General features: G+C 34.9%; 3 protein-coding genes across 3 annotated transcripts; 1 reads left to right on the top strand and 2 right to left on the bottom strand.

Annotated features, from left to right (window-relative positions):
* The first annotated feature begins 21,353 nt into the window (after positions 1–21,353).
* LOC143620668 (uncharacterized) lies at positions 21,354–39,151 on the top strand. The gene is made up of 4 exons (XM_077092305.1): positions 21,354–21,448; positions 22,907–23,194; positions 38,759–38,823; positions 38,975–39,151. The coding sequence occupies exons 2-4, from the start codon at positions 22,918–22,920 to the stop codon at positions 39,008–39,010; spliced, it is 378 nt and encodes a 125-aa protein (XP_076948420.1). The 5' UTR covers positions 21,354–21,448; positions 22,907–22,917; the 3' UTR covers positions 39,011–39,151.
* Positions 39,152–40,445: 1,294 nt separating this feature from the next.
* On the bottom strand, positions 40,446–44,911 carry LOC143620714 (T-complex protein 1 subunit theta-like). The gene is made up of 13 exons (XM_077092341.1): positions 44,722–44,911; positions 44,163–44,425; positions 43,343–43,489; positions 43,082–43,243; positions 42,880–42,957; positions 42,664–42,797; positions 42,494–42,566; positions 42,329–42,409; positions 42,141–42,263; positions 41,972–42,066; positions 41,677–41,886; positions 40,772–40,829; positions 40,446–40,638 (listed from the first exon to the last, which is right to left on the bottom strand). The coding sequence occupies exons 1-13, from the start codon at positions 44,867–44,869 to the stop codon at positions 40,567–40,569; spliced, it is 1,644 nt and encodes a 547-aa protein (XP_076948456.1). The 5' UTR covers positions 44,870–44,911; the 3' UTR covers positions 40,446–40,566.
* Positions 44,912–48,846: 3,935 nt separating this feature from the next.
* LOC143620667 (putative splicing factor 3A subunit 1) lies at positions 48,847–50,039 on the bottom strand. The gene is made up of 2 exons (XM_077092304.1): positions 49,214–50,039; positions 48,847–49,121 (listed from the first exon to the last, which is right to left on the bottom strand). Exons 1-2 carry the CDS (start codon positions 49,901–49,903, stop codon positions 48,885–48,887), a joined length of 927 nt encoding a protein of 308 aa, XP_076948419.1. The 5' UTR covers positions 49,904–50,039; the 3' UTR covers positions 48,847–48,884.
* Positions 50,040–72,089: the final 22,050 nt, after the last annotated feature.

Genomic DNA, 72,089 nt, shown 5'->3' with positions numbered 1-72,089 from the left:
GAATTCGGGTCAAATGCATGACAAACCTCAATTTAAAAATCAAGCAAATCTGATGACTCCAAAAAAAGGGGGATCAACCACATCGCGTCACGTAGAATTTTTATGCTTTCGTTTACATATATATTACTAGTTTTTATCCCCCGTATTGCAGGGGTTGTTTTATATTATTGTTTCTAATATTTATTTATTTTTACTTTTTTGATTTTTTATTATATGAAAGTTTCTAATATACTTATGGTTTGATGATAAAATGTTTCACAAATAAATGAGATGTTATAACACGGTTTAAAAGTTATATAGGTTTGATGAGACTCAATATCCGTTTATTTTTTTACTATGAAATTGATTTTTTAATTATAAATAATACATATCTTTTTTTAAAAATAAATCATATATTAATTTTGAGTATATCCCTACTTTATAGGATTTTTATATCAGAAATTTGGTGATATTAGTTTTTAATTTATTGAGATGTTATAACTCGTTTAAATATATCTGGGTTTGATAAGACTCATACTCATAAATTCGGGTCAAATGCATGAGAAGCCTTCATTTAAAAATCAAGCAAATCTTGTGACTCCAAAAAATGGGGAAGCGACCACATCGCGACACATAGGATTTTAATGTTTTCGTTTATATATATTATCTCTACTATATATAAAGCATGAGTTATGGACCTCTTAAATTTTAAGAGGTACCTAACTTGTTGCTTATTGTACAACATGCTATGCATAGATTTAATAAATTTTAAGGGTAATGTTGTCTGTATAGCACAACATGTATGTTACTTTAGTTTCTTACATAATATTTCAATTTTAGTCCTCTAATTTTAATAAAATTATGTTAATTTATAGAATAGTTACAAATCTACCTCTTATTTAAAATAAACTACCACCACGACTTTTAAACGTTCATAACTTTTTCACACGTTAATATTTTTTTTAAGAAAATTATTCTATAAAAACGAACATTTTATTCTCTTTAATTTGAGTATGATATTGCTAGAGTTTATTAATTTAAAAAAAATAACATTTACGTGATTGCCGGTTTGTAACGACAATAGGTCGGGTCAAGCGGTTCGAATCATGGGTCAAAATGAATTAGAGTCGAAACATGTCAATACAAAAGTTGGTTAATTTGGTTTGGGTCAGGATGTTCAGTTCGAAAGGGGTCATGTCAAAAGGGTATCGGGTCGAAATGGGTTTCGAGTTAAAACGATTTCTGGTCCTGATCGGTTTCGGGTCAAAACGGGTTGGTTTGAAAATCGATTTATTTGAGATTATTGTCATTTTTGGCATCAGTTCCGTGATGACATTGTTTACACGTACCATACACTATAAACACGTGTCCAACACCACGTAACGAGCATTACCCAACCTTGGTAAGCGCCCAACACCACGTAACACACAAGTAATCAACGTGAGTTACACAATGATGTCAGTTAAACATGTTTAATGTATGTAACAAGCATTCATTCAGGTGCCGGTTATGCGTGTTCAACTGTTAGTTACACACGTACTGGCTTTGCGCGTGTTACGCGTCCAATTTCGAGTTACGAACGCACCGTCATCGGGTTTGCGCACGTACTCCGCTGCATAGCGCGGGCACCTGGCTAGTATAGATTGATAAGTAACTTCTTCTTCCTTAAACATGTAAAACATACAAGGTATATATGAACTAATAGGAGACAGTTGATGCATAATCCAAACCATTGACATACTACGACCATATCCTTGAATATTAAAAACATACCATATTCAAGAATAAATGATATTGTGTGTGTATATTGAGGTTTTCAGCGCTGAAAATCACTACATTATCATAATGCTTACAAATAAATTTGTAATAAACTAAGTAACCAAGTATTGTTTTGATTAAAAATAGTTAAAAAGGTATTTCATTTGAAGTTATCTCAACTTTTTTTCTTGAATTGAATTCAGTGACAAAATTGACACACACTTTTTTCTAACATGAGTAACATCACAAATTGATCTATATATACAGTCATAACCCATCTTTCTTTAGTCACATAATGTTAGTGCTTTTTGAAAAACCAAAATTGTTCCTAGATGGTAAACGACTAGCTTGTGGTCATGCTGTGAATTAACTTTACGCTCTTTTAAAATCGTAATTCCTGGTGGTGAGCGGGTTAATAAAATCATCCAGTAAGGTGCTCAATATCTATGCTCCGAATATGTATTATAGGAGTCCTTTGGGTAATTTTCGAATTAAGTGATGTTCGTGAGATGTTATATGCATTGTAGCAATGCTTCTGAATGACTTAGAATATATGACCGGGTATGAGATTAACTTTTAAAAATTCACGGGTTTGGAATGATATTAGGTGATGTTTTCTGATTATATAAACATGTAACTCGCATCTATGTTAATATATACAACAAGTGTTTTTCTCAACGCGTTGCGCCTGGCAGGCTGGTAAAACCCGGGGCCATGATTCGGTAAGTCGACGTGAATTCGGTCTCATTCGGTTACGCGTGTTATTGTACTGGAACTAAGACAAAATAAAACAAAAAAATATACAAATTGGGGGCGGACCGATGGCGTGTCGCCGATCCATAAAACTTGATCATTCATAAAACCCAACTGTTATCGAACTCAGATGTTGAGGCGGTGAGTCTACGTGAATTTTGTCTGTTTTCGTTATGTTCGTTACGGTATCGAAACTGAAAAAAAGAAAATCAGCAGTCGGTTGGTTTTCGTTGCGGTACTGGAACTAAAACAAAACGTGGTGAGTCTACGCGAAGAAAACCGACCTAATTTGCATAGACACAACGTCTCAACAGCCAAGACCGACAACGCTCAGTTTTACCAACGCCCGAGTTTACCGACCGACACCGACTACTGAGGTGGTGAGTCTACGTGAATTCTGTCGGTTTTCGTTATGTTCGTTACGATACCGAATTGGAAAAAAAAAGTTTTTGTGCAGTCGGTTGGTTTTCGTTACGGTACTGGAACTAAAACAAAACACAGTGAGTCTACGCGAAGAAAACCGACATATTTTGCATAGACTCAACGTCTCAACGGAAAGGACCGACAACACTCGATTTTACCAACGCCCGAGTTTACCGACCGACAACATCCCATTGGTCCACTCAAATTTTATATTTTCCCTTTTTAGCTCCGGTGCTGTAACAAATGTAGTCGCAACCGACCAAATTCGTGTCCAGTTATAATGGTCGGGACCGAGAACACTTGGGTTTTACCACCGCCCGGGTTTACCGACAAAACAAACTTCGTTTTAAATAATTTATTTTTTATGTGTTAATTGACGAATATAATTCTTTTTGGAAGCTAAGGTTTTACCAATGTTATCTATATCGTAACAAACGTAAATGACTAAATTCGCATCAACTCACAGACGTAACACTCATTTTTACTAATACCTAGATTTTAACGTTGAGGCTTTACCAATTGCCCCGACGCAACGCGCCGGGCGAAAATCTAGTTATTTATACATTTCACATTCATTGTTTGTTTATTGACTTTTCATTCACTGTTATGTTAAGCATACTAACAATTGATCATTCATATGGCTTGATGATATATATGATGTTGCGAATAGCAGCTCAAACTAAGAATTGATCATTCATATATATATACATGTCAAAACACCTCACAAAAACACATATATTTAGTTTCAAATTTCTTCTTATAATAGCAGCACCATAGAAGTATGTGTTAGATTCAAAACAAGCATGCACCACATGTACGAGCGAGCTAGGTTAGGTTTTTATAAACAAAGTCTAAAACACATGCATTTCAATCAACTTACTCTTCCTCCTGCATTATAGCAGGGACACCCTTCGTGATTTCCACTCCTTTTGCAAATATTTTGTCGCACCTTAAAACAATTGACTTGAGCTGAGTTGTCACCAACTCTATTTGACCTTCTTCTTCATCAAGATTTCGCCTTAAAATGCTTCTCAAGTCAACTATTCCTTTCATTTTCATCCCGTTAAACACCAATTCTGCTTGATATATCAGCTCACTTGTGTTGCCTAGACTTTCCATTGTCCTTACTATATGACTGCTCCAGCTATCAAGTTTATCAACGTGATTCTTGAACATGCCTTCCAAACCCAAATCACTAACTTCATCATCAATGAATCGCAGTTGTACTAATGTTTTTCTTGAGATTTTGTGTCTTTTTCTGTCAAGCTCTTCATTCAGATCTTTCAACTCTTCATACGCCTTCGGAATGTCCTCTTTTATCATTTTTTTGATATGACTATTCAAGTCCGACTTGATATTACCATACGTTTCTTGTAAGACATCCAAAGCATCATAGGTGTTTTCCACATGCTCTTCCATCAGTAACCGAATATAGGCTTGGTTGGTGTGTTTCAATCCCATTAACTGCCTCTTCAAATTCATTTTGTAAGTGTCATATAGCTCTTCTGTCAAGCCATCATAGTTAACCATGTTGTTTAAACCAGCTCTACATTCCTGGTATTGCACGTAGAATTCTGTTTGTTTTGTTAGGATAACCAAATATTTAATAAAACATAATCAGTGTTTGTTTATAAAAATATATATATATACACACATATATATATATAAATCTTACCATCAACCAAGAGATCTGTCTGATTAGGATAGTTTCTATAACCATTTTGTAATTGTGTCTGTTCCCCCACCAAGCTCTTGAACCAGCAGCTTTTGTTCATTGATAAATGCTTCATGTCCATCCTCCAAGAAATATTGGTAGTCTATGATTTCCCCAATAGATTTTCTCAGGAATATTATGGTATTTTCGTATTTGGTACGGTTCATATCATAATATTCATTCTTGTCGATAGCCTCTATCAGCTTATCTACTTCTCCACTTATCGTTTTTTGGCATGCTCTAACAAACGTTTGTGTAAAGCCACCGTCTTGTACTTGAAACATGTTAAAACCATGTAGCTTCGTCATACTTTCCAAATTCCCTGCAACTTTTCTAAAACATAGACTGTCTCATTAGTAACCACTGTGAGAGCATAAATCGGATGAGTATGATCCGATAGACCCGGTTTATTGTTACATAGGGTATCGGGTTTAGTCTGGTTCTAGAAACAGGTCCCGCAAATAGTGTTACAAACATGGCTAATTAGTAATTAATGAAAATATTGATCCTTTTATATATAACACAAACCGAACTACATCTGGATAATGGGTAAGTGAGCAACAAGCTGCGCCGCTATCCCCTTTTGAATCGCAAAGCCTATTCTACTAAATATAAATCCTTGGTTCCTCGGGCTCTGCGAGTCACTGTGGACCACCTTCTGCACCCGCTCCAAGAAACGAACCGCCTCGGGAGCTAGGGATCCAAAAGTGTCGAAGGCAAATGGAATGAACACGTGCTAATTCTCCAAACACAATGTCTCATGCTTAGCAACCTTCCTAGACTCCGCTCTCAAAACCGCTTGTCCCGGTACGAAGCCACTGTCTCTCAGCCCCACCAACGGGGACACCCCAGTGAGGTCAGCACACGCATGCTTACCCCCTGCCCAGCCAAACACAAGAACATCCGCAGGACGCAGGGTAGATCTTCCCTCATGCGGATCAGTCAAAAAGTTAACAGGTGCCTCTTTCTTGGCTGAGATCCCGGCACGTCTAAGCACATCCCATAACACATCTCTAACCCAGTCATGACGATACTTGAATCCCGGCAATTCCTTACAGTGGAGGGCATGCTCACCGAATCTATCCAAACAAGCTTTTTTACAAATGGGGCATAATTCATCTGGAGGGAAAAGGTGAATCATAAGCCTGTATTTAAGGATGGCTCTGTATTCAACTGCCGACATCCATTTCCGAAGACCTTCAATGGGCACAACAGTCAAAAAATCCTGGGCATGAGCCCCCTTGAGACAAGCTAAAACTGTCTTTTGTCTCGGGGTCATATCGAATCGCTCCTCCAAATCATGTACGTGTTTAAAATCATCAAAAGTTTGATTGATGACAACAGAAAGATATAAAATCATCAAAAGTTTGATTGATGATAATCATGAGAAGCCGGTGTAAATATAAACTAATTCAACTTAAGTTTATAAATACCATTGAAAAGACTTAACTGACTAATCTTTGAATCTGATATATTTATATTTATGGAGATTTTGTCAATATGCAGGGTTCATTCAAGGAAACTAGTAGTTCATTAAAAGGTGATTTTTTAGTAGAAATTTTAGAAAATACTCCCACATTAATTAATCTGGAATCTCAAGTTTTAAATGAAATAATAACTGTCGCATGCTAACAATAGAATAGAATAGTTATATACAAGTACAGAGTATTTATTTATTAGTAACTTACATATTACGACATCAACCGGTCCGACCACTGAATCAATAAGACGGCTGGTTCATAGTTCGGTTTGTTCTTGATAACATTGCAAAAAAATTAAAAGAACCACAGCACGTCTTATCGTTCGGTTCAAAATTGAGTATATGGTCAGGTTCGGCACGAGTAGCCCGATCATAACATATGTACATTATTGGGTATCCCGAGCACAACAGTGTACATAAGTGGTATCGGGCCAGGTGCATTTCTAGAAACGGGTCCCGCAAGCTGTTTCAGAAAGTATCAAGTAATGCTTCAAAAGAGGGTTTTACGAAAAAAAAAAAGGCTCTATAAAATTGATAATGAAAATGATTGAAAACAAGCACTGTTTCAATGGTGAAGGTTACTAGTGATTCTAAAACCCTTCAAAGACAGAAATATCTCAATAAAATCAACACCAAAATGGTTTATTCAAACGAGTTACAAGCCACGAGCCTTTATGAACATCCCTAGGTTTTAGGAAACTTTATTAGATTTCAACATTCACGGATTCAAAGGGTTTTAAAAGATTCGCTAACATTTTGTTTAGAAAGCCCTAATCTCAAGAAAACAAATTCAAGGTTTAAAATCATTTTAAAACCCTGTGATAATAAAGGTAAATGTATTAAAAAAATATATACTTTTTGAAGAAAAACAAGGTCCGATTTTGAAGTAAACATCATATTTAGAGAGAAATATAAATAAAATTGATTCAAAAACAAGAGCATTCATGTTACTAACCTTCCTTTGGAGATCCTCCTATCTGGCGTTCATTGAAGAAATCATGTGGAAAGGAAAACCCTCTCAAAACCCTTACAAAACAATATTTAAGGAAAATGACAAGAAATTACTTTTTATTTATTTATTTATATTTATTTATTGTTTATTCCTTTTTATATTTTTGATTATAAAGTTTTCTTAGTTTGCCAAAAGTTTGCCAAACCGGGTGACCTTGATAAAATCAGTGCTTGAAAGTTGGCCTCGCTAGGCTTAAAACGGTTAATTACTCGCTTTTAACTAAGTGGGTTTGGAGGTATAAAACTGAAAAAGAAGTGTTGTGGAGAAGAGTTATAGAAGGTTTCCATAGACAAAGATCGGGATGGGAATCGGTTCCGGGGAATAAATACATTACCAAGACTTGGAAGAACATTGCCGGTGTGGTGAATAAACTGTCTTTGGCTGGGTTGAAAGTTCATAACTTTGTTAGATGAGTACTTGGGGATGGCGAGGCCATATGTTTTTGGTCAGACATCTAGTGTGGTAACTCTAAATTTCAAGTTGAATTTCCTAATATTTATAGGTTGGAAAAGAACAAGTCTTGCAAAGTTAAGGAGAGATTTGAGTGGTTTGGCAACCAGATTGTCTGGCAATGGGATTGGTCTCATATACCGACATCCGATGTTGAGAGAAAAGAATGGGAAGATTGTCTGAAACGGATAGTGGCGGCGGTTTGGAAAACTGGAACCGATTCTTGGAAGTGGTTGAGAGATAAGTCAGGCGAGTTTTCGGTTAAATCGGTTAAAAAATTAATGACCTCAAGTATGGACACGAGAAATTTTTTTATTATGAAATGGTGTAAATGGGTTCCGTCTAAGTGTCAAATCCATGTGTGGATGGCTGAATTGAACAGCATTCCTACTCAAGATGCATTAATTAGGAGAAATGTTCAAATTCAACCGAGTAGGTGTGGGCTCTGTGGCTCGGCGCCTGAATCGGTGGACCATATTTTTTTAGAGTGCTCGACGGCTTCAGAGGTGTGGAGGTGGGTTAGCAACTGGTGTAAGGTGCCGATGATTGCAGCTTCTTCAGTTAGAGATTTACTTACACTTCATGATCAAGTGGGTTTGGGGAAAGTCGAGAAAGAGGCTTTCCTGGTTATAACCTGTTGGAGTATTTGGAAAGCAAGGAACGAGAACAGGTTTCGCGGTAAGGATATCAAGACTGAAGACATTATTGGAGAAGTAAAATCGTGGGGATTCCTTTGGTTCAAGTATAGGTCAAAATGTAGAACAATCTCTTGGTTAGATTGGTGTTCTTTTAATATGATGTAATTTTGGTGTGTTTGGCCTCTCTCTGTTTTTGGAGAGGGGTTTCTGTGTTTGTTTTTTCAGTGGTGTTTGTAAAAGTTATAGTTTGAAAAAAAAATGAAGTTTTCTTAGATTTTGAGTATATTTTCACTAAGTTTGTCTTAAGTTATTCAAAACATGTATTTATAGTATTTACTTTGCATTCAATTTGGTGTTCTTTAACACGCTTATTTTTGTAACAATGTGAATACTATTGTGTCGTGCTTATTAATGTAACCCTTTGTCATATTTTTTTTAATAATTTTAAATATTTAACGTTCACTTTCGCAAGAATGTAATTATTCTATCGTGATTATTTTTTCCATGTACAATATGGATGAGCCGTGAGCATAGTAATTGACCCAGCTTTGTGTTTAGTAGGATAGGTTATGCTAAACGATTAAAAGAGTGTTGCGGCGTAAACTTCTTGTCCGTTTACCTGTTACTTTATTGTAATCGCTTATCTTAACAATAACATAAATATCAAATACGAGTCACATCAAAACCTTAACTTTTTATACATTTTACAAGTAAATGTACCATACTTACAAAAAATAATAACAGTTTAATTTGCTTTTGTTGTTTCTAAATAATCACTAACTTCTTTTATAATACTTATGGAGTTTATTAAATCAAATCACATTTTCATATTTTCAGAAAATTATGTAAGATAGTGTCCGTATGTAATAACCAAAAAGTTTATGAGATCTGAAAACGGTAGATCATTTTCAAAGTGATACCAATTTATTATAATACAAATAAGATGTTTTTAAATAATATTTGTTTTTTTAACAGTGAACTTTTATAAAGAAGGCCGAAGCCCAAAACCCGCTCCATAAGCCGAAGGAAAATCAACAAAACTAACAACTTGCTCTTCGGCCTATTTTTGAACCAAAGAAAATCCAGAGATATAACATGGTTAATAATACCATGGATAAAACTGATTTTCCAACTCTTTGTTTTAGAAGAACTTTTTGTTTATAGCATTCCAAATCTTCAACAAGCAATCAACACTAAACCATGAAATGCTTCCTTGTCCCTAACCCCGCTTTTAAATAAAACTCTAAAATGTCTCTAACCGAAAAAGCATAAGGCAGAGGATCATTGAACCACAAACTTAAAGCAATACAAGCCGCTGAATACACGGGTCAACCCGTAAATATGTGATCAGTCAACTCAATATCAAAATTACAAAGCACGCAAAGTCGGTCCAGGACATGAATGTTTTTTTTTACTTAACACTGATTTGTTTGAGATTTTATCCAACTTTGTCCTCCGAGCATTAATTTTAAATAATTTTTGTTAGTAATTATTACTAAAGATTGCAAGCTAATTTGTTAACAATGTTTTATTCCCTTAAAATCTATTATTTTTATATTTCTAGCTTTTTTTTAGAGTTTTTATTAAGAAGAATATTAATATCGGCTCGTATTTTCTTTAGCTCCTTGCTCATAGCTAGGGACGAGCAAAATGGTACCTGATACCGGATACAAGTTTTTAAGAAAATCGGGATCGATACCGGTATTTTCTAAAATTTTGCCTATGTAACCGGTCCTGATAACGATACCAAAGTTTTGAGAAATTCTGAGAATCTGAGATCCCTACTCGTAGCTCCTTTTATACCATTTATGAGTTTACATGTTACCCGAACGTCATTTTTTATAACAATTTATTGTTTCTTTTTTTATTCTCGAATATTTAAATATGAAACTAGTTATAACCCACAATACTAAGAGGTATACACCACTCAAAATCATTCAGCTCATTCGTCACGTAAGCTTTCTACCCATCATTCAACCAAGGAAATACACTACTCTCCATTATTCTTCATTTTTATTTTTTTAATTTATATAATATTCAAAACACACCAATCTCCACCAGTGGGCCCCACATGAGAGCAAGGAATCGACCTACTGACGCGCGTGACGATGCTTAGTATGGTCAGGTCACGCGTGATCAGTATAGGGGGGGGGGGGGGGTGTTCCAGTGAGACCGGTGGGGGGGGGGAGTTGTCATGTGGCTGCCACCTTGGACTAGTGGGGGTTGTCCACTGGTGTATACTCCTTAGCCTAAGTACTATAATAACAATATATGCACTTAGATTTTAACTACACCTAAATCACATTAGTAAAGAAACAAATAAGATATCATCAAATAGCTAGTGATGCTTGGTTTTTAAATATGTAACTTATGAAGTCACCTAATGAGGGAGAAGAGCCTACTCAAATTTTAGGAGGAGGCATGAACTAAGCGAGACACGTATCAATATATCACACAATAATTATTCGGGGCATCCCTTCATTTGGTTTAATTTTATGCTATAAGGAAATGTCTTTCCCGCATGGTTAGATTATCTTCGAATGAATCGAAAGACGGGCCACCATGAAGATAATAATCGTCAAAAGCTCAATCCTCATTCAAGTCATTAAAATCACCATCTTTATCAGAGTGTTCTCGAGTTTCATTTAAGGAGAGAAAAGAAAGAGAGGAGAATTGAAAGAGAAAAGAAAAAGATGGGAAGGAAAATGTAACACTTCATTTTATAAGTAGAGTTTTCAGGAGGGTTTCCTGGTATGTGAACCTAATGGTTTTCAAGTATGTGCACGGGAGTGCACAAGAGGGTCCATGAGGATTTTTAAGTTCCTTTATAGCAAGGTTTGTTAATTTTCAATAAGTCTAGCTAAGACGGTTTTGAACTAAGAAAGTATTATCATGTGGATATACCAATAAGGATATTTCAGAAAGTTGAAGATGGTGAATGAGATGTAACGTTGTGGTATTTATAGGGTTGGAAATATCAGCGTTTGAAAATATTTTTTTATATATACATTTTTAATATTTTCATTATTATTTATTTTGATCACATTTTGTTTAAGAAATCATTTAAATGTTGGATTGGATGGTGAATGATTGGGGTGACCCTCCAAAAATCCCACCATGGTGTCACTACAAGAAGCCCTCGATCGTCTAATAAGTTATCATCAAATATTATTTAGTGACACATACTTTGAAATATGCTTGAAATTAATACGAAGTTGGTAAATGTGAAAGGAAATAGTGCCCACTCAACATTTGGAAGACAAAAACTCTTTTTATTAAAGGGGCCTACCTGAGTTTGTTACACATTTTAGGGGTGTTTTTGTTTCTAATTAATTTTATGCTACAAATTGACAATTTTATATTTTTATCTTGGTCAACAAAACCAACTTTATTAAAATCGATTTTTGGACTTCGACATCATTAAATGATTTTAGAATCTTCGATCTCCAAAGTTTTAGCAATTAGATTTGGAATCAAGAAGGTAGTTCCAAATACAATCGGGTGTGTGGAACATCTTTTATGGCCACTTAATCACTAACCAAATGTATTCTTAGGCTAAAAGCTTGGATAGGAAATGCATGTTGTTCAAGTTCGATTTCACGAAGCCCTTTGATTTATTAATTGGGAATTTGTCGTATCAGTATTGGAGCAAATGGGTTTTGGCAAAAAGTGTATGAAGTGGATCATGAGCGGGATGCAATACCAACTTGTAGCACCTGAATGGACTAATGCGAAAAGCATAGGATGGTACATAAGATATCAAAGACGGTTTGGTGGAGATCTAAAGTTTAGGGATCAAAGATGATTTCTTAGTGCCTAAGTTATCTTCAATTACAATTAGGGTTATGTAGCTTTTGAATTTATTTTGGTCATACACCCGACTTTATTAAAATTAGAATTAGAAGTTGTTTAGGTTAATTAGAATTAAAAGTTGTTTAGATTTCCTAATTCAAGTATGTTTTGTTTTCTAAATTTCATGTCTTCTGAAAATATGGCATAGTTTATTTGTTTTAATTATATTCTATTCGTGTTTATAGAGATTCGGGTTTGTTGATTCACTTAATCGAATAAGTTCAACAGACAGGTGGATCATTTATTTTCGTTCTTGTCCATTATAGCCGTGGATGGTCTAAATGTGATAATGAAAGGCGTCATAGACAATCACTTATTAAATATAATGATTTTGAGACTGAGTTCTTGTTCATTAATAATACTATTATAATGTAGTATAGGGATATAAATTATAAAAATCGTTGTTGTATTAATAAGTTTAATATATTGATTTTGAGAAATAAAACAAATAACATGTACACCGTCTCACAAGCACACAACAAAACAACAAAATAACCATCTTACTTCGTCCACGTATACCACTCATAGTTGCCGTTCTCCCCTCGATAGCTATTCAATTCTATGTGTGTGCACGGTTTGGTTCGGTTAATAACCAGTATCAAACTTGGGCTAAAATATTGCTTAAAAATACATGAAATGAATGTTTAAATACATAAAATGAATGTATAAATATATAAAATTGATATATTAGTACACGAAATGGTGATATAAATACTAGAAAATGATAGTATGAAGCTATTCAATTCCACAGCGTAACAACAAACTATCAATGTGTCTCTAATCTCTATGTGAAAAACAAATTTTCTTTTAAAATTAAGAATACTACTTTGTTTATGATACCACATGTTATATAAATAATAACTATATATGAAATTTATTTGAAGATATATGAAAAATGTATTTTACTTAAACTTAAGTTTCTCCATGCATTTACATTTAAATTTACGTATTTTGCTCTTAAGTTAGATTTGGCAATAAAATTGCTCATAACCAAGCAGCATAAATTTATATAAAATGGTCATCCATTAGTTGAAACTTAGTTCAAGAGTAAAAGAAGCCCGACTATTGTAACTATATCGGTTGGTATAGCAATCAAGGATGTCGTATAAGTATAATGGTTTAACTGAAAGCTTAAATTATATAATTGTTTTTAATAAATATTATGATTAAATTATATAATTGTTTTTAATAAATATTATGAGTGGATGGTTTAATTGGTTAGAAACAAACCTGGCCCACACCTAGCCCGCCACTACCTTGGCGCCAACCCCTATCTTCTTTATATGTCATGGTGTTTCACGCCCTTTTTGGGTGACATGGCAGTGGGTTTACATCCAATATACATTGGTCTACAAATAAGACTAATCGTGGTGGGAAGAGTTGACCATATATCTTCTTTATATGGTCTACAAATGTGGTGTTTTGGCCCAATACGCCACAACACCCCCCACCCAACGTTTTGTACAAGACGATAGATGAGGATGATGGTGGGGCCAAGCCATGCAACAAGCCAATAGGATAGAAGGTGGTGGGACTGGTGGCGTGAGGAAAGAGTTGGACATGGGCTTGATAACGGCATCGCAACCACATGTTTGGCTGACCTAACTAGTCCCGAAGATAATCAACTGTTTTACATGGCGAGCGTCTCTAAAGTGTATGCTGACATGAGTCGCTCTTTCGGTAAGAGGTGTTGCTTGACATAATGTGCAATGTGATTTTGTTTCGATGGTGTGGACTTTGGACCCAAATCTGTTTGTGGATTAAAAAATCCTACTTTTGTGTACAATTATGGAGTTGCTTGATTACTCCATCAACTTAAAAATGTCAAAAAGTAATATTGGCGTTACAATTCAATCGATATTAGCCATACCCTTTGGATCCTATGGAGAACAAGGAATGAGGTACAGAGGTAGTCTTCAACAATATAGCGCCTTATGTTACCAAAGCTATTGGCGAGATTAAGGCTATTATAAACACTTGAATGGCATAATTGTAGTCATTTCAAAATTTCAAAATTTCCTTTGTAAGTGTAATGTCGTTTCTTTCTCTTTTTCTTCAGCTCTAACTTCTTGATAGCGTTTTTTTATAATATGTCTTTCATTAAAAAGAAAAAGAAATATAGTAATTAATTGCTTGGTTTGCACGTATTCCATGCCCAAAAGTTTTAATATTGTAGCCGATGATGATTGCATTGAGGTTTTATACAAGTATCTCTAATGAAATCTTATTTCACTAGACGTTTGTTTTGATCCTATATCTCTTCAAACAAAAAAAACCAACGTGTGTTATATTGGGTTTTGAGTTATCAGGTTTAGAATTTATTTATTTGGTTATAGGCACCCTAACTGTTTATCGACAAAAATGTAATTGTTGCGTCTTTTGCTAAGTTCTTGTCAAAAGATCATGTTAGTACCAACAATTGTTTTCTCGTGTATGCATGTTCTCCCATGTGCAAACACATGAAGCTATTTTATATGTATGTGTAACCCACTTTAAGCAAATTGGAGAGTGTGTTACACCGTTAATGTGGTTAAAATCCCCGTTGCTTACACAAAACCCTACATTATTTATAAGGGTCATTACAATATAATGTAGTTTATTCGTTAATATAATGTAGTTTATTCGTAAATATTGGCGTTACAATTCAATCAATATTACAATATAATGTGTTATATTTGAGTGTTTTGGCCTAATATCACTTTGTGTAAGTTGTCGTCTTTGAATATATAATGTAATCTATTTGGGTTTCTAATTAATATATTTAAAATCTTCTATAAATCTTATTGTATGTGTATATAATTAAAAGCAACGTATCTCAGTTTAAAAATACTTGAAAATGAATACATTTGTCTTTAGTTAATTAAGTAAATAATCTTTCATGTTTGTAGTAAGTAAAGTTATTTAAGTGATTTTTTTATCCATATCTTGATTCGTACTTAATTTTATGCCTAATGAATTTAAGACATGTAAGAGCATTCACATCCCATCCCCTAAATTTATGTGAGGAGAGTATGTAAATTATATGGTGAGGTTTTGAGTGGTTGTAAGTGTAAATTATAGAGTGAGGAGAAAAATATAATGATTTTTTATAAATTCGGGGAAACATTTGGGGAACATTGTTTGCCCCTATTATTTTTTAATATTTGTTGGATTGGATGTGAGTAGATGAGAGAGAAAACTGTAATGATAAAGGTATAAAAAATATTATTTAATTGAACATAAGAGAGAAATGTAGTGTTTTTTAGTGTAATTATAGGGATAATGATGGGGAATGGGATGAGAATGCTCTAAGAGCATTCCCAACTCATTCCCTATATTATTGTGAGGAGAGTTTGTAAATTATAAGGTGAGGTTTTGAGTGATTGTGAGTGTAAATTATAGGGTGGAGAGAGAAAAGATAGTAATGTTTTGTAAATTTGAAGAAACTTTGATTGTCCCTATTTATTTTTTAATATTTGTTGAATTGATTGTGAGTAGAGGAAAGCGAAAACTGTAATGATAAAGGTATAAAGTAATATTATTTAATTGAACAGGAAAGAAAAATATAGTGTTTTGTAGTGTAATTATAAAGATAGAGATGGAGATCCTGATGAGAATGCTCTAAGAAAATATCAAGATGCAAATATGTTTGAATATTACGCTATTTCTTTTTTTTATAATTCATAAAAGTATGTTTTGTTGTAAACTTTTAGGGAGCGTTCGTTTCACGAAATTTTTTTAAAGGAATTGAAATTGGAATTGGAATGGAATGAAATGTTTGAAAATCCCAATCACATGTTTGGTTGGTTAATATGTTACCGGAATTGGAATCTTCTCCATTCTATTCACCTCCCTTCAATCTACTAACATATAAATAATAAAATAATAAAAAAATGATAATTTTAGAAATTTAAAAATATAAATATAGAAAATTAATTAAAAATCAAAAATTTATTTAAAAAAATAATAAAAAAAAACTAAAAAATATATTAAATATATATAAAAAATTAAAAATAATTTTAAAAATGTGAAACTAATATAAAAAATCTACAACTACTAAAAAAATTGAGAAAATAATAAAAAAACAAATATATGTTTTTATGCTTGTCACACAATAACACATCATAACACCACCATAAACAAACATTTGATTCGGTTAAGTTCAAAAACCCTTATCACTCATATTCATCATACATGTCTAGACCAGTAATAAATTTAACATATTGTTGCATATACTAATTAGAACATATCATACTAAGACCAATGTTCAAACATACGATTAGAAAGTTTTCAAAACGCGAATAAAAGTCGTTCCAACATATGACGACAAGTTGTAAACATCACTAATAAAAGTACCAAAATACGAACATATGACATAGCCAAACTTTTACTTAGACAACAACTACCTTACCCAATCCTCTCTTTCTTCTTCACCCAAATCCTAAAAGGTCGACACCCTATTATAGTCACTTTTGATTTCTTCAACAGCTTTAAACTTTTCCAATTGAGACAAAGATGTCATTTTTTAATCTCGGAAGTGATCATCGTTGTTTTCTTTTCTTTCTCAAGTTCATACTTTATCCCTTCACTCAATTCGGCCGACGTTTCCTTAAGACGATCACCAAACAAAACAACCGCATAATTGTAATAAGTTGGTTCCACCATGCCAAAATCAATTTTGTGTTCCTTTGGTTACGTTCGCGAGTTTGTAAACTAAGTCGAGCCATTTCCTATTTACAAGTTACCAACACACAACGAGTTAAAATTTGTTGAAACAACTATATTATAATAATTTATATCTAACAAATTATATCAAAGTATTTCGTCAAGCACAAATCTGGTTTAAGCATTTCATCAAACAGTTGTGTGCAATGGACATTTGTTAAAAATAGTTTAAATTTAAAAACTTTTGATAACCCTTTGAAAAGTATCCAAGTTTAAACAAGAACTTAAACAAAAACAGAAATTAAGTATAATAATAATAATAATAATAATAATAATAATAAATAAATAAATAATAATAATAATAATAATAATAATATCCAAGATTAGTTAATAAGCAGACGCAAATAGAAAGAGTACATAGATCTCAATTATATAGCATTAACTCAACATATTATACAAATTAAAGTTGAATTAGAATCAGATAAGCTTGATTTAAGTAATAATAATAAAATAATAATAATAATAACAGTAACAACAATGAAACACAATAATAATATGAAAGCCTAACCTGTAGTGTAGTTGAGGAGAACGACGGGAAGATAGACGAGCAAGACGGTGGTTCACGGTGGAGGAGAACGATGATGGTTACTTCACGGTGGTAGAGAACGGCGGTGGAGCATGGTGATGGAGAGAGGCGGTGGAGCAATATGAAAGAGGGCGGTGGAGCAATATGAAAGAGGCTGTGGAGCTGTGCTAGTTGGTGAAGATGATAATATAAAAAAGGGTTGTGTTAGAGCATTCCATCCCATCCCTCATAATTATGTGAGGGGGATTGGTAAATTATAGGGTAGAGTTTTGAATGATTGTGAGTGTAAATTATATGGTGGAGAGAGAAATGTAGTGATTTTTTATAAATTTGGGAAAATATTTGGGGAACATTGTTTGCCCCTATTTATTTTTTAATTGTTGGATTGGTTGTGAGTAGAGCAGAGAGAAAACTGTAATGATAAAAGTATAAAATGTATTATTTAATTAAACAAGAAAATGAAATGTAGTATTTTGTAATGTAATTATAGAGATAAGGATGGAGGATGGGATGTGAATGCTCTTAGGGTTTATAAAAATTCCATGACATTCCTTTCAGTTTTGGTGGAATTTTAAAATCCTATGAAAATGGGAATTCATGGGATTCTCTTTCCATTCCGGTTCCAGTTAATAGTGAAACGAACACAGGAATCTATGGGATTTAAAATCCCATTCCGCCCAATTCCATTGAATTCCGCAAAACGAACGCGCCTTAGTAGTCTTGTATGACACGCCAACTCGCCACGTGCCTATGATCGGGTTGATATATTATTTGTCATATGTGATAATGATTAAATAGAAAATATGTCTAAAAAGAAACGAGTAATGGATAATTAATTATTTAATTACAAAAATCTATATACACGATTCGAAATTTGTGAAGATAATGGGCTTTAGTATTGTTACAGAAATAAGAGCGTAGATCAAGAACATCATAGATCTAATTATCTATCTAATATATGTAATTTACAAGTTTGGTGCCGTTAAGTTGTCGTTGAGCCAGGCACTTTACTTGTCCACACAATTTTCTTTTTTGTTTTCGTTTTGTTACCGTGACGAAAACCAACCCAATCGCATAGACTCAACGTCTCAACGCTCAGTTTTTACCAATGTCCGAGTTTACCGACCGATACCTCTACATTGGTCCACTAAAAATTCTATAACCTTCTTTTTCCATTTTTAGCTCTGGTACCGTAACGGACATAGCCGAAACCGACCGAATTCGCGTCCAGCTACCGCCTTAATGCCCGGACTGATAACGCTTGGGTTTTACCACCGTCCGAGTTTACTAACCAAACAAACTTCGTTTTAAAATAATTTATTTTTTTATATGTTAATTTGACGAATTTGTATTTTTTGGACGTTTACGTTTTACCAATGGTGTTAATCGTAAAGAACGTAACGATACTAACAGAATTCGCATCGACTCATCGACGTAACGCTCGGGTTTTACCAACACCCAAAGTTCAACATTGAGATTTTACTAATTGTCATGCCACAATGCACCGAGTGAAAATCTAGTTCATTCTAATAGAGGGTTGACATATAAAAGGTTTCACATAGATCTCGACATTTAAAAACGAAAAACCATTTAAAAGTATTTCGCACATCATATTTGTTTTCTTCACGTGGCACAAGAAATACTAGCTATTCTTTCATCTTTGTTAACACACAACAGAAGGTATAATTTTTTTTTTAAATAACATTCTTTAATTACCAAGTTTCATACTAAAGATGCATAGAGTTCCAATCAATCGGTTAGGTGAAGAGTGTCCAACTATAAGCGTACTCAAAATATGTCAAATCCCCACCAATCTTATACCGTCACTTTATTTTACCATAAACTACCTCGAACTACCCTAAAGACCGACGACACGTCACTGAACTACCTTAAAGAATTTTAATTTATAATATTATAAACACAATAAAATTAAAACTCACATAATTCAAACTAATAAACAAATATAAACATAAAGAAAAACTAATAAAAAAATCACAAGAAAAATCGTAATTTTCCTCTATCTCACGTTTACGCTTAAGAGTTAATAATTCCAGTAGCGTACCAATCAAACGTTTATGTGACTCCCTATACGCCTTCATGTCATTGTCAAACTCTTGTCGCCCCACAGTCACCAATGCCGCCCGTTGCTCATCAATTAAGCGCAAAGTTTTTTCTCCTTGTTTCCTTTTCATTTACATGACCTCATTGTGTTGTTCTCTCCTCAATCCTCAATGATGTGTAGGAATTAAGTGTGTTAACGAAACTGCTTTTGCTTGACGACCCCAATTTTTTCTTTGTTTTTCTGGTTGGTCCTGAAGGCGTGGGATCATCATTGAGGTCCGACATATGAGCACCGGAATCCTCGGCGGGTGAACAGGGGTGTAGTTGCTGGCTTTCGATGAATGTCTTTTTTTTGTCGGGGTGAGTATCGAACGATTCACCTATCAATGGGACTTGAAGCCATTTAAGATGCTTTCTCATAACCTCCCATGCTTTGACGTGTTTAAAGTCACCCTTATGTTGTTTTTTTAATTCCTTCATAGCATTTTGCATCACTTGAATGTCATTACACCCACTCTTTCTCACATGATCCTATATAGTTAAAATAAAATAAAATATGAACTAATGCAATAGTAATAAACAAATAACATAACTAGTAGAGAAAAGATTTACCACTTGTTTTCGTACTCCGTTAAAATACGTAACCATTAAAAACTTTGGAATCCATTTTAAATTGAGTTGATGATCGGCTCGTTTACTTCCACCCGCGAGTTGGTCAAAACGCTCAAGGACTCTACTCCAAATTGTATGCGTTTGAAAATGAATTTGGTTTAACATTAACAAATGATTTAATTAATTTTTATTTAACATATATCCGTTGACAACTACTCTTGAAAGCCGTGCCAAAACACATGTCTACACAACAAGACGGGACAAAACAAGGGGCCAAGACTATGCTTGGCTCATAAATTTCTACCTAAACGAGAGCTCACTACATGCGGTCTAAACTAGGGGTGAGCAATAACCGACTTATTAATCGAAACCGAACCGAAATAACAGAAATAATCGAACCAAACCGAACTCATCATTCTTTTTTCGTGTTTTCAAGCCTTTTTCCTCCATTTCATATATTATATTTATTAATTGTTTAATATTATCATTTTCATAAATTTATATCTTTATTTCGTGTACTAATATCTCAATTTTATATATTTAGACTTTTTTTTTCATGTAATTATACATTCATTTCATGTATTTAAACATTCATAAGGGCCTGTTCATTTCAAGGATTTGTAAGCAATTCTAAGGAATGGAATTTTAAATCCCACGAATTGATATGTTTGTTTCATTAAATGAAAGAATGAGAATGGAAACTAAATCCCATCAAATCCCACATTTTATGGGATTTTAAAATCCCACCTATTTGAAATGATTGTTAAAGATTTTCTTATTAATAATAAAAACCCCTCCAAAATAAATTCAAAAAAATTAATAAAAAAATCATAACTCAAAATATAAATAAAAAACGAAAAATGTAAAAAAACTAAAACGTTTCGCCTTTGCCCTCGTTCATAAAAAAAAAAAAAAAAAAAAAAAAAAAAAAAAATGGAATATTCCAATTCCAATACATATTAACCAACCAAACATATGATAGGGATTCTCAAACATTCCATTCCATTCCAATTCCAATTCCTATTCCAATTCCAAATCCTTTAAAAAAAGTCCGTGAAGCGAACGCGCATTTTAAGCTAAATTATAGCTCAAGTTTGATATTGGTTATTAATCGAAAATAACCAAACCGTGCACACTCCTAGTCTAAGCCTTTAATAATCAGCAAAAAAAATTTTTTTTTGAACGACCAACTATTTAACGCAAGATACTCCATGTGCGGCCCCCATCGACTAAAGGTAGCCTGAGCCGACCATGAGTCCTGACGGACATTCTCCTTAAAAAAATCCACACTGCCTATACATATAGATATATAGATATAGATATGCACCGGTAAACTATTCTTCCACGTTTTACAAATACGTATTTAGGTTATCTCTCGTTTCTTGGAATCCATTAAAACATGAAGGACAATTCTCCTACTGAATTCGATATCGTCCATCGTCAATTACTGGAGATGGACAGGCAAGGGACAGACGCAGGGCTGCAGGTTCCTTTTTTTTTTTTTTTTACTTTCACCGTTTGATTTTATCTATGGTTTATACTTATACCAACCACCAACTGTTTTTTACTTTAATAATAATAATAATAATAATAATAATAATAATGTTTGCCCTAATTTTTAATTAAAATTAGGAGGTTCCCGTTGCAATAGCATTTGAAGCCCTAATTTACAGTTACCATTTAATTGTTATTATTTATGATGATGAGTTTATTGTATCTGTTTATACTTTAACTCAGTGGCGTAGCCAGAAATTTTTCCTACGGGTTCGAAAATTTTTGAGGGACAAAAGACCGACTGTTTACCACTTATATTTGGGTTTTCTATGGGTTCAATGTTGAAATTTCTACGGGTTCGATGTCAAAATACACTAATATATAATATTAAAACAAAATTTTGTACAGGTTCGGCCGAACTCATTCCCCTGAGGCTGGCTAAGCCCCTGCTTTAACTAGTCTTTTGACCTGTGTGAGACCGTAACCGAAACATCACCACGAAATCGGTAGTTGATTAACATTCTTCTAACATCAGAGACATTACATACAAGAAAAAAACTTATCCTAATGACAACAATGCTAAACACAACCTCCTAATATATGAAATAGGTCGAAAATCACCCAAAGCACTATCTATGTTGACCATGGTCTGCTTGACCCAGTTTCACAACAGACCTGTTATCATTGGTACCAATCCAATCCAAATGATAAAACAAATACCAGAGTAGGTGTCATTCTTTCTTGAAGAATACATCCTGCACAAACCAAAATTGAAAAGAAAGAAAAATTAATGGAAATTAAGCATGTTAGAATTATTATATCTATTGAGTTGAATTCATAATTCCAAACTTGAGCCCTTTTAGAAATTAAACTATTTCTCTCTAAATTATTGCATTTTTAAGATATTGCCTACCTGCACCTAAACCAAACGAAGTGCAGAATGCTATTGAAGGCTTCCACATTTCATCTCTGATGAGGTTGTTGGTTGAAATCACCGTTGACACCCTCATCAATAGTGGTCTGTCTTCACTGTTTCCGCCTTTTAGGCGGTTGTATCCCCGTCAATCACCGCATCTAATCATCCATATTATACAGAAGACGAAGAAGAAAAGCTGGGAGAAAAAGAAACAAAGTAATAAAGCAACATCAAATGCACGTGGCAATACAACAAAAGGCCATCTTCAGCCTCATAATAAAACAGAACATAGAGGGGCAAAATCAGTGTAAAAGAAAGAAGCAAAGTGTACAAGTTATAATGCAGTAGAAAGTTTCAAATTGTAATAATAATAATAATAATAATAACAATAATAATGTTTGCCCTAATTCTCAATTAAAATTAGGGTTCCTGTAGTAGTATTTGAAGCCTTAATTTTCAATATAATTGTTGTTATTAATGATGATGATGATGATGATGATGATGATGAGTTAATTGTATCTGCTTTCATTTCAGCGAAGGCCCGAATGGCTGTTACGAAGCAGGAGTTACTAGAACATCGAAAGAACTTCAAGCCCTCTGATCAGTTTGTTCGTCTAGGAAAAAGGAATCCTATCATTGAACAACTTGAAGCTAGTAATAAAGCTATGGTAAAGATGCTGAATGATGCAATCGCTCGTACGGCTGAAACAGAGAAAGCTGCAAAGAAAGCTTGCAGAAAGTTCTTCGAAGAAAAGATGATTAGTGAGGCGGCTGCTGCCGCTGCCAACGATCAAATCATCGTTTGTAAAGAGGCTTCTGAAGGTTCGGCCTTTTTTACTTATTTTCTTATATAATATAGTCGATCCATAGTGCAGACAACATCTTATTTGCTTAGATTAGTGGTTTATACATTTAGTCTATGTAAATTGGCATCGCTTACCATTTTGTCACTTCTATATGTTTAATGAATGCACATATTTCTTCGCCTGCGTTGTTTTCATCCCTTTAGGACTAGAATGAAATTCTTTTTTATTTTCCTTCAATAAAGTATAAAACTGCATAAACCCTCAAAAGCTTTGCCAACTAAAATTGTATTTAAAAATGGTAATGTGCATAATCTGTTACTATTAATGTTGTTACTAAAATTGTATTTTAGTGTTTAAAAATTTTGTTTTGCTAAGCATCTACCTAAGCACAATGTTTTAGAGTTGTACTTACTTTCAACAACCCCGTGGAGATGTTAAGTATAAACTAAATATATAGGGCGGCTATGTTTCGCAACACTCTTAAAGAAAATATACAATTATACTTTTGTTGAGTGAAAATTGTCATTCCTGCAAGCATGATAATGGAATGCAACGTTTCATTCCATTCTTTTATCCGTGCAGTTAGTTAATCATTTGTCATTCCGCACCTACTTAATCGGCATACACCTATGCTGAAGCTTTTGACCAGGTACATGTTATAGACTGATCTTCATTTTCTTATGATTAGTGTTGGACCAAGTGAAACCCGATGAAGCACTTGAAATGGTGAGCTTTATATGTATATAACCTTCTTTCTCCGTATAATTATTTTTATTTTTTCTACATCCCTTATCATGCAAATGACAAAAACGCCCTTGTGTTATCTGTCCATTTTTCGACTTATAATATCACTCAGCGCATATTTTGCCATTTCAGGTGACAGCTGAGGCTGAGGAGGACATGGAAGCATAAAGGGTGCGAAAAGATCTTTAACGAAAGACTACTTTAACTAGGCTGCAGTTCTTTTTGTCATTGCAAGCAAGCACTTATATAAGTTACTTTTGTATGTTATATTTGGTATTTGACTTTTCTTTTAGTCATCACTGGATTTAGTTTGGAATGATGCTTAATGTGTTGGCTTTTCTTTAAAGAAGTAGTGGTTATTTTAGTCCTTGCAAGCCTGCAAGTAAGTCAACAAATGTTGGTAAAAGTCAACATGGACCAATTAAGCGTTTTTTAGAAAACTTAGTGAGCACCTTCATGTTTACGTGGCAGTTCATGGTGGGGTAGGCGTGCACAAAAAAACCGGTTCCGGAACCTAACCGGTGGAACCGAACCGGAACCGGTTCCAGTTCCAACCAGGTTGGAACAATACCCGGTTTGGGTATTTTTGTACCCGAAAATCGGGACCGGTTCCACTAAATATATTTCAGTACCGGTTCCAACCCGGTTCCTACCCGGTTCTTAATTGGAACCGGTTCGGGTCGTACCCGGAAAAACCGGTTCCGACTGGTTTTTTTTCAAGGGTCAAACCAAAAGTCAAACTAGCCGTTGGAACCGGTTCCAACGGTAATATAGCCGTTGGAACCGGTTTTTTAGACACCAAGTAGCCGTTGGAACCGGTTCCAACGGTAATATAGCCGTTGGAACCGGTTTTTTAGACAATATATCCGTTGGAACCGGTTCCAACGGTAATATAGCCGTTGGAACCGGTTTTTGGGCCAAACCTATATATAACTTGTTTCCATTACTTGTTTCACCACCAAACTCAAAAACAAACTAAAATACTACTCCTTTAGCAAACCCGTTCCAACGGCTTAGCAAACCCGTTCCTTTACCCGACCATCCAACAAAATACTATTATGGCACCCATCAAAAAAACTAACAACAAGGCTAAGAAGGGTGTTTTTGTTGGCCACGTTCCTGTTACGGAGGACCCAAGGGTTGTTACGGTAGTCAACCATAACCGCAACCAAGACGTATGGAAGAATTGGGATTTGATTGTGGATGACGAAGGTTATCAAAAGGCTCGTGATTGTGGTGCAATATTAAAGCACGATTCCAACTCTACTTTGAGGAAGCACATAGAGAAGCCATATTGCAAGGCGTTGAAAGGGATTGGCACGACCGATCAAATTGACTTGAGTAAAGATGGTACACTATTTCGTTACAACACGACTCAAGTTTAAGATAGAATGGCAAAGTTCGTTATTCAACGAGGTTTGCCGTTTAACGACTTTGATGACCCGGAGTTGACGTCGTTGATTCGCGAAACTCTACAACCGAGATACACACATGTAAGTCGTACTACCTTAAGACGTCATTGTGTCAAGTTGTGGGAGTCTGCTAAAAAAGAGTTAATCGAGTCTTTTCATTCTTTAGAAGCCATGGTTAGTTTAACTACCGATGTTTGGTCGGCACCACACGGGTTGCCCGAATCATACATATGTGTCACCGCTCATTGGGTTGATCCGGTGACATGGCAATTGATGAAACGCACAATCGCTTTTGAAAACTTCCCGTTCCCACATACCACCGAAAAATTGTTTGAATTACTTGATGAAGTTATAACGACTTACAACTTGAGAAATAAAATTTTTTCGATTTCGTTTGACAACGCTTCAAACAATACTAAGGCGGCTGAAAAATTTATCATTAAATATTCACCACCTTGTTTCGGGGATTTTTTTCATGTCCGATGTGTTGCACATATCATCAACTTGGTTGTTCAAGTAGGTCTTGACAATGAACACATTTGTGATGATTTAAAATACTTTAGACTTATGTTACAAGATGTCTTCAAAAGTGGTAAAAGAAGACATCTTGAATATAAGAACTATTGCAAGTCGGTGGAAAGAAAGTATTTGGGGCCGAATTGGGACGTTCCAACCCGTTGGAACTCAACTTGTCATATGTTAAAGTGTGCTTTTGCCCAACGCCAAACTTTACAAGCTTTTCATAACAATCTTGTTGAACAACGCGAGGCCGATATGTTTCCGGAAAGTGTTTGGGTCCAAGTCGGTTATATGTTGGAGTATCTTGACGTGTTCAAAAAGTCAACAACTAAATTATCGGGAGTCTATTACCCTACTAGTTGTTGGGTTTTGCAAGAATTGTACTATATGTCGTGTGTTTTTAAAAGCTTTGCGGAGAAGAACAAACTCTTCGAAAATATTGTTGCGGTGATGAAAGAAAAGTTCATAAAATATTTTGAAATCATACCGCCGGTCTTTACTTGTGCCGCCGCATTAAACCCCTATTGGAATGTTAATGGGGTTGAAACAACGATTGAGGAAATATTCGAAAACTTGGGTATGCACGAGATTGACCCGAAGTTGTCGACAGAAGCGAAGGACAAGTTCAACAAACACCTTCAAGACCTCTATGACCACTATTTTCAAATGTACGGTCCAAGCACGAGATCGTCTTTTGTGAAAAAAACAACAAGTGGTAGGCCGTGCAATGACCCACTAATAAACTTGATGAATGGGATTCGTGAATCGGCATCTAAGAGGCAAAGAGGAAACACACCAAGTAGCGAACTTGGTCGATATAGTGGAGCAAACTATGTTGAGGGCGCAACGGTCGACGAAATTCGCAATATTGATTTATTGGCTTGGTGGAAAGCTAAACAAAACGAATTTCCCATTCTATCCGCCATGGCTCGTGATTTGCTTGCCGTACAAGCCTCAACGGTTGCTTCCGAATCGGTTTTTTCTCTTAGTGGGAGGGTGTTATCTATGCGAAGAACAAAACTAACTCCCGAGTCTCTAGAGGTTTGCATTTGCCTAAAGGACCATTTGGATGCTGTGGATCGTGTACAACACAAGGCGAACTTTGAAGACGAAATACCTATAGAGCGCCATATTCATGATGAGGAGGCGGAGGACGGGGTTTCTTCCGATAACGAAGACGAGGGTGAAGAGAATGAAGACGAAGAAGAGTTGTAATTATTTGTTTTGTAAAATTATTTGTAACTTGTTCGACTAATTATTTGTTTTGGTAAAATTATTTGTTTCGACGAAGAAGAATTGTACTATATGTTTTATTATAATTATTTGGAACCGGTTCCTAACGGCTCTAATTTTTAAATTTCAAAAAAGACCGGTGGAACCGGTTTTTTTTGTAAAAACCGGTTCGGGTTCATACCCTACCCGGTTCTTAAAAGTTCGCATATCTGGGCACCGGTTCGGGTCGGGAACCGAACCGGTTCCTGACTGGAACCGGTTCCATTCTCTACCCGGGTAAAAAAAAACCGGTTCCGAACCGGTTCGGGTTTTCAAGGTCTACCCGATTTGTGCAGCTCTATGGTGGGGTGTTTTTCACCTTTAGATTTATTAAAGAAAACATGTGAACGCAATCCTAAGAAAGAATGTGTGTTATTAAATTTATTAAAGAACACCTAGGTTTTACAAATGATCATCAACCCTATTTATAGTTTTACACAAATAACTTACACTTGTATAAATCACATTCCGAACCTAAGCTTTAACTTTTAGAAATGACCAGGATTAACCCAACAACATCCTAATGCGCGCAACTGCACTTTTTGTACATAAGGCGCTATTCGTACAGCTGGTGCTTTTGCTATATTAAAGTGACCGGACCTGCACCTAGGCGTGCTTTTTAAAACCAAGGCTGACAAAATGCATCATTGTATTATGGTATACAATGAAGTACGTTGCACTTGCATCCACGGTTAGCAATCATGTTTAGAGTGCCATATGATGAAATGCATATGATTCAAAGTCTGCTCGAGTTTTCTCTAAATCCATGGCTGTAAGTAGCCTACTAGTGACTCCAAAGATTCAACAACGAAAACGAAAGTAAGCACATAAAATCAGAAACAAACTCCGACTCTATCAGACTGATCTATTATTCTGAACTACTGAAACCAAACAATAAAGAAAAACCGGACTCCTAATCAAAATGGATTCTTAGAGAAGTCAACAAGTCTAGTGTAACATGATCAAAACGTTCATCCATCGTAAGATACACAAGTACTAATAATATAGCACGGGTTAATGTCTCAAACAGCTATTTTCCCATAAAACACAAATAAGTAGCAGTTGCAACACGACTGATTCACCAGGACAGAGAAATCAGACCACCTCCATAAACGTTGTAATAAGCAAGAGATAAGTCATCTTTGAAAAAGCCCGGCATCCAAATCAGTTCCAGTAGCATCATGTTCGCAGGGACATCGATCTCTCGAGCAGTCTTGTCTTTGAAACTGCTTACACTCTCAGACAGCGACTCCACGCTTATTTCCAGCAGATCCATCGTTTGTTCCTCCCACACATTGATACAAGCAGGCTTCCCCTGTCACAACAGAAGCATCAAACTTCATATTGACTGTTATGTCCATATGTGTACATCTAACTTTATATTGTGCATATAAAGACTGCTCTGTAAAATGTACAACTCAAGGTTAATTGATATTTGGGGTGCCCCATCATGGTTTAAAGGTTAATTGATTAGGAGTCGCTTCGAGCAACACAAACATTGATCGTAAAGACTGCTCTGTAAAATGTACAACTCAAGCAAACTTAGCCAACACTGTGAAGACAAAAAAACACCTTGCATGACAAAAGCAATTGAGGATATGGTTGGTATGAAAAAGAAAACAAAAAGCCAACAAGGTTATGGAGGGTCATATTTGCGGTAATAACTGTGTTAAATTATTAATTGCCGATCAAAATGTGCCAAACCCAAGATGGTGCCATGACGTCCCACATGTTTTGAGGTTAATAAGAACTAAATGGTTTTGTTTCGTCGTATGTTTTGAGTTTGGTTTGTAATTTGTTTGAGTTGGTTTTGTATGTATATATATACACACAATGCTTCAATCTTAATAAATGAACGCCATATCCAACTTGGTGCATCTTCATGTATAATTTTATGAACACCATTGCCACCTCCGTCAACGCAATAATTAATGCCTGACTATCCAAAGCTACATACAACAAAAACATTCATCCCTCGTAGATTATGCTTTTCAATTCTTACAATCACAACTTCAAACCTGTTGAGACCCTCAATATAGGATCTCTTGGAGGATTTAGTTTTTCAATCTTAATATATAACCAATATTGAATGTAAATGATGCACAATTAATAATCAAGAAGATATTAGCTTTCTCTTTTGGTTAGCTTTGGCGACATTAGCTTTAATAAGCAACGACATAAAGTAAAATCATAGTTATAACTTGTGTATCCGCTACTGCATGTGCAGAATGAAACGAGTTGCACAGTAACGGTCCCATGGATTCAAAACTAACGGATTTCTGTAAGAATGCATCCTTTCTCAGACATCATATATGGTGTTATTTATAAGCAACCAGATTATTAACTCTTACAATATATTTTCTTAATAACGGAATCCAAAATGTCTTTGATTCCTTGGGTGAAGTCGATGTGCAGTTTGGATTTGACCCATCTGAAGATGAAACTTGCCATGGTTAATTAAACTTGGAAAAGCCAACCTTGAGAGACCACCAAACACACCCGCCCGCCTTCAAAATATTACCTACTCATCCAGAACGAGTGTTCAGCGCCCTGCTTGCGGTGGGTGCGTATAATGTATATATGTGTGAACCCTCGGGTGGGCATAAGTGAAATTGCACTAATTTTGATATTATTTTACTAATCTCGTGAAAATAACGTTAAAAGTGGCGGAAGGTTAATCAGGCATCATGTGGTGACGTTGATAGCCGAAAGACAAGGGTACATGCACCAATTGGCAGCATCCCGATGGTTGAGTGTTATGTGCCTTATGTCCAAGGCTTGATACAAAACTACTATCGAGCCGGGGGTCTCATCGGAATCAGCCTCTTTATTCCTAAAGGGTAGAGGTAAGGCTGTCTACATCTTATCCTTCTCAGACCCTACCATAGCTGTGCTATTGGTGTGATATACTGAGTACGATGATGATGATGATCCAGAACGAGTGTTCAAGTTCGGTATCTGGTTAGTATTTCATAAGCCATTCAAAGACTGCTTATAGTAAAATATTACCTACTCATCTAGAACGAGATTTCTTTGTAATATTCAAATTTGCTAGACTTGTGATGTACATTTTACTAAGCTTTAAAACAAATAGAGATATCTTTTTCACAACACAAAAGATGAGTTTTATCAACAAATAAATAAATAAGCAAGGTAGTGATTACATCGAAACAGAAGGCAAGTGGACAACAAGCTGTGTCGCTACCCCCTTTTTGAATTGCAAAACATAATCTTTTAAAACCTACATTCGCAATTTAGCCTCGTTGGATTTGGTTTAGATACGACATGTGTTGGTGAGTGTTTTATTTATTTATTTATTAAAAGGGGTTCCATTAAAAGTGAAGAACAATCAGCTTATATATGTGGTGTGTAGGAATATTACCGAAGGCGTCTTAACAACAAACTAGTGAAATTCCATCTTTACCCCTAGGGATGCAAATTACAAGTACATGCATCTTTACGAGCACAAACCTTTCCCTAAAGGACTCCTATAATACATAGCAACGTGCACCAAAGTGTTCGGAGAGTAGATATTGAGCACCTTACTGGATGATTTTATTAACCCGCTCACCATCAGATTTTACGATTATAATGAACCCCCCCCCCCCCTATAAATACCACGGTAAGCTTTGGTTGCTACACCGCTAGACACGCTTGAATAGACCATAATATCTTCTTAAGTTCTCTTATTTTTCTCTGAAATATTATTTTATAAAATAACAATATGTTTGTTTATTATTTTAAACGACGATTTTTATAAAACTATAAATACCGAAATACTTACATTCCATTACAATTTTTTTAAGGATTATTTCATAATTAATAGTGTATATCCATCCTTGTTTTGGCTTCCTCGAACACATGCTGAAATTCGGAAATAAAGAGGTGGTTGATTTTTTATTTTTGTTTTTATTTATTCTACTTTTTTTTATAAATTCTAAGTCTTAAAAATGAACGAAATTACTTCCTCAACATAACATTCTTGTCTTTTTGAAATTTGGAAATAAAGGGGTGGTTCAAATTCTTGTCTTTTTTAAATGTATATGAAAGTTAAAACATGAATAGTTCAAACATGGAGTAAATGTTTAAATAAAAAAAAACAACAATGGAAAAGTTTTTAAAAGAGCGTAAAGTTAATTCCCGGCATTACCACAAGCTAGTCGTTTACCATCTAGGAACAATTTTGGTTTTTCAAAAAGCACTAACATTAACATTATGTGACTAAAGAAACATGGGTTATGACTGTATATATAGATCAATTTGTGATGTTACTCGTGATAGAAAAAGTTTTGTCAATTTTGTCACTGAATTCAGTTCAAGAAAAAAAATTGAGATAACTTCAAATGATATACCTTTTTTTAACTATTTTTAATCAAAACAATACTTGGTTACTTGGTTCATTAAAAAATTTATTTGTAAGCATTATGATAATGTAGTAATTTTCAGTGGTTAAAACCTCAATATACCCACACACAATATCATTTATTATTCTTGAATATGGTATGTTTCGAATATTCAAGGATATGATCGTAGTATGTCAATGGTTTGGATTATGCATCAACCGTCTCCTATTAGTTCAATATACCTTGTATGTTTTACATGTTTAAGGAAGAAGAAGTTACTTATCAATAATATATATATTTGGTATTTTTGAAGAAAAATGGATACAAAAATTAGCTACACATCGAAAAGACCTTAGGCCTTATGAACCAACATTTCAAAGCATCATTATAATGGCCTTATGAACCAACATTTCAAAGCATCATTATTATTGTTCCTCAAATGCGATTAAAATAATTCAGTTATAGTTCAACTATATATTATATACTAGTTTTATCCACCGTATTACGGGGGCTGTTTTATATTATACATTTTTAATATTTATATATTTTTTTGGAGTTTAATTTTATTTATTGTAAAATATACTTAGTTATCTGGGTTTGGTGAAACCCAAGACCCGCTTATTTTTTTACTATAAAATTGATTCTTAATTATAAATAATATCTTTATTTTTTAAAAAAAAATCATATAATAATTTTTAGTATATCCTATTTTATAAGATTTTCACATCAATAATTTGGTGAGAATAATTTTTAATTTAATGAGATGTTATAGCCACTTTAAGGAATATTTGAGTTTGGTAAGACTCATACCCGTGAATTTGGGTCACATAAGAAACCTTCATTTAAAAATTAAACAAATCTGGTGACTCCAAAAAAAGAGTGAGCGACCACATCGCGACACGTAAGATTTTTATGGTTTCATTTATATATATTAAAGATATAGATTATTGTTCTTCATCCCTCTATAATCTATAATATATATAAATGAAAGCTCTAAAATCCTACGTGTCACGATGTGGTCACTCCCTCATTTTAGAGAAGTCACCAGATTGCTTGATTTTCAAATGGTGACCTCCCATTGATTTAACCCGGTTTACACCGGTTTAGATTTCCAAGTAGCCATAAACGGGTCATAACAACGTTGAGCGTAACATACCGATCAACTCGATGCTGACCGATCAACCCTATACTGACTGATTTCACATTACGTTCCCACCGCAAGACGTGGAGGGGCAAGCAACTAGTTCTCTTTAATTATATACAATTACATCCATCTAATCTATTACAATAACAAGTGTACACTAAATACAATCAAGTTGTCCCTAGGTCTCAACGTTACAAATTAATTACGTTGGAACAATTAATTTGAGTTAATAGAAAAATAATAATAATAATAATAAAGATAAAAAGATGGTAAACTAAAATAGATGGAATTAGATCATGGACTTAGAATGGAAATGGGCATAAGGTTCATGGGCTTAGGAAGTATAAATACCCCTTAGACCCTAAATCTTTTCCATAGCCTACACCATCAAAAACACACACTTAAGCCAAACACTCTCTACACAATTCTATTCAACGATCCAAGACCAACCGAATGTAAGAAATCATTTATTTCAGCCGACGCAACATTTTAAAGCCCGACACCGCAGCCCCTAGATGCCGAATGAGCCGTTTGAATCTAGATCTAGCTTTAATTGGGTGTTTACTCAACAAAAAACGAGCTTAAGGGCCACCTTAGCTTGGATGTGAACATCCCGAAGCTACCTGGGTTATAAACAATCAAATTCGGCCAACCATGGTGGTTAACGACGGCTGGCGACGCCGGAATCGAGGAAAAACCCGTAAAACGCGTTAAGGAAAACCAGATATGAACATATTTTTGAGCCTGAACATATAAGCAACCTTCTATCTGGCCTCTGTAACAGTAGTGGAGAAAGGCTATTCATCTTCCCTTACGGGCTTATGGATCTAGTGGATCGTCCCAGTCAACTACTACTTATACTAATTCTACTAACTTCAGGAATAAGACACAATAATATAGCGCACATCAGAGAAGAGAGTACCCCCTTTATTATATGCACCGCATATGTTATACGGGTGTATATGTATGACGGGGCATAAGTAGGGGCGTATAAGATGTAGGGCGCATAACTTATGCGGCGCATAAGTCCATAAAGGACTTATGCGGCGTATAACTTATGCGGACGCAGAAGTTATATGATGGCCAACTTATACGCTTGTCTACTTATAAGTTGAAATGACTTATACGCTGGGTTTGACTTATACGCCCAAAAACATTTACGGGATTAGGTGAATTTCCTGATAAAAGAAAGATATACGGCGTATACGTATGTAAACGACGAGTATGGACTTATACGGTGTATACGTTAAGAACAAGGAACTAATTAAAGGTAATGTTTAAAATGAGAAAGACCTAGAAAGAAGGGCCAAGGACACAAGCGAGCACTGTGAGAAATGTTAGAACTCACTCAGCGCGTAGCTGACTTTTAGTATGCATGCAGGTATGGTTGAGACGTGGCGAGGTTGAGGTGCGTACGAGGCTATCCATATTGAAGATTAGCTAGCAAAAGAAGTTTATTATGTAAAAGTTTTAGTTTCCGCTGCAAATTGTATATGCTTCCGCTGTAACAAACTGAGTTTATGAGTAAATCCAACGCTAAAGTAGGGCACCGGGATCGGGGCCTTACAAGCTAGGTACAACAAATAATGAATGATTTGCAAGAAGATTCCAGGTTTTTTGACATGTCGTCAATCAGTTATAAACACAAAAGGTCATCCATGCTGCAAGCATCAAAGTGAATTCTTTTTCATCTTGGTTAATAGCCATTTGAAGTTTATTAAGTAACAAGAAGAGGCAGTCCACCGGTTATGTAATTTCAAACCGGAATATCATGGAGACAGATTGTCAGGCATTCAATAAGGCCTTTAAGTATAATCATGAGATGCACAATACTTATGATGATAAGTTTTTTGTTCTTTATTAAACTTCAACTCATATCTACCTCTGTAGGCATCATGCATTATACTTAAAAGACTAGTATTTTTGTAAATCTAGAATTTGTGAAGCTCTATCAGGATTGTCTTGCTGAGCTCAATAACATTGTGCCAAAGGAACAGATGTCAACAGAGTTGTACCAAAAATACAAAGGCAATTGGCAAAAACACATTATTATGGGGATGAATACACAAAGAGAGATTTATATCAAGTTACTTATTAAGCAGCACGTAGATGATAACGCGGATGAAGTCCGTAGGTTACGTGAAACTTTGGCAAGTCTGAAGCTAAATATCAAACACGAAATTGAACAAATTGAAGTACATCATCTTGCTATTGTTGAAGAAATCAATGATAAGAAGGAAAAGCTAGATATCTTGAAACAAAGTATTCCCGATACTGTGTGTCCATCAAAAGATAACTTAATAAAGGAAGTAGAATGCTTGAAGATATCGAAGATAAAACAAAGACATGGGATACGATATAAAGAGTGGAGTAAAGTTATGGAAAAAACAAAGGCTGCACTTACTCAAACATGCAATGATCTATATGAGTTAGAGGTGGATGTTACCGGTTTGTGCGTGAAAGCTGGCTGGAAGAAGAACCTAGAGACGATTGAGAAATGTGGTTCGGAACAAGAAGAAAAACATATAAATTCATGGAGGGATAAGCTGTGGTCATTATTTCTAAAGTGCATGGAGTTATACAAAGAGGAATTGAGTACCATAGATCATATCAAAAGTCTTTACGAAGGGTAATAGTGGGAACCTCTATGCATATACAATTCATCGTTTTGATATTTTAGTTACATTCATATTCATGTTTTGATTGTCATCTAATGCTTTTTACATTTTATAGCATATTATATAATGCATATGTGATATTAAATAGATTGTGGAACATTAATGTGTTTTTTTAGTGCTTTCTATGTTTAATTGAATATTAAATTGATGGTGAGCATTTATAAGCTTTTAGTTTTGCAATTTTTAGATTATAAACTATTCTAAACTAGTGGTTGACCTGGAAATACCATACTTACTCAAACATGCAATGATCTATATGAAGTAGAGGTTGTTGTTATCAGTTTGTGTCTGAAAGCTAGCTGGAAGAACCTAGAGATGATTGAGAAAGGTGATTCGGAACAAGAAGAACAACATATAAATTCATGGACGAATAAACTGCGGTCATTATTTTAAAGTGCATGGAGTTATACAAAGAAGAACTGAGTACCGTAGATGATATAACAGTCTTCACGAAGGGTACTAGCGGGAACCTCTATACATATACAATTCGTAGTTTTGATTACTCACTTGGAAATTAAGCAAGTTATGAAATAGACGAGCCGATACTTAAGCGGGCGAACCGTAAGGTTTGTTTTTTAACAAGTAATTCCGAGAAGTAAGTGCGTTTAGGATTGGGAATGTGTCCAGAAGTAAATATTAAATAAAAGCAAAATAAACTAAACCTTTATTCAAATTAGTTCTTACTATTCCTAGAAAACTCCTTCACCATTATAACCAACATAGTTTTTTAAAACTATTCTTTCATCATAGGTTGTAACGCCACATGTCAAATATTTATTGGTTCTTACCAAAAACCGACATAGTTTCATAGAATTACTCTTTCACTATTATAACCGACATAGTTTTCTAAAATTATTCTTTCATCATAGGTTGTAACGCCACATGTCAAAAATTTATTGGTTCTTAGTATTCCTAGAAAACTCCTTATTTTTATTTGAACTCTTTTCTTGAACTTGATTAACATAATAATTAATAATCTTACTATACTATTAAAGTAATATAAGATATTCACATGGAATTCAACTAGCATGTTCACATAGGCTTCCAAGTCATCCAGTTTCCATCAAAAGAATTGTCACATAATTCAATAACTAATATTTTCTAGAATTATAACCTCACTAATTAATGTTTTCTATAATCTCAAGCAACTATTTCCTTTCAAATGATTTAAAAACCAACTTTTACCACAATTAGTTATTTATAATTGATTTTGTGTTCCCTTTTTATTATGACTATTATTTTAGCAATTCAATTATATGTATATTTATACAGTTTCTCATTCAACCATTTATATATGTTTTTCCTACATATTATGGTTTTACAAGGAACTAAGGTAAAGAATTCTTATGATATTTACATATATATGAGTTTGAAATATTTCCACCCGTGTGTAACACGGACCAGCATCTTAATTATAATTATAATAACATACCTAGCAATTGGAACAACACGTTATCAGGTTATCAGGATATCCTATATTAATGAAATCTCTCTTTTCTCCCTATGTCTTATTAATGAAATCTCTCTTTTAGCTATTAGGCTTGTTTTACAACACGTTATCAGCACGAGTTGCTTTCGAAGTTGGATCGTATTATCATATTATTACCTCATCAATCATCAATCTATATAAAAATCAGAATGTCGTGCATGTAAGTTTTGTTTCTATTAATTATGATACTTATTGATATTAATTCAATATTCAAGTATAGTATATGTATTTATGTCTATGTTAAAATTTACTAATCAATATGTTTATACAATTTTGCAACATCAATCTTGTGGTGGAATATCAATCTTGCGAGTCAACACCTTCAACCAATTTAGGATGTCTATGAAATCGACTACGACTACTCATTTGGCCATTCCTAATCTTCATGTAAGGTAGTTGTATTCGTTATATATCGCATCTTATCATTGAAATTAAATTAAATAAATTGAATGTGCGTCTAGATATATAATTTTTCCTTTTACTTATATGAGAAGAACGGAATCAATTTTGAGGAATTTTCGGAAGTCATGTTAGTTTCCCAAGTTAAAAGATTTATGTTATTTGTTAGTCAGATATTTAAGGAATAAATGTTTTTAGTTGATTAAGCATTTTATATTTGCAAATGATCTTCTTAATCATTAAAACCGTTTAATAGTGTCAAAAAAGAAAATAAAAAATAAAAAAAAATTCTTAAATGAAAGCTTTACAAATGATCTTTGAAAGCACATATTGTTAAACATAATTCTAAAGTTATCAGAGTTTTATAGTTTGTTTATAAAAGAAGTATCACTCGTGTTTCTTTATAATATGTTATTTATAATCATTGAGGGTTTTACTTTTTATTACAAATTTTCGATCATTGACGGTGGGTTCACGTATGGAATGTGAATATATATATTTTTTTCTAATTTTGAAAACTATATCATAAGCTTTTTCTGTTAAATATTATATGATATTGTTATTGGTATAACGTCATAAAAGAATAATGAGAGTTGAAGAAGATATTTGTTTATCTTAAATTAAAGGATAAAATTATTGCATTTTATATATATATATATATATATATATATATATATATATATATATATATATATATATACTTATGATTATTTATATTACGATATGTTAGTACAAGTGTGATGAAACATCTTATTTATAAAGTCTAATTAGTAGTTTTGTAGTTTTATATGCTGGCACGTTATGATGTCATGTATCGTATAATTCATCTTATGGTATTTAGTATCTTTTGTAAGCTATAATTTATTTATACAAATAAATTAAATTAAACAAGTAATTACAGTTGTGATTTTGTATCACTCTCATGAAAGGATTATGCTTAGATATGAGACTCGAAGTGTCATAATCCTTGAATCTCATTATCGCATTATAAAAGGTCATAAGATGTTGGACCAATATACGGTATATAACTTGGGCATGTAAATATTTCTCATTTATATTACGTGAAGAGAAAGTTGTTTTTAAAGAAAACTTGGATAAAACAATTTGTTTTTCTCAAGTCTCAAATTATGCTCATGAAGTAACAATATGTTTAATGAATGCACATATTTCTTCGGCTGCGTTGTTTTCATCCCTTTAGGACTAGAATGAAATTCTTTTTTATTTTCCTTCAATAAAGTATAAAACTGCATAAACCGTCAAAAGCTTTGCCAACTAAAATTCTATTTAACAATGGTAATGTGCATAATCTGTTACTATTAATGTTGTTACTAAAATTGTATTTTAGTGTTTAAAAATTTAGTTTTGCTAAGCATCTGCCTAAGCACAATGTTTTAGAGTTGTACTTACTTTCAACAACCGTGTGGAGATGATAATGGAATGGCATGCATCATTCCATTCTTTTATCCGTGCAGTTAGTAATCATTTGTCATTCCGCGCCTACTTAATCGGCATACACTTAAGCTGAAGCTTTTGACCAGGTACATGTTATAGACTGATCTTCATTTTCTTATGATTAACAGATGGTATTGCCCAGTCTGATGACTTAGTGTTGGACCAAGTGAAACCAGATGAAGCACTTGAAATGGTGAGCTTTATATATATAATAATCTTCTTTCTCCTTATAATATTTTTATTTTTTTTCTACATTTCTTATCATGCAAACAATAAAACCCCCTTGTGTTATCTGTCCACTTTTCGACTTATAATATCACTCAGCGCATATTTTGCCATTTCAGGTGACAGCTGAGGCTGAGGAGGACATGGAAGCATAAAGGGCGCTAAAAGATCATTAATGAAAGACTACTTTAACTAGACTGCAGTTCTTGTCATTGCAAGCACTTATTTGACTTTTGTATGTTATATATTGTATTTGACTTTTCTTTCAGTCAACACTGGATTTAGTTTAGAATGATGCTTAATATGTTGGCTTTTCATTAAAATAGTGGTTATTTTAGTCCTTTCCAGCCTGCAAGTAAGTCAACAAATGTTGGTAAAAGTCAACATGGACCGACTGCTATCGAGGAACTCCTCAAATAGTATTAGATACATGTCGTTAAATAGTCTAATATGGTATAACTGGCAGCATCGCTCCACCAATTATCCACTTTCATTTTGAACGGAAAAGTAGTAACGTTAACCGATAGAACTAGCAAGAAAGTAAACCGGAACTTCTACACGAGGTTTAGACCAAACATGTACGATACCGATTAATAAGAACGGATGTGTATTAATTTTATTAAAGAACACCTAGGTTTTACAAATGATCATCGACCCTAATTGTAGGTCGCGAGTATTCATAATGAACTGAGGCGATGGCTCTTTAAAGTGACGCATTGATTTTATAGTTTTACACAACTATCCAACTACTTATATAAATTACATTTCAAACCTAAACTTTGACATTGAGAAGTGGCCGAGATTAATCCAACAACATCCTAACGCGCAACCGCAATTTTTGTACATAAGGCGCTTTTCGTTCAAATGGTGCCTTTGCTACATTAAAGTGACCGGACCTGCACCTAGGCATGCTTTTTAAAACCAAGGCTGACAAAATCATAGATGATTGGCAATCATGTTTAGAGTTCCTTATGATGAAATGCATATTGTTCAATAGACGTGCACAAATCGGGTATTTAAAAAACCCGGAACCGGGTAGGAACCGGTTCCGGGTATGGTCAACAAAAGTCAAACCAGGTTCGGGTAGGAACCGGTTCCGGGTATAGTCGGGTATTTGACCGGGTTTTGACCAGTTCCGGATCGGGTTTTGACCGGTTCCTCCGGGTTTTTTTCGGGTTTTTGACCGGTTCCTCCGGGTTTTTTCCACCGGTTCCGGGTCGGTTCCGGAACCGGCTCCGAGGAGAAATCCTATACCCAGACAGGAACCGGTTCCGGGTATGGGTTAGAACCGGTTCCGGGTCGGTTCCACCGGTTCGGTTCCGGAACCGGTTATTTTGTGCACGTCTATTGTTCAAAGCCTGCTTGAGCTCCTGGTTGACTTTTCAAAGTCTGCTCGAGTTTTCTGTAAATCAATGGCTGTAAGTAGCCTATTAGTGACTCAAAGACTCAACAACGAGAACTAAAGTAAACACACAGAATTTCCGAAGAGTTCGAGTCTATTGTAGACATCGATGTGTTATTACTAGCAATAGATTAGTTTGGCGTTGAAAATAAAAAAGAAATTTATGTTGCAAGGCAAAAAACCACTCTGATCATAAATCAATTGTCCAAAAACCAAAACTTCGTTCGCAAACAAACTAAACCAAAATGACAAACTAATATTTCATTCGTGTTTTCAGATAAAAATCAAAACAACAGTGATAGCAGCTGCCTAATCTTCATTATCCATTCCTGCAGGTTGGTCTCTCCTGCCTGGCCCACCAGCAGGTTTTGACATTATTATCTGTAGATGTCATCCAACATTTAAATAGCATCAAGGTCAAAAATGCATATAGAAAAATAACATTACTTAAAATGTTGTATGAGAAAAACTGCTGTCAACATTTTATGTAATTTTAAAAGCATCTGTGAAATACCTGATCAACACGTAGAACGGTACAAACTGCATCTGCAGCATACTTGATCGCATGATATCTGACAATTACACGTCCAATAATTTTATAACAATCAGTCACGTGTTCAGAAGAGATAAGTGTGTGCGTTAATGATGATCAAAACAAAATAATCACAATCAGTTTTAAATCAGATGATCAACACAAAATAATCACAACCATAGTTATTAGAAGCGTTGCACCTTGGCGCCTAGGCAATTTTTAGGCGAAATCGGTGGTCCACCGCCTACCATAACTGAAGGCGCTATTTTTTGGAAGGAAAGTCGGCAATTCCCTATTTTTGTTACTCTCTTTTTATCTTGAATTTATTTGATTTACCAACTTACCTAAAATTCATCATATTAACGAAATTAAGTCGAACCTCTCTCTTCTTTCTTTATAATGAACTCTAATCTCTCTCTCTCTTTATAACGAACGACAATTGCTTTGCATATCACAAAACAAAGCAAGAGCACGATTTTATAAATAACACAATATATGCTGTTTAGTATTTAGTTTGTCATCTTTACCATAACTTGAGATATAAGATAATAATAGCTATATACGTATATATTATAATTTAATATATACTTATATAACTATTATTATATTATTTATCAAATTATGAATTATGATAAACATGACGAATACTATAAACTGTTTCAAGAATGAATCTTTGTTTTCCTATTAGATGTTCTACCTTAGTCAAAATTTTGTTTTTTTAATGTGCACCTTTTTTTAAAATCAAGTGTTTTTTTGCGCTATAATTCTGCGCGCTAGGCAAAGCCTCAACGCTTTCGAGTGCTTATCGCATTTGATAACTATGATCACAATCAGTTTTATAACAGATATTTTTTTATAAGAAATACAAGTAAAACGTTGAAGCTTACTTGGTGACAAAAAGATCCCAAATATTCAATGTTGAGGCATCCTTGCATGCTCCTTGTTCCAAGTCAATACCAACATTAACGTTTCCGGATGAATGCTCTGCGTATAGACTAGATATGATCTCCATAGCATTAAGCCCAGCATTTTCAGCCAACGTTTTCGGTATCATTTCAAAGCTCTCACCAAACTTAGCAATAGCATATTGATCTAATCTGCAACACATAAAGTAACAAAAAATGTCAAAATAAACGTCTCTCCATCACTAATCAATAAAGATTATGAAAGCAGATACCCTACCCTGTTTCAGTGAAAGAAAACTCTTTCAGTTTTTTAGCTAATTCAATTTCAGTAGCTGCAGCTCCAGGTACAATTCTACTGTCTCTGCATAATGCCTGAAACAAGAAAGAGATTGTTAGATGGAACGAAAAGTTATAAAAAAAAGTTATAAATAATATATGCATACAACCTTGTAAGTATTGACACCATCATCAACAGCTCTTTCAAGATCATCCAATATGCTATCAGTACTTGCTCGTAGCAAAACAGTGGTCACTGAGTTTCCACCTTGTTCGTTTCTCACAACAGTTACCTAAAATAATTAAAACTCAAATAAGTTTAACCTATATTATGGTTGAAAAAAAAAAGTAATGTTACCCTAGCACCGCCGATCTCCTCAACCGAAATGGAGTCAACATATCCAAGATCATCAGGGTTTACAGCGCTTCCAAGCTTCAACTGTAATTATTTATTACCATTATTATTATTACCCGGCGTTTCAGTTTACATAATTAACAATAGTAAAAAAGGAATGATTCTTACGAGAGCAACAGCGCCGGTTGTGCGGCAAAAACGGCGGAGTTCAAACTTGGACCCGATTTTTAAAACCATGAGCCTGTTAAGTAAATACAAATTTTAAAATTAATTGATTGATGTTGGGGTAATTAACATCACCAAGTAAATAAATGCAAACATGTAAAGATTGAGCATACTTGTAACGCTCACAAAAATGCAGAGCCATCTCTCCAACCGCAGCTCCACTAACTATGACTTTTGCACCAGATTCTGCAACTGCTTTGATTAGCTCTTCAACCTTTGCTTCTTCAGTTTTAGCATAATTTTCAAGCTATATCAATCAGTTTTAGCATAATCTTTGTTAATGGTAAATAAAAATGTTTGAATTGTAACAGCAAAACAAACTACTGTACCTGCTCAGCACTGTGAATGAGGACAGTTCCTTTGGTCTCAGTTGCAGTTGTGTCAACACCACCAGCAATCACAACCACCTACAACATAAAATAATAACTGTATCTATCAACTACAGAATTAGAAACAAAAACATTCAAAGAAACTAGATAAATGAGTGAACAAGATTGATTTAAGTTCAATAATGTCAAAGAAAAGACTCACCTTTGCCTTGTCTATTCTCTTGATGCTCCCGACAGTATCACCTTTTAGAACCATGCCTCTAACAGTAGTACAGTTGTGCAGACCTCCACCCAAGAGTTTTGCAACTCTCACATTATCAACATTGAAGTTCATTGGATTCTTTGGGCAAACTTGAATGCATGCCTGCAGTGAAAGAAAAATAAACATCCATCATCATCCTTCATTCATTCATAAGATGTTAGTTAGCCATTATTTGATTGACAATAAAAATAAAAAAAGTACATCAGCAATAAGAGGACAGAGGATATCTTCTTGTCCATATTGTTTGCTAGTAACGGCGGCCTTCATCCTCAAAATAACTTCATCTTTGTTCCTGACATCCATGGTGTCAGAACCAGGCTCAACCAATCCTTCCAAGATCTCAACAGCCTGTATGTATACAGATTTTAGGGGTGAGCAGAAAACCGAATAAACCGAACCAAAACTGACTAACCAAATGAAACCGAACCGAAGGTTAATTTTTTGGTTTTTCGGAAAACTGTTTTTTGGGTTTCGGTTAGGTTATGCATTTTTAAAAAAAAAACAAATAAAACCGAACCGAAGGTTAATTTTTTGGTTTTTCGAAAAACCATTTTTTCGGTTTCGGTTAGGTTATCCATTTAAAAAAAACAAATAAAACCGAACTGAACCGATTATGCCTTTTCTTTATTCTACAGACTCAGATCCAACAGTTCATCACTTTACATTCTTTGTTAAGGTAATCGGTTATACCTTTTCTTTATTCTAATCTTTTCTATTTAGAAATTTATTCATGGATAATAATGACTAAAGACTTATTATTCTATGTTAGTTGGAACATGAATAATTATTGTAATTCATTACTTGATTTTGAATTTTTTTTTTGAATGTGCATGCAATTAACCGAAATTAACTGAAACCGAAATAACCGAGTAATCGATCGGTTAGGAAACAAAAATAACCGACTACTTCGGTTTTGGTTTAGGTTTCACCCAATAACCAAACCTAACCGTGCTCAGCCCTAACAGTTGTATAATAATAATATTATTATTAATAATAATGATAATAAAGGTACCTAACCTACCTTGTTAATGGCTTTTGTGTATCCAATAATGATATCACTGGGATGCAGCCCCATCCTAATGAGCTCTTCCGCACCCTGGAGATGCTCGCCTGCTAACGAAACAACGAGGTTGGCTCCATCACCGATCTCTTCCTGCTGGGCTTTCCCTGCTAACACCAAGAGTTTGGCTGCAGGATGCTGAACCTCAAGTTCACTCACAATGGTTGCGGTATCACTTGTTACAAACAGCTTGTCCAGATGATTGATAACCATTTTATTCATACCTAATAATATAACAGATAACAGTAGTAGTGAATAATAATAATAATGATAACAGTTTCATTATACATAATAACAATTAACCATTTTATTCATACCTAAGTGAATAATAATAATAATAATAACAGTGTTTCATTCTACATAACAATAATAATAATAATAAGATCAATATAATAAATATTATTATGCAGGACAGAATAGGATACCTAATAATATGATTGATAACCATTTTATTCATTTCTAATAATAGAACAGATAACAGTAGTAGTGAATAATAATAATAATAATAATAATAATATACCATTTGGACCGAGTGAGGTTCTGGTGATGGTGGAAAGCTGTTTGCAGGCATCGATGTTCTTCAGAACGGCTTCGTCTAAACCAGAAAGATGCTTGTGGCCTTCTTTAAGCATCCCCTGGATCCCGTAAGGTTGAGTTTGAAGCCCCATCGGTTAAGCTTTAGATCTATGTATCAATCAAACCCTAGTCTTCCTTCTTTCTGGTAGCTGTACGCGTGTGGAGTATGAGCTAATGAGAATGAAAATGAAAGCCCTAATTATTATTATTATTATTATTATTATATGACGACCATATACACAATGAAAGCCCTAATTATTATTCTAAACAAGGCCGAAGCCCAAAACTCGCTCCATAGGCCGGTGGGAAATTAACTTCTTCCTTTTCGGCGAGTCGACGTGAAGTATTAAAATACGAAAATAAGGTTGAAATCGACAAATAAAACATGTAAAGCTGGTATTTGTCTAGTTTAGTGTTTAAAATAAACAGTTTGTTAAACTTTTTATAATTAGTTGAAAGTAAAAAGTAAAATCAAAGCATGTTGTAGGTGGATGTGAACTTGTCAGTTTTGGTTACGTTCGTTATGGTATCGGAACTGAAACAAAAAATAAAACAAACCAATATAAAATGCAGATAGACCAATGGGGTGACTTCGATCAGCAAAAAAAATGAACTTAATAATAAAAGATTATGCACGTGCAAAAACATAACCAAAAACACTTCATATATTAAAAATTTATTCTTAGTATCATATATGTATAATTGAAAAAAAATTGGTTATGAATCAATTTTAGACAATACTTCTCATATAATAATACTTCTCATACTCATAGTGTGTGCAAACAATATCTTATTTGCTTAGATTAGTGGTATATGGATTTAGTTTATGAAAATCGCTTACCGGTTTGTCACTTCTATATATCTAACTATCTATATAATTGCCTACCATAAAATTCTACGTGTCGCTCTCAGGTTGTTCCCTCCATTCTCTAGAGCCACCAGATTGCTTAATTTCTAAATGGAAGCTTCTCATGCATTTGACCCAAAATCGTGGGTATGAGTCTTACCAAACCCAGATAGTCTTTAAATGGGTTATAACATCTCATTTATTTGTGAAACTCTTTCATAATCAAACAATAATTCTTGCGGGTCATGGATCTCACCAAACCCGGATAACTCTTAAACGGGTTATAACATCTCATTTATTTGTGAAATAACCCTTTATCATCAAAGAATAATTTCCACGGGTTATAGGTCTTACCAAACCCTAACAGCTCTTAATTGGGTTATAAGATCTTATTTATTGGTAAATACTTTCATCCTTAAACCCTAATTTAATTTATCTTCTTTACAATTTCTCCATTGCTGGTCTATCATCTCCATCGCCGGTTAACTTCCGATATTACTCGTCATCGTCAACTACCTCAACGTCCCCTTTTTCGTTAGACAAATATTTGTGGTCATGTTTGTTCATTTAAAAAATCAACATGTTCATGTTCGTGTATTTTTGTTCGTTAAAAATGTAAAAAAACCTACACATCTAAATTGAAAATACCCAAACGCAAAAAAAATATAATAACAAACTAATATATATGTATTAAATTAAAACAAACTACACTAAAAGAAATAAAATAAATCATCATAAAATAGCAAAACGACTAAAAACAATAACTTAAATAAACTCCCGTAACACGGAAGAATCAAACTAGTAATGAATATTTAATGAAAGTCTATTAACTTTGTCCTTTTTTCTTTCAATAAAACTATATAATCTCTCAGAAGCTTGGCCAACTGAATTTGTATTTAAAAATGGTAAACACTGGCCTAAGTACTATGCCGTGTAAGGTGCATAAACTGTTATTATTAATTTTGTTAACTAAAATTATTTTATTTTTATTTTTTCTACATCCCTTATCATGCAAATGACAAAAACACCATTCTGTTATTGGTCCATTTTTCAACTTATAATATTAGTCAGCGCATATTTTGCTATTTTAGGTGACAGCTGAGGACAGTGGCGGATCTAGACTCGAAACCGAGTCGGAGCGCTCAAATTTTTTTTCCCCATATTTAATACAATGTTAACGAAACAAGTATAAAGAACACGTCAACAAATAAATTTAAACTAACCGGGTTAACGAACCAACAGTGTCGGATCTAGGTTGGGCTGTAAATATCTCCTCTTCCGTTTTTGATAGCTTGAAACCGAGCCATTACATCTTCTTCATTTACTTTATCAAACGTTTCTCTTTCGACCGCACAAACTAAAGCATTGTTCAAATATTCATTACTCATTCGATTGCGCAAATCCGTCTTGATAAGCTTCATTTTAAAGAAACATCTTTCAACAGTTGCAGTTGCAACTGGTAAAACCAATGATAGCTTCAATATCCGATAAACCAAAGGAAAAAAGTTGTGTGTTTTCCGATTTCCACCATTACACGAGCAAGATCACCCATTCCACCAAGTTTTGCAAATTTATCATCTTCTGTTAAAGTGTAATTAAAGGTCGTAAGATCACCTGGAATACACTCTCTTTCTTCGTTAGTAAAATCATTCGGATACATCTCTGAAAAAGCCACTATCTTAGATATGTCAAACTTGGAAAACGAATCACTAGGATTTAAACCCAACATAATTTCTAATAAAGTAGTTGAGACCTCACTAAATCTATTTCCAAGTTCTTGAATTTGCATATCCAAGACCGTATTAAAAACTTCAACCTCAAAATGATGTCGATTAGTAATGACATACTTCCGGTTTCTTTGATTACCATAACTTTCTTTCATATCTTACATCTTAATCTTGTTTTTTTCACAAAAAAGATGTAACTTTTGCCAACATCTTGTCAAATCCGGTTTGTCTTAGATTATTCAATGCTCGATTTGTCCCGCTTATCAACTTAGACGCTTCCAACAAATCTTGACTCTTTTTTCGAAGATGTTTTGATAAAACATTTGTGAGGCCTAAATTTTCGTCCAACAAGTGTATATAAAACACGAATTCAAAAGTCTTAAAATATGATAGAATACCTTTCGCATTGTATCTTTGTTGCACACTATCTCCATCTAATTTAATAAATTGAAGCACCTCAACAACTTACGGGAATAATTTTAACAAACTTGTGATTGTTCTATGATGAGAACCCCATCGCGTGTCTCCGGCTCGTGCAAGGGAAACCTCTTGATTTAATCCTTTTCCTGTTTTGAAAGGTGGGTTAATGGGTTGGTTGGGTTGGGTTAATGGGTTTGTTTTTGTTTGGGCTTTATCTTTTGTTTGAGTTCAAAACATGTACTAGTTGGCCTTAAAATCTTAACCGGAACGTTATTTTTTCCAGCCGTAACAAAACACGAAAATCGACCAATTTTTTTTTGTTTTACACTACCCGTAAAAATTTGAGCCATAGCGGAGGCTATGGTTCCGCATAAGGTATGTCCGCCACTGGCTGAGGAGGACAAGGAAGCATAAAGGGTGCGAAAAGATCATTAATGAAAGACTACTTTTAGTCATCTTGTCATTGCAAGCAAGCACTTGTATAAGTGACCTTTGTATGTTATAGATGGCATTTGACTTTTCTTTTAGTCATCACTGGATTTAGTTTAGAATAATGCTTAATGTGTTGGCTTTTCATTAAAATAGTGGTTATTTTAGTTCTTGCGAGCCTGCAAGTAAGTCAACAAATGTTGGTAAAAGTCAACCAGGCTGACAAAATCATAGATGATTGGCAATCATGTGTAGAGTTCCTTATGATGAAATGCATATGGTACAAAGCCTGCTTGAGCTCATGGTTGACTTATCAAAGTCTGCTCGAGTTTTCTGTAAATCCATGGCTGTAAGTAGCCTACTAGTGACTCAAAAAGACTCAACAACGAGAACTAAAGTGAGCACACAGAATTTCCGGACTACTGAGCTCAGCCAAAGTACGAACCAGACTACTAACCAAACTGACCCGTTGTTCAGAACTACTGAAATCAAACAATAACGAAAGACTGAAATCCTAATCAAAACGGATTCTTAGAGAAGTCAACAAGTCTAGTGTAACAAGATCAACGCGTCCATCCATCATGAGATACACAAGTACTAATAATATAGCACGGTTTAATGTCTCAAACAGCTATTTTCCCATAAATAAGAAGATAAATAAGTAGCAGTTGCAACACGACTGATTCACCAGGACAGAGAAATCAGATCACCTCCATAAACGTTGTAATAAGCAAGAGACAAGTCATCTTTGAAAAAACCTGGCATCCAAAGCAGTTCCAGTAGCAGCTTGTTCGCAGGGACATTGATCTCTCGAGCAATCTTTTCTTTGAAACTGCCTACACTCTCGGACAACGAGTCCACGCTTATTTTCAGCAGATCCATTGTTTGTTCCGCAAACACATTGATACAATCAGGCTTCCCCTGTCACAACACACCAACAGAATATTATTACAAGTAAGACACGATATGATTTTGAAAACAAACAAACAAACGAGCGAGGCTTAATTAGTTACCGGATTATCAGCCAAGAACTCGTCCTCGGAGTCAAGCAAAGAAGCATCAAACTTCCGTCTCTTTCGTTCAGGCTCGTCTGAAACCGAGTACGGGATAATCTCATCAACGACTGCATCACAAAACTCTTCCTGCGGGGTCCCGAATAAATCAGGACGCTTCCGAGCAAGCTCAGCAATAGTTTCGGAGATTTGGTCATCTTGGGCACGTGTAGCCTCCCTGATCTTCGCAAACAGCGCCTCCTTTTGTTCAACATACTTAGGGTCTTGCATATGCTGGGACATCTTGCGGGCTGCAATCAACTCGCCAGTAATCGGGGAATCAACAACGGTTTCACGGGCCCAGTCATTTTCCTCGCATTTGTTGAGGAATTCAATGTAAGAGTCGTATATTGTCAGAGGCCCCCATTGAGGCCCGGTTTCCTCATACGCAGGCCATGCATATTGAGCACGAAACTCAGACAGACGCTGCTGGTAATAGGCATGATACGGATCTGCAGCAGCCAGAAAAGTAAATCTGCGCATCCCGGCAGTCTCAGTAATGATTTTTTCAAGCCGGGGTTTGTTTGACGCCACGAACCTTGCGGCTTTGTCCACCATGCTTCTGATGTCCGGGGGAGGGACTGAAACCCCGTCGTGTTCAGCTGGCGATGGAGGCAACACTTGCGGCAAATACGCACAGACTGGTTCCATCAGCTGCAAAGAAAAAGGGTAAAGTTGAGATAAATAATAAAAAAGAAAGCGGTGTGAATTATATTATATTACATCATAGAAAGCAGACGCTTGCGTGCTCAAGTTGTTGTTTACTAGTAAACTCAAAGGCGCCATGCCATGCCATGCCATGCATAAGAAGTTTATTTATCAGATGATGAAAATAGCATGGTATACGAAATCGACTTATTAGACTAAACAGCTAGCAGACACACATATATAATTTGTGATCTGAAGGTTCATTCAGGCATTTTATCAAACACCTGTTGTGCATTTAATAACAATACAAAATCATACGCCACTGAGAGTCAATCGGTTCTATACAAACCTAAACCTGCATATGCCGGCGTGAATTATTACATCATAGAAGCAAGCAGACACATCTACATGTTTTTGCTTATTATTATTATTATTATTGTGAATTTAATAATAACAATAATAATATGAGATCATAAGCCACCGCAGATCGATCGGTTCGATAGAAAACTAAAGCTAATTCAACAAAGGAAACTTTGAATTTACTGAAAACAAATACGAAACAATCTAAAAAAACCTAATTGGATCGAGTGGCATATTACATACCTGATTTGATTTAATTCGATTCGTGTGGTGAGTTTCGATAATGTTTGTTTGGGGATCGGAGGAATTAGGGTTTCCTTTTCGTTTATTATAATATATAAATAGTTTCTTTGTGGATTCATATGCTTATCCTATTATTATTATTATTATTAGTATTATTTTCATATACCCATGACCTAATGGTCTAGTGGTATGGTGTCCACCTTCTAAAATGGAGGTGGTGGGTTCAAATCCTTGCAAGTGCAAGGTTAGAGGGATTTGTTGTTTAAAAAAAAAAAAAAAAAGTATTATTTTCATATCATAGTATTATGATGTTTAATATCCTGTTTTGTCATCTACTTTTATGTTCACTTTTACATTCATAGAAACATACTTTTACTTCTTTACTAACTCGAATAATTTAATAATTTCATATGCATGAATCATCAATCTTTTAAGCGTACGGTTAAACAAGTCATGTTAGTGTGCATTAACGACGAATAATTCTAACACTAAATGTTTTTAAAGCTGTTTATTTATTGGTTATATATTGATATACATGTAACTGATTATTTTGATCTCACGTCCCATTTAACTTGAAAATGAACTAATTTTAACAACTTTGACACGTTTTATTTTTTAGCTTGGTTTTCGCGAACACTCACTACAAAAAAAATTGGCCTATGGCAACCTTTATTTCACAAAAAAAACTGCATTAGGTAAAGTTGCATTAGATCTTGTGCAACCTTTTTGTTAGATAACGTAACTGTTTCTTTCTATTGCAACACTTTTAAAGGGTTGCATTTGAAAGAAACAGTTGCATTATCTAACAAAAAAGTTGCATTAGATCTAATGCAACTTCACTTAATACAGCTTTTTTTGTGAAATAAAGGTTGTCTAAGACCAATTTTTTTGTAGTGACTTATGAATAAGCATGAATTAAAACCTAACCAACTCATGTTAGCAAATAATCCAATATTAGTACTTCTGCTATAGAGAGACAATGTTCTACGTCTCGAAATTTTTAACTGTCATCTTTGATGTCACTTCGTAATAAAGGTATATATATTTTTTTAAATAATGAACACACGCCCCTTAAATTTTATATAATTAATCAATTGTCTGCTCAATGAGACTCGAAATTACACCAATTTAGTCGAAATAAATACCAGTGACAAATGCTATTACTTTCATTCTTCTTTTTTTAACACGGCAACTCGACGCCTCGCAAGTCAATTTTCTTTCTACTCTTGGACTACACCAATAAAAAAATTCCACCTCATTGAAAATCAAGTCTTTTGCACCAATCAAAGGCTGAAATGACACCATGATGCTTCTAAATACGAAGTACTTGACAAACTTTCAGTGAAATTATATTAAAATACTATTTGTGACTTTGTGTGTGTATAATGATGGATACTACTTGACTTTTACAAGTGAATGAGGTCACATTAGTCTGAGAAATTGGTCAAATGACAATTAACGTGAAACCAAAAAGACCCTTGTTTATGATTAAAATTAGGGAAAAACCTTAAAATAGGCTTTTAAAAGTGAGAGTTTAAAAATAGGCCAACAATTATAAAAGTTCCACTAATAATCTTTGGACAACGAGCGGCGCCGTGAGGTTGGGTTTCTCGTCAATGGATTTCGGCTTCCAATATTACAAAGATACGTGTAAAGCATCTCACCTACCCTGATGGTTTTGTATAGAAATCTATCTCCACCGATAACTTTGGTCTGAAAAACATCTCAACGATGTTTGGTCATGTTTTCATCTCCTACGTGAGTTTTCAAAAAAAAGTCGAAATTCATGTTTTTTTGAAATTCATCTGACCTGATGAATTTCAAGTGAATTTCGTTTATTGACATAAAACTCTTAACAATATTCATCTTCATCTTCACATAATTTACCACACATCCTCACATCGCCGCCACCACCCATCTCCTTCCCCGTCGAACTCCAAGAGCTCAACCTTTTCCGGCGAGCCACCACCACCGCCAGAAATTTATAACGATTTGACCGAAGGTGGTCGGAAAGTGGAGATCACGATGATGGTAATGTCGATGCATGTTTTTTTGAAAATGGTCTCCGAATGGCGAAATTCATTTGCAATTCATCTAGTCAGATAAATTTAAAAAAACACGAATTATAAAAAAAAATTGAAAACTCACTGAGGAGACGAAAACCTGACCAAACATCACGGATGTGATGGTTTTCGTGGAGATGATTTTCAGACAAAAAATACGGCCCAGATAGATATTAGGGGAAAACAATCGGCGTATGTCAGATGCTTTACACGTACGTGTCACTCTTTTATTGGGGTTTGAAAATCATCGACGGGAAATCAAATGTCACGGCATAGATGGATTTCGGTAAATTATTAACGGGAGTTTTAAAATTTTTGGCCTATTTTATTTTTAAAATTTTCTCTTAAAAATATTTCAAACAATTTTAAAAAAATATATTTAAATAATAACATATCTCTCTCTCTCTCATTAGTGATAGTGTGAGCTGGACAACCAGGCTCGAAATGAAGACAGATGTATCTCTAAACCAAAAAAATACAAACACATCACCAAAGTTGTACACAGGTAACATGTTAAATCATAGGACAATCAACAATGAACTTATATGTCATAAAATATGGTGTTTTAAGAGAACACATGAAAACCTGATGAGAGATTCACGGTTTGTTAAGTTAAATCATACACTCCTAATTCCCGAGTCATAAGTATATAAACTATTAAACGGTTGTATTCGGTTGAACCGAATTAATATGTAGAACTCATAACCGAACCGAATAATCAAATGAGAATTTTGTTAGATTTTTTGTTACGCTTCAGTTTGGTTTTCAGTTTCATTGGTTTGTAAATGAACATTGAGCACCCCCTTAAAATTAGTGTTAAGGGCGGAGAAAGAAAAACAAGATTCTAACCTTAATTTTAATTTCTTTTAGTGTTATTCGTATGTAAAAATCTCGATCACCCCCTTAAAATTAGTGTTAAGTCCCCTATCACACAATAAAAAAATAACCCGCCACTATTTTTAGTTGTACATTATATGAATATTTAAAATTTGTGATACATAATTACCTTTTTAACACTAAAAGTGTCATGTGTGGAAAACAGCTTGGATCAAGAGTACGGATTGATTAGTATCATGTACGTTCTTGAAGTAAAGGCCCATTTCAGGTTGTGTTATAGATCTTAATCTTCCGTAAGTTTCAAATGTAGCAATATTCCATATATTTAGCTAAGTTACAAAGGTAGGGCGGTTTGATAGTAAATTCGTGGAATCGTGCCTACCACCTTCTATGAGGAACATGGCAAGTGAATGCTATAAGGCCATGATCATGGCTTGCTATGATTCCAATGGCATGTAAGGGTATGCGTATTGAGCGACAAGTGAGAGGATTTTTGTGTGATAACGGGTTACAACCCCAACCAGGCAATATGTAGGGCGATAAGGGGGGGGGGGGGTCGACATAGATTTGTCGCAGGTTGGGATTAAAAAATATTATTTCATTTAATGGGTGACGATTTTGGGCTTGAACACCACTACACCACTAAAATGAAAATAACCTATCTGTTGACATGGCGTCATGTGTCGAAATCCACCCCCCCCCCCCATTTTGTAGCTCTCCGCTACACATAGCCTAATGGTCATGTCTTGCACAAACCGGAAGTCAATTGTGTGTTATGTGCCCATCCCACGTTCTTATGCACTAGTAGCTGTTTGTACCTAGGGATGGCAACGAGCTGGGTATTGGTAATCTCATGTCCATACCCGTTTAAAAAAATGTGCCATACCCGGCCCATTACCCGAAGGGTATCGGGCATACCCGTTGGGACTTTCAAGTGCATTTTTTTTAATCATTATAAATATTTCATATCTTTAATTCATGCAACAATTATTACAAATTTAAATATAATGCACTCCATATATAGAAAGTGTGACAATAAATAAATAATATCATTATAATTTTTATATGATTTTTTATATATATGTTTCACAACCTATGAAATACAAAGAACTTTTCGGGTATATAACTAAGATATATGGTTCAAGTAAACGGGTATGTGTTTTCGGATAATCGGTATCATCTAATCCCATACCCGACCCATACCCATCGGGTATACCAGTCTCGTTTGTTTCGGGTATATCTGTCGGGTTCAGACTTTTTTGTCATCCCTATTTGTAGCAGTCACTAGTTGTTTGTTTAACAGTTTTAAATTCAAGGTAGCCAGTACCGTATTTAGAATCGTGAAATACTTTTTGCTAAATGCAAAAAAATAAATAAATTTAAAGACAGACACTTGATGAGTACTCACAATAAAAAAAGATATAGTTTACTCTTATTCATATAAGGCGTGCTATGTTCAAAGATAAGTAATTTTTTAGGCTGTGTTATTGAAATGTGAAAGTCTGAAAGATGCTATGTCAAGGTGGCAAAATGGGTTTCGCATTTCTCATTGGGTGTGTGTTGAAATGTTAATATGGTGGATGAAATATAATTATTGGGTGAGAACCCATCGCGTGTCTCCGGCTCGTGCAAGGGAAACCTCTTGATTTAATCCTTTTCCTGTTTTGAAAGGTGGGTTAATGGGTTGGTTGGGTTGGGTTGGGTTAATGGGTTTGTTTTTGTTTGGGCCTTATCTTTTGTTTGAGTTTAAAACATATATTAGTTGGCCTTAAAATATTAACCGGAACGTTATTTTTTCCAGCCGTAACAAAACACGAAAATCGACCAATTTTTTTTGTTTTACACTACCCGTAAAAATTTGAGTCATAGCGGAGGCTACGGTTCCGCATAAGGTATGCCCGCCACTGGCTGAGGAGGACAAGGAAGCATAAAGGGTGCGAAAAGATCATTAATGAAAGACTACTTTTAGTCATCTTGTCATTGCAAGCAAGCACTTGTATAAGTGACCTTTGTATGTTATAGATGGCATTTGACTTTTCTTTTAGTCATCACTGGATTTAGTTTAGAATAATGCTTAATGTGTTGGCTTTTCATTAAAATAGTGGTTATTTTAGTTCTTGCGAGCCTGCAAGTAAGTCAACAAATGTTGGTAAAAGTCAATCAGGCTGACAAAATCATAGATGATTGGCAATCATGTGTAGAGTTCCTTATGATGAAATGCATATGGTACAAAGCCTGCTTGAGCTCATGGTTGACTTATCAAAGTCTGCTCGAGTTTTCTGTAAATCCATGGCTGTAAGTAGCCTACTAGTGACTCAAAAAGACTCAACAACGAGAACTAAAGTGAGCACACAGAATTTCCGGACTACTGAGCTCAGCCAAAGTACGAACCAGACTACTAACCAAACTGACCCGTTGTTCAGAACTACTGAAATCAAACAATAACGAAAGACTGAAATCCTAATCAAAACGGATTCTTAGAGAAGTCAACAAGTCTAGTGTAACAAGATCAACGCGTCCATCCATCATGAGATACACAAGTACTAATAATATAGCACGGTTTAATGTCTCAAACAGCTATTTTCCCATAAATAAGAAGATAAATAAGTAGCAGTTGCAACACGACTGATTCACCAGGACAGAGAAATCAGATCACCTCCATAAACGTTGTAATAAGCAAGAGACAAGTCATCTTTGAAAAAACCTGGCATCCAAAGCAGTTCCAGTAGCAGCTTGTTCGCAGGGACATTGATCTCTCGAGCAATCTTTTCTTTGAAACTGCCTACACTCTCGGACAACGAGTCCACGCTTATTTTCAGCAGATCCATTGTTTGTTCCGCAAACACATTGATACAATCAGGCTTCCCCTGTCACAACACACCAACAGAATATTATTACAAGTAAGACACGATATGATTTTGAAAACAAACAAACAAACGAGCGAGGCTTAATTAGTTACCGGATTATCAGCCAAGAACTCGTCCTCGGAGTCAAGCAAAGAAGCATCAAACTTCCGTCTCTTTCGTTCAGGCTCGTCTGAAACCGAGTACGGGATAATCTCATCAACGACTGCATCACAAAACTCTTCCTGCGGGGGTCCCGAATAAATCAGGACGCTTCCGAGCAAGCTCAGCAATAGTTTCGGAGATTTGGTCATCTTGGGCACGTGTAGCCTCCCTGATCTTCGCAAACAGCGCCTCCTTTTGTTCAACATACTTAGGGTCTTGCATATGCTGGGACATCTTGCGGGCTGCAATCAACTCGCCAGTAATCGGGGAATCAACAACGGTTTCACGGGCCCAGTCATTTTCCTCGCATTTGTTGAGGAATTCAATGTAAGAGTCGTATATTGTCAGAGGCCCCCATTGAGGCCCGGTTTCCTCATACGCAGGCCATGCATATTGAGCACGAAACTCAGACAGACGCTGCTGGTAATAGGCATGATACGGATCTGCAGCAGCCAGAAAAGTAAATCTGCGCATCCCGGCAGTCTCAGTAATGATTTTTTCAAGCCGGGGTTTGTTTGACGCCACGAACCTTGCGGCTTTGTCCACCATGCTTCTGATGTCCGGGGGAGGGACTGAAACCCCGTCGTGTTCAGCTGGCGATGGAGGCAACACTTGCGGCAAATACGCACAGACTGGTTCCATCAGCTGCAAAGAAAAAGGGTAAAGTTGAGATAAATAATAAAAAAGAAAGCGGTGTGAATTATATTATATTACATCATAGAAAGCAGACGCTTGCGTGCTCAAGTTGTTGTTTACTAGTAAACTCAAAGGCGCCATGCCATGCCATGCCATGCATAAGAAGTTTATTTATCAGATGATGAAAATAGCATGGTATACGAAATCGACTTATTAGACTAAACAGCTAGCAGACACACATATATAATTTGTGATCTGAAGGTTCATTCAGGCATTTTATCAAACACCTGTTGTGCATTTAATAACAATACAAAATCATACGCCACTGAGAGTCAATCGGTTCTATACAAACCTAAACCTGCATATGCCGGCGTGAATTATTACATCATAGAAGCAAGCAGACACATCTACATGTTTTTGCTTATTATTATTATTATTATTGTGAATTTAATAATAACAATAATAATATGAGATCATAAGCCACCGCAGATCGATCGGTTCGATAGAAAACTAAAGCTAATTCAACAAAGGAAACTTTGAATTTACTGAAAACAAATACGAAACAATCTAAAAAAACCTAATTGGATCGAGTGGCATATTACATACCTGATTTGATTTAATTCGATTCGTGTGGTGAGTTTCGATAATGTTTGTTTGGGGATCGGAGGAATTAGGGTTTCCTTTTCGTTTATTATAATATATAAATAGTTTCTTTGTGGATTCATATGCTTATCCTATTATTATTATTATTATTTATGTTATGATATTAGCCCTGTCTATAACAATATTTTCGAAGTAATAACTGAACTAAGAAATATGCTGAGTAAACAATATGATATCTTTTTTACTTCTGGATATCAACCTTCGTCCAAATCATTCTATTTATAATGCAAAGACTACTGTGCAAAAGTACTATTTAAGGAGACAAACGAAATATAATTGGTGCATATAAAAATATAGTTGGTGAAGTCATGGTGTCATACAAATAATAGTGTCGGTGTCGGTAATTCATAACACTCCCCCTTGGATGACACCATTTCAAAACGTCGGGGTCTTGAAGTACTGCCTCATTAAAAACCTTGCTAAAGGAAAACCCAATGGGAAAAAACTTTAGCTAAGGGAAAAAGAGTGCAATATATAGCTCCCCCTCAAATTGCAGGTCGTTACATTGTTCGTACATGGCGCATGCCAATATCATGAACATGTTTCCTGAATGTTGCTGTGGGAAGTGCTTTTGTGAAAAGATCAGCTGAGTTGTTGCTGGACTGGACATATCTCATTTCAACCTGATTGTCTTTAATAAGGTCTCGAGTATACTCAAAGTATCTTGGTGGTATATGCTTTGTTCTGTCACTTTTGATATATCCTTCCTTCATTTGCGAGACACAAGCTGCATTATCTTCATAGATAGGAGTTGGAATTCGATCTTTCTCTAGTCCACAAGAAATCAATATGTGTCGTGACATAGATCTTAACCATACACATTCTCTTGAAGCTTCATGCAATGCAATAACTTCAGCATGATTTGAAGATGTTGCAATGAGTGTTTGTTTCTGAGAACGCCATGAAATCGCAGTTCCTCCATTCTTAAATACATATCCAGTTTGAGATTTTGCTTTATGGGGAATAACCTGCATCTGCATAACCAACTAACCCTTCTTTTGAATCGTTAGGATAAAATAAACCTAAATCAACAGTTCCTTTTAAATACCGAAAAATATGTTTAATGTCATTCCAATGTCTTTTAGTAGGGGATGAACTGAATCTTGCCAATAAATTAACTGCATAAGAAATGTCAGGTCTTGTACAGTTAGTAAGATACATAAGTGCTCCAATTGCACTGAGGTATGGTACTTCGGGACCAAGAATCTCTTCATTATCTTCGCAAGGACGAAATGGATCATTGTCAACATTGAGTGATCTAACAACCATCGGTGTGCTTAAAGGATTTGCTTTGTCCATATTGAAACGTTTTAAGAGTTTCTCAGTATAAGTTGACTGATGCACAAGTATCCCATTATGCATATGCTCAATTTGTAAACCAAGATAATATTTGGTTTTTCCAAGATCTTTCATTTCGAATTCTTTCTTTAAAAGAGCAATTGCTTCATTAATTTCTTTTTTGTGTCCCAATTAAATTTAGATCGTCAACATACACAGCTATGATCACATATCCTGATGTTGTCTTCTTGATGAAGACACATGGACAAATAAGATTATTTGTGTATCCTTTGCTTATCAAATAATCACTCAAACGATTGTACCACATCCTTCCAGATTGTTTCAGTCCATACAAGGATCTTTGTAATTTGATGGAATACATTTCCTTAGGCTTTGAGCTTATTGCATCGGGGAGTTTAAATCCTTCGGGAATTTTCATATAGATGTCACTATCTAGTGATCCATACAAGTAAGCTGTGACAACATCCATAAGGCGCATCTCTAAATTTTTAGAGATTGCTAAGCTGATTAAATATCTAAACGTAATAGCATCCATGACAGGAGAATACGTTTCTTCATAGTCAATTCCTGGCCTCTGAGAAAAACCTTGAGCTACAAGTCTTGCTTTATATCTTGTAACTTCACTTTTCTTATTTCGTTTTCTCACAAAAACCCATTTATATCCTACAGGTTTCATTGACTTTGGTGTAATGACAATAGGTCCAAAAACCTTTCCATTGTTTAGTGAGTTTAATTCAGCTTGCATAGCATCTTTCCATTTGTTCCAATCTTGTCGATTTTTACAATCATCTACAGATTTTGGTTCAGGGTCATCATTTTCTTCCATGATATCGCTTGCCACAGAATAAGAAAATATATCATCAATATTTTCCATTTCATCTCGATCCCACATTATATGTGATTTACCATAGTTTATTGACAATTCTTTATTGGAATCATTTATTTCTTCCTGAGGAAATGTTATATCATTTATTCTTTCCTAAGGGAAGGTTTTGTCAATCATTCCTTCCTTAGGGTCAGTATCCTTCTCAGAACCCTTTCTTTTTCGAGGATTTTTATCCTTTGAACCGATTGGCCTTCCACGTTTTAAACGTTTTTGAGATTCATGAGGTGCATTATTATGGTTTTGCTTGCTTGGAATCTCAACTCGAGCTGGAGCATTAGCAGCTGGTATATGAGATTTAGTGACCCTGTTTATATCAGTAAATGCATCAGGTAACTGATTTGCAATTTCTTGTAGATGTATTATTTTTTGAACCTCTGTCTCACTTTGTTTTGATTTTGGGTCTAGGTGTAACAATGATGGCACACACCATGATATATCTCTTTCTTGCCTTTTCATTTCTCCCCCTAATGTCGGGAACATTGTCTCGTTAAAATGACAATCAGCAAAACGTGCTGTAAATACATCACCTGTTAAAGGTTCAAGGTATCTTATGATGGAAGATGTTTCATATCCAACATATATTCCCAACCTTCTTTGGGGACCCATTTTTGTGCGTTGTGGTGGTGCAATAGAAACATACACAGCACAACCAAAAATTCTAAGATGAGAGATATTTGGCTCATTTCCAAAAACAAGTTGTGTGGGAGAGTATTTATGATTTGCACTTGGTCTTACGCGGATTAATGATCCAGCATGCATAATTGCATGACCCCAAATAGAAACAGGGAGTTTTGTCCTCATTATTAATGGTCTAGCTATTAGCTGTAGGCGTTTGATCAACGACTCGGCTAAGCCATTTTGTGTGTGTACATGAGCAACAGGGTGTTCTACAACAATCCCCACAGACATGCAATAATCATCAAAAGCATGTGATGTAAATTCTCCCGCATTATCAAGCCTTACTCTTTTAATGGTATAATCCGGAAAATGTGCACGTAATTTGATAATTTGAGCAAGAAATTTTGCAAAAGCAACATTACGAGTCGATAATAAAGAGATATTAGACCATCTGCCGGTTGCGTCTATTAATACCATGAAGTATCTAAATGGTCCACATGGTGGATGAATTGGTCCACATATGTCACCTTGAATTCTTTCAAGAAACATTGGTGTTTCTTTATCGACTTTTAATGGCGAAGGCCTTGTAATTAATTTTCCAAGAAACAAGATGTACATTGAGGCATTTTATCTATTTTGTGGATCTTTTGACCTTTCAGTGGATGCCCATGTGTATTTTCAATGATCCTTTTCATCATTGTGGATCCTGGATGGCCTAATCTGTCATGCCATAAGTTTATGATACCAGAATCGCAACAATTTTCTTTGACTGCCATATGTGCTTGAGGCACATTTATATATGTATAATGCAAACCAGAATGGAGCATTGATAATTTTTCCAATATTTGATCTTTGCTTATGATATGCAAATATTTTTCATTACTAACAGTCCTTGACTGAGTATCATATCCATTATGATATATGTTTATGAAACTCAACAAATTTCTTGTTGATTTTGGGGAAAATAAAGCATTTTCTATTTTGAGCTTTGTACCATTTGGTAATGCTAAATTAGCTTTTCCCACTCCTTCTATCAAGTTTGTAGGACCTGATATTGTATTGATGATCCCTTTTGTTGGTTTCAGTTTATAAAAATATTTTTTAGATCTAAGTATAGTATGCGTGGCTCCACTATCCGCTATACATATATCTTCTTCATTTGTTTGATCTTGTGCTCCGGTGATTTTCATTTTAAATCTTGAAAAATATTAAGAAAAAAAATAAGTGTATAACGAAGACATATGATATTTTAATAAGAACTTTATTTAATTGAAACACAAGTAGTACATGAAAGAGGAACCACATAATTAAAGATAATGAGAACACACTTAATAACTGCATCTAATTATAGTAGTCAAGCAAATTTGTTTCAAAGTTCTACCCCAAAGTCTTCAACGCTCAGCTCAGCATTGATATTATTAAAGTTATCAACATGGTTCACTTCTTTTTCTTTTCCTTTTAGAGAGGCTTGGTACAGTTCACACAGATGTGGAGCTGTGCGACAAGCCTTTGCCCAGTGGTTTGTACTTCCACATCTAAAACATGAAGTGCCATTGTTTTCGGACCTACCAGCTTCATTCCATTTATTTTGGTGGTTGGAATTGGTATTGTGTGGGACATGATAATTATTGGCTTTCTGGTTACGACCACGACCACGGCCACGACCACGACCGTAAGAGTTATTGTTCCATTTGAATGGATGCTTACGATCATTAAAATGCCTTTTGTCAAAATGACCACGTCCACGTCCACGGCCTCGTCCTCGACTTTGTTCCCATTTATGATCAGAATTTTTATGAGAACTTTTGTGAGCAACATGTGCTTCTGGTATTGCTAATGAACCCGTGGGACGAGATTGATGATTTTCCATCAATAATTCATTATTTTTCTCTGCTACAAGGAGTAATGCATTTAGATCAGAGTATCTCTTAAAATTCTGCAAACGATAATGTGTTTGCAAGTTTATATTTGATGCATGAAACGTGGAGAAAGTTTTCTCTAACTTTTCTTCCTCTGTTACGGGATACCCACAAAATTCTAGCTTTGAACAAATTCGGTATAAAGCAGAGGTGTAATCATTTACCCTCTTAAAATCTTGGAACCTAAGACTGTCCCATTCATCTCTAGAAGTAGGAAGTAAAACTTCTTTTAGATGACCGAATCTGCTTTTCAAATCTTCCCATATCATATATGGGTTATCATAATTAAAATACTCTTGCTGTAGTAATTCATCAATATGTTTATGGATGAAAACATCAGCTCTTGCTTTATCCTGGTCAGAGCAATCATTGTATTCTTGGATTGCGTCTAACACATCCATAGATTTTAAATGTCTTTTGACATTTGCTGTCCAAGACATATAATTTTCTCCAGAAATGTTGAGTGCAGGGAATTCGAGTTTTGCTATATTTGACATTTTGTTGCTAAACATAATAAGATAAATATTAGAATCCATATATATCAATCAACAATGAGATACAATACATTGGTAGAGCTATAAACATATAAAAGAAAAAGAAAATGCCGAAATCTTCAGATGGGAGATTAAAAATTAGAATGAGAAGTAGTATAAGCATTATAGTGACCAACAGTAAAACCGGGTGAATCATTTTGAGAACTTTATCTTGGATAAATTTAATAAGAAGAATGTTTGTTGTAAATGAAATGGGGTTAATGATTGGCTATTTATAGTGAAAATTTATAACCTTTTACAACGGTTATATTACCGTTTATAACGGTAACATTACCGTTTGTGTGTATATATATAATATATAATATTAATTATTTTAAAGTAAGATAATAAATAAGATATTAAATACAGTTTATTTTATAAAATATATATAATTAGTATGCACAATAATAAGAATAGAATTGTTAGTGTAAATAAATCTAACTTCTAAATGAGATATTAGTGTGCATATATAAATAAAAGTTAGAATAGTTATCAAATTTTAATAACAATGTTTATACACATTATTGCTATTACTCAGTATATTAGTTAGTATATGTATATGCATAGATATATATCTAATGTACATAATTAAAGAAGTGTTTATGATGCTTATGTAGATACCTTTGTGTATATTACCTTTCTTGGTTAGGATATAAGCGGCTCGTGCTGATAACGTGTTATGATATTAGCCCTAATTATAACAATATTTTCGAAGTAATAACTGAACTAAGAAATATGCTGAGTAAACAATATGATATCTTTTTTACTTCTGGATATCAACCTTCGTTCAAATCATTCTATTTATAATGCAAAAACTATTGTGCAAAAGTACTATTTAAGGAGACAAACGAAATATAATTGGTGCATATAAAAATATAGTTGGTGAAGTCATGGTGTCATACAAAAAATAGTGTCGGTGTCGGTAATTCATAACAATTTAAACAATGTATACTAATTTTATTCAAATACATTATTTTCTCATACCCACTTATTTACTAGGGTTTTTCTCGACTTTTTTCTTTTAGACAGGGACTTCCTTTTGGTCTTTAGGACACACGTACTCTTTCATTTGAAAAGTCTTGTTGTCCTATTTTGACAAACTAACGTGTCTTAATCGAGATCACGTTAGATTCAGATATATACATTTATCTTTGTTACTCATCAAGGAAATAAATTTAATAAGCACGTGTATCAGCTTAAAAGCCTTTTAAAAAGACGTCAAGAACTCAGCTTAACGAAACGCTCGAGAAATCAAAAGTTAGAGAAACAATAGTAGCATGAACCCTAACCACGAATTTAAAACGCTACGATACAACCAAATATAAAGTTACATATTCCTGGTCACGTGTTAATTTAACAAAATGATATGGTTCAAACGGTTTAACCGTTGGCTTAAGAATCTAGAAAGAAGCAACGCTAGAACCATGTTTAGACAAATTCATATTTTCATATCGAAATGGCCTTTTATAGGCCTACAAAACAAATTAAACTAACACACTAACCAACAGAACATGACCCACAACCTACATAGTCGGATTTGAGGAGGGAGACCAAATGGGAAGTCAAAAACGTCAAGGTAAAAGTGGAGACCAACTTTTGTATGCTTTTTTTCTTCACTTGTAACAAGTCATTACTTTTATGTTAAACTCAACTCTCTGACCCCACCGTGAAGCACGGGCTTCCCCAATTTACATAGTTGTGCATGTTTGTTTAATTTATCTACCTGACTACCCATGTTTGGAAAATGATCCCATGTTTATATTAAGAGGGAGTCTTTTCTATTTGTTTTTGTGTTTTCTGGATACATTTTATTTCTTGTATTACTTGATATATGGTTATATAAATTGGTGTGTAGGAAGGACGTTTTGAGTGATAATAGGGATATGGTGATTTCTTTTGATATAATCGATCTTGGTATGATCTTGATGAGGACTTTATTCACATTTGGAAGAGCTAGAGATTTGTAAGTATCCGTTTAGAAATATATCTCGTTGAGGTTTTTCTTAATTTCGTCATAATGAGCAAATAAAATTTTCAAATAAATGGATGTAAATTTACAATGGGTTTTACAAGTGTATGAATCATTTTTTTATGTGCATTAGAACGTTTACTTACCAGGAGAATGAAAAATTTGTATAATAAATTGTTTTTCTCCCAATGGGTCTTTGCACATTTCATGTTTCAAAATAGTAAACCATTCAAAATAGTTAAATAGTAAACCATGAAATAAAATTAAAGTAGCAACACAACAATATTTTGAGACAATTATCATGAAAAAGGAAAATTGACAAATATGGTGGGTCCGGTTGATTTAGTAATTGGGTGTATTTGTTTGTGGCACTTAGGTAACCTCAAGGAAGCTATTGACTATGCGTGTTTATGTGTTGGTTTGGGGTGGTTTTGAGTCAAACCGATAATCATAGCCGATATGTCGGTTAATGAATAATCATAACCATAACCGACCCGTTATGGCGGTTATGATTAATCGGTTTTGTAGGTTATAGTGAGCGGTTATGGGTCGGTTAACCGTAACAAAAAAATGTAATTGGTCTTATAAGTTTAGTACTGATCATTACAAAATACAACATGACATAATCTAACAAAGTATATAATCGTTAATATTAATACCAAATATTAAAAAGAATGACATTATTAATCCAACAATGAAATTTAACTTCATTTGATAAAAAAACGTTGAACCAAAAATATCAAAATGATATAATCCAACAACATGCTTGGTGGAAGTTAATCCCAAACATATTTTTGGATAAATAAATGGGTCGGTTCGGTTATGGCGGTTTTGGAATTATCTTTAACCAAAACCGACCCGTATTTGACTGTTTTTAAAATTTCATTAAACCGAACCACAGGTTATGTCGGTTATCGGTTATATCGGTTATGATTCGGTTAAACGGTTATGACGTTTAAGTTGCTTACCCCTACTATTGACCATCTAGCTGAGTCAGTTTTGTTCAACTATGTTTCTGGCATCGTATATACAACCCGAGGTAAATTCAAAGTTTTTGAAGTTATGTCCTATTATTATTATTAGGAAAATTGGTTTTTATTGGTCCCAACTATTTTATTTTTGCCGGCGCTGGTCCCAACTATCATTTTAGCCGGCAACGGTCCCAACTTTCACATACGTTGAATCCACCAGTCTGCGACTAACGGAGTACTAACTCCGTTAGGTAAAATCTGATGTGTCGTCCTAGTTGTCAAAATCAGATGACATTGGCATCCTACATGGACCGGCTGTGTATTATAACCAACGTTTTATACTTAAACATTATGCAAACATAAAATCCCAAATTATACAACACTAAATCCCCAAATTCTCTCTAACTCAAGAACCCTAATTCACTTTTAAGAGATGTTTACCCAACAAACATGGGCGGGGAAGTCAGTCTGAAACCGTCCTGACCCAACAAACACAGGCTGGGTGAATTAGGCTTCTTGAGTTAGAGAGAATTTGGGGATTTAGGGTTGTATAATTTGGGAATTTATGTTAGTATGATGTTTAAGTATAAAACGTTGGTTATAATACACAGCCAGTCCACGTATGATGCCCATGTCATCTGATTTTGACAACTAGGACCACACATCAGATTTTACCTAACGGAGTTAGTATTCCGTTAGTCGCGGACTGGTGGATTCAACGTATGTAAAAATTGGGAAAGATACTATAGTTTGTATCTTACCTTAAAATATTGTATGTTTTTATGCAGGCGGGCGACTTTGGCTAGGTAACATAATGAAAATGTAACCGACTGCAAATCCTGGAATGATGGTTCAACGCGCTACACTTGCAGAAAAGCTAGCGGTTCTTGAACAAGTTGATTAGTTTGCTTTAAAAGGAGTTGCCCGCTAACAGGAAATTATATATTTATTTATGGTGAAAAACAATACTTTCTCTTTTGTAGGATGTGTAGCTAATAAAAATGAAATGGTTAGACAAAAAAGTATATCTGTAAAATATGAAGTGAATAAATTGTATTTTTAGTTTAATTTGATACGTTTCAATCATTGATGGAAGTTGTTTTACCATCTTATGGTGTTTAGGTTATTGATAAAATACAAGGAAACACTTGCACAAACTTTTGTTAAGTCACAACTTTCTAGAGAATGCAAATTATGAATGAGTATATAACACAAATGTTCCATGAAATCTGTTTCACATAAAAAATGACAGATTTTTCAACCATTAATGATAAGTCGCCTCTATTTTTCTTTTATGAAACTAACACGCATATCACAAACTCATTGACCACCTGATAATACTAGCTTACTCTCTTCAAGAAGAGCAGCACCCTGCATTTTGGTTGACTGCTTGATCTCGGATTTGAACAATATATCCGCCGCAAAGCGCGGGCTCTCTGCTAGTTTAGACCAATTCATATTTTCATTCTCATCAAAATGGCCTTTTATAGGACTACAAAACAAATTAAACTAAATAACACACTAACCAACAAAACATGGCCCACAACCTACTTAGCTGGCTTTGAGGAGGGAGAGTTCGACCGCCCTAGCCCGATCATCCCGGTAGCCTTGATTGTTTTTAAAAGTTTATGTATATATACTTTTATTGTTTAAACTCAATTACTCAATTCTTTCATGCCAACTTTATATAAAAAATAGTAATAAAATTTTACACAACCAAAATCATAAGCCTATTTAAAAATTTAAAATGTTAAAGCCCAGTAAAAAAACCATTTTTTACTTATGCCCAAATTTTTATTTTTTTTTGCATTTAATCAAAACTATTTCACGATTTTAAATATGGTCCTGGTTATCTAGAATTTAAAATTGTTAAACAAACAACTAGAGACTACTACAAATAGGGATGACAAAAAAGCTTGAGCCTTACCCGAAACAAATGGGACGGGTATACCCGAAACCCGATGGGTATGGCCGAGTATGGGATTCGATGATACTCGGCCCGATTAACCGAAAACACATACCCGTTTACCCGAACCATATACCTGAATTATATACCCTAAAAATTATAATGATTAAAAATATATACTTGAAAGTCCCAACGAGTATGCCCGATACCCGACGGGTAATTGGCTGGGTATGGGACACGGTTTTATAAACGGGTATGGGCATGGGATTACCAATACTCGACCCATATTCATCCCTAGTTACAAACAACTACTAGTGCATAAGAACGTGGGATGGGCACATAACATACAATTGTTAGACTTCCTGTTTGTGCAAGACATGACCATTAGACTATGAGTAGCAGAGGGCTACAAAATGGGTAGAGGGTTGACCGGTTCCGGGTATTTACGGGTATAAATCGGGTACGGTTCCGGGTACCGGTATTGAGCTTAAAAAGCATATCCTATCCATACCCTACAGGTAGGGTCGGTTCCGGTTTTGGGTATTGAATACCCGGGTATAAAAAAACCGGTTCCGGGTATTTTTTCAGGTCGGGTTCTGGGTACGGGTTTTTTGTGCACCTCTACTTAGACTCCACAAATCAAATAACTGACTGGAGCCCATTGGGCTTTTTCTAGCATTTAGGGCCCAACATTGTGTTCTGGAGGCCCAACGCTATAACAAAAATTTTGTTCACCATACCATAATAGTGGTGCACTAAAAACCAGGGGGTTAATACTTGATATCAGGTGTTACAGAAGGGTGAAATTAGAGTGAAATGTAGTGCCATGAATTAATAAATTTATTAACATGAATAAAACAGGCCTATAGCCCTATTGGTATCTTTTGGAGTTTGGTGAGTAAAAATAAAACTTATATACATATAAGAACATGTGCATCGGCACTTAAAATATAAACCTTAAGTAACTATAGATATATGGTATTAAAAAGATTCAAATACTCTTAAGTATTACCCGCGGGTCAGTTGAGGGTCCTCATAAAGCACCCGCGGGACATATGGATCACCCACTTAACTATCTAAGGAAGAAACACCCTTATGGTATGCGCGGAAACATCCTGGCACCCTCAGAAGTCATCCACAAGATGGGGTATTTGTCCGCGTAAATGACCAAGAGGTAATACCTCGAGACAGCTGTCAATAACTAATTACCTTCTAGAAAATCTCTCAAGATGCTTTCTTGGGCAATACGTGATCCCTCACCCAGTAAATAAAGGACACCTGGCAAGGCCGTTAGAACCGTGCACATGGCCAGGGTTATTTGTCAACCTATCTCATAAGGACACGTGTCCAGGTTGTTATACATGCACATGGGACATATAACTGAACCTATCATATGAGGACACGTGTCCAGGTGGTTACGAGATCATCTTCTGAAAAGGACAGCTGGCCCAATCACCTTCCCATACTCTTCGGCTATAAATACCTTCTCAACCGTCATGAGGTATTCATTCACTCTCACGGTACTCTCACTAATTACTTAAGTACTTTTTCTCCGTCAGAACTGTACTTATTCTCACGCCGGAGGGTGGTTACGGGAAGACCCCCCTCTTGTCCTTCCCGTAACGAGCTCACGGTGTCTGTTTTGCAGGTTCACGTCACTGGACTTTGGGAATTGTGTTCATATCGTATTCGTCATTATCCGTATCCTACCATGTGGACTCATTGGATCTAGGACCCGTCAAAGAGAGTAGATCTGTGTTTCTTCAGTAACGTTGTGTGATTCATGTAACATACACTTGAGGTTCAAAGGCTATTTCTTGGACCATAAAACATAGTTTCACCTTCAACTAGAGGTTCAAAGAAGTCACCACGTGAACTGTACGGGGTTCACACCAGATTCAAGTTTCGATCCCGCGTCGCCATTGAGATGTTAGCATTAGAAACGTGTGATGTGTGTGTAAAGGTATATCGGCCCGTAGTGCATAGTCCAGTTATGGGATTCGTTTCAACCTTTAGGGGCTTAGTAGCACGTGACTAGTGGCCCAAGATCAACAATTGGGCTAAAAAAATTATACTAAGAAATCTTTTATCAATAAACCCAAGCAGAAAATGAATACAAAAATCATACAAGAAATGAATTTATTTATTTTTTGTTTTTTAGCAATTTTAGGAAAGTATAACACAAATTCCACTTCATCTACAATTTCTAATTCATAAAGTAATAAATTAGTAACAATGTTTAATATTTTTCATAAAACAGTCGATAAATACAAAATTTCATTACAGAAAGAACAAAAGTGTAAGGTTGCCAAGGTAGTTTAAATACATTAGTTCCCACTTTCATAAAAAAGTAGATTATTACAATTCATGTTTAGGATCAAATATAAGTACTTGTTAACATGAAAACATGAGAGATGATTGAGGTGATGATGATTGATAATTTTTATAAGAATTGATTTGGTTTAGGTTTAGGTTTAGGATTAGTTTATTTTGGAACAAAATATATCCCATTTATATAATCGAGTCATAACAGAATTACAGTTCAAGATTAATATTCCAACATCATTGTAATTGGGTATTAGGGCTGTAAATGAGCCTAGCTAGGCCCAACTCAAGCTCAACTCGAACTTAACTCGAGCCAGTTTGTCTTGGCTCGAATTTATTTAACGAGCTGTGACATTGAGCTCCAACTCAGCTCGAGACTCAACGAACTAGCACAATTTTGTAAAGAAATATTTGATTTTGAACAAAAATAAAATACATCTTAAATGTCCCGATGGTTACTTCACTTTAGAAACTAGATCGTCGGATGTTGAATTTAGAAATTAAAACTTTGGAAAGAAAAATTTGGAAACAAAAAATAAATTTTGGAAAGTCTTAAATTTGTAGAGCGAGTCATGTATATACTATGTTATTATTAAAGAAAATTGGATAATAATAATCCCAACTATTAAGCATTGACTACTAATAATCTCAACTAACAATATGACTACCAGCAGTCTCAACTTTCACTTTTGTAACCAATAACGATCTTAACTTAACGAACCGTTAATCCCGTTAAATTTCTTCTTCAACATACAGCCCCACCAACCCAACCCCATCACCACCAAACTTCATATTTGTCCCCCATGGCAGCCACCTCCCCACCGCCGGAAAACACCATCCCCATCGTCACAAACCGCCATCACCACCGCCAGAAACCACCAAGTTAAGATCTCTCTCCATATTCAACCCGGAGACCGTTCAACTCGTCAGTTTCCTGACTACAATATCAGAGAGCATACGATGCTCGTTAAAGATCGAGTTCGCCGGAAAACGAGTTTTACCAGAATCTTATCCGGGTTCCGTCGTGGGCAGGTTTTCCGGCGACCCGCAATAAAGAATGACGATTGTTGTGAGTCAATCGGGCGGTGCGGTGGTGTGTTGATTTCGGGTGGAGCGGTGGGGTGTTTGACAATTTCCGGCTGGTTTGTTTTCCCGACAACTCAAATGAATATTCATGCGAACTAGATCTTTAACGAGCATCATATACTCTCTGATATTATAATTCGGGAAACTTACAAGCTTAACGGTTTATGGGTTGAATAGGGAGAGAGAACTTAACTTGGTGGTTCCGACGGTGGTGATGGTGGTTTTTGGTGGTGAGGAGTGGCTGTCATGGGGGACAAAGATAAAGTTGGGTGGTGATGGGGTTGCAGGTCGGAGAAGATGAAATAAGTAGGGACATTAACTCATAACGTCATCAAAAATTTAACGTGATTAACGGTCCGTTAAGTTAAGATCGTTATTGGTTACAAAACTGAAAATTGGGACTACTGATAGTCACATTGTTAATTGGAATTATTATTAGCCTATACTTAATAGTTGGGATTATTAGTATTCAATTTTCCTATTATTAATAACATACACACTCAGATTCGTTTTTACATTCAGATTTCCGTTTGATTATATCAACTACCAAGTGTTTTGTATTTTCATGTTAATAATAATAATAATAATAATAACAATAATAATAATAATAATGTTTGCCACAATTTTCAATTACCATTTAATTTATGCTACTTGGGGTAAGGTTCCGTTTATCCATGCCTTCTCCACTCGTGATTTGTTAGAATTGTATAAATACTCTTTAATACCGGAAAAAAAAGAGGAAAAAGCGTTTCATGCGGTTTGCTTGACGGTGATTTAGTGTATTTGGAAAGTGAGAAATGTCACGGTGTTCAAAAGGTAACCGACAACTCTAAGTTGCGTGATTGGTGAGATGAAAGCGCTAAGTGA

This window comes from Bidens hawaiensis, unplaced genomic scaffold (genome assembly GCF_021521415.1).
Source record: "Bidens hawaiensis isolate Kalapana, Puna unplaced genomic scaffold, B.hawaiensis_p1.1 tig00002631_1, whole genome shotgun sequence".
NCBI lineage: Eukaryota > Viridiplantae > Streptophyta > Magnoliopsida > Asterales > Asteraceae > Bidens > Bidens hawaiensis.
The sequence above is the reverse complement of the archived record's forward strand: the minus strand, read 5'-3'. Positions and strand labels throughout refer to the sequence as shown.

Coding starts and splice junctions, on each gene's coding strand:
- LOC143620667 (XM_077092304.1), bottom strand. CDS start 49,903: ATGGAACCAGTCTGTGCGTATTTGCCGCAAGTGTTGCCTCCATCGCCA. Junction 49,122..49,213: donor AGTTCTTGGCTGATAATCCG/GTAACTAATTAA, acceptor GTGTTGTGACAG/GGGAAGCCTGATTGTATCAA.
- LOC143620668 (XM_077092305.1), top strand. CDS start 22,918: ATGGCTGTTACGAAGCAGGAGTTACTAGAACATCGAAAGAACTTCAAG. Junction 23,195..38,758: donor TTGTAAAGAGGCTTCTGAAG/GTTCGGCCTTTT, acceptor TATGATTAACAG/ATGGTATTGCCCAGTCTGAT. Junction 38,824..38,974: donor CAGATGAAGCACTTGAAATG/GTGAGCTTTATA, acceptor TTGCCATTTCAG/GTGACAGCTGAGGCTGAGGA.
- LOC143620714 (XM_077092341.1), bottom strand. CDS start 44,869: ATGGGGCTTCAAACTCAACCTTACGGGATCCAGGGGATGCTTAAAGAA. Junction 41,887..41,971: donor TTTTCTTTCACTGAAACAGG/GTAGGGTATCTG, acceptor TATGTGTTGCAG/ATTAGATCAATATGCTATTG. Junction 40,639..40,771: donor CCGTTCTACGTGTTGATCAG/GTATTTCACAGA, acceptor TGACATCTACAG/ATAATAATGTCAAAACCTGC.